At 39.2% G+C, this 72,089-nt stretch overlaps 4 protein-coding genes and 1 long non-coding RNA gene across 8 annotated transcripts in view; all 5 read left to right on the forward strand.

Annotated features, from left to right (window-relative positions):
* Positions 1–3,279: 3,279 nt before the first annotated feature.
* On the forward strand, positions 3,280–5,080 carry SEP2 (stress enhanced protein 2). The gene is made up of 2 exons (XM_082889603.1): positions 3,280–3,798; positions 4,567–5,080. The coding sequence occupies exons 1-2, from the start codon at positions 3,505–3,507 to the stop codon at positions 4,837–4,839; spliced, it is 567 nt and encodes a 188-aa protein (XP_082745729.1). The 5' UTR covers positions 3,280–3,504; the 3' UTR covers positions 4,840–5,080.
* A 19,091-nt stretch (positions 5,081–24,171) lies between these two features.
* On the forward strand, positions 24,172–29,371 carry LOC145799957 (uncharacterized). Its single transcript, XR_014341350.1, has 2 exons — positions 24,172–28,510; positions 28,784–29,371. It is a non-coding gene; the product is annotated as an uncharacterized LOC145799957 (long non-coding RNA).
* Positions 29,372–34,670: 5,299 nt separating this feature from the next.
* On the forward strand, positions 34,671–37,610 carry LOC145821106 (uncharacterized). Its single transcript, XM_082917689.1, has 5 exons — positions 34,671–34,909; positions 35,352–35,607; positions 35,763–36,040; positions 36,356–37,004; positions 37,158–37,610. Exons 1-5 carry the CDS (start codon positions 34,671–34,673, stop codon positions 37,608–37,610), a joined length of 1,875 nt encoding a protein of 624 aa, XP_082773815.1.
* Positions 37,611–57,567: 19,957 nt separating this feature from the next.
* Positions 57,568–58,179, forward strand: LOC145821114 (secreted RxLR effector protein 78-like). The gene has a single exon (XM_082917693.1). It carries the CDS (start codon positions 57,568–57,570, stop codon positions 58,177–58,179), a length of 612 nt encoding a protein of 203 aa, XP_082773819.1.
* A 6,367-nt stretch (positions 58,180–64,546) lies between these two features.
* DPE1 (disproportionating enzyme) overlaps positions 64,547–72,089 on the forward strand; it is an 11,952-nt gene continuing 4,409 nt past the window's right edge. For 3 of the 4 annotated variants that reach the window (XR_014341351.1, XR_014341352.1, XM_082889608.1), the window contains exons 1-7: positions 64,556–65,051; positions 65,934–65,984; positions 66,491–66,579; positions 66,669–66,729; positions 67,618–67,696; positions 71,706–71,842; positions 71,961–72,089. The exon at positions 71,961–72,089 is cut by the window's right edge and continues 30 nt beyond it. Coding sequence is in view for 2 of the 4 variants with exons in the window: in XM_082889608.1 (XP_082745734.1) it covers positions 64,668–65,051; positions 65,934–65,984; positions 66,491–66,579; positions 66,669–66,729; positions 67,618–67,696; positions 71,706–71,842; positions 71,961–72,089 (930 nt within the window). In the remaining 2 variants the exon portion in view is untranslated. Of the gene's footprint in view, positions 65,052–65,933; positions 65,985–66,490; positions 66,580–66,668; positions 66,730–67,617; positions 67,697–71,705; positions 71,843–71,960 lie in introns of all 4 variants that reach the window. The other variant, XM_082889613.1, reaches the window with a different exon arrangement.

Consider the following 72,089-nt stretch of genomic DNA (forward strand, 5'->3'; position numbering starts at 1 on the left):
AATTTGTGTTTGGAATATTTTTGATTTTTTTTTGTAGTTGATTTGATGATTGTGAAATAAAAAATAAAATTATTATAATTTGAATATGATATTTTAACTTATTGACTATTTTACATTTTTGTCTTTATTGATTAAAATAACCAAAATTAGCATATTTGAGCTCATCACAAACAGTAAAGTGTCATAACTTAAAAAAAAATAAATTTGTAACATTTATCACAAAAATACGTAATAAGGGTACATATGATAGATTTCCTAAAATCTCACCAAAATTTTTTTTTGTCTTTTGTTATTATTATTATTTATTTATTACTTTTTAAGTCCTAGAAAGCCCTAAAATGTTTTTAAAAAATGGGTAAACTTTGAAAAAGTTCATTGTATATATATTTGTATTTTATAAACAAATTTTAAATTTGGTTCAGAATTTTTTTAAGAATCATCTAGTTCAATAAGATCTGAATAGTAAAAAAAATTAATAGTTTTTTATTTAAAAATCACTAAATATAATAATAAAAATAATAAAAATACTTAAAACGTCATTTGCCTGGAAGAAGAGCTCAATTGTTGACCCTAGTTGAATTGTGACCTCTCTAAGCTCCACTTATTTGACTTCTCAACAAGTAAAGACAAGAAAGGTTTTCAATTCAACTAGCTAAATTTGAAATAGAGGGTAGGACAAACTCATAACTAAGGGAGGAGTTGGTTTATGAAATATGAAAAATTGGCCTGGGCCAGGTCAGCCAGCCTAGCAAAACCCTATTGGGTGTTGCTAATGTTCCAAAAATAATGTTTTAAGTGCTGTTATTGTGATTTGGAAAAATAAGAAAACTTATTAAAGAAACAGAAACAAAAATTATAAATTTGTAATACAAAGATATAATGACAAAAATGAAAAGCTACAAAACTTGTAGCTTGCTAGTAAACAAAAGGTGGCCGAGATTAGTGTTGGACATTGACTTTTTAAGATAAAATTGGTTCATTATTATAGTATTGCAAGGATAATAGACGTTTATCTCTTAAGACGAAACTATTAAATCACATAAAAATAACACTAATATTGTGTGTTTATTGAACTAATTATGATATCACTTAGATGAAAACTATATGTATGCAAGGAAAAATGAATGAATTGAAATGCAAGAAGAGGGATTATTTGAGAATTTAATTTTTAAAATTTTTATGAAAAATGTGTAATAAAGTAAAAAAAAATTAATTTGACGTTTTATAATAATTTTTTAACTAAAACACTAATTTCCTAAACAGCCAATCAGCTTGCTTGGTTGTGTTTTTTCAAAAACACTTTTCAAAAAATTCTATTTTCCTATTTTTTGTATTTTTTTGTTTTTACTGAATTTTTTAAATATTTTAAGCATTTTTTTTTACTTTTTAAACATACCTAACATAAATATGCCTAAAAAATAAAAAAATTGTGAAAAAACCTTTTAAAAATTCACTAAATACCAAAAATATAAAAAAAAAATACGAGAATTCAGTACATTTTTTATATTTTTATGTATTTATTAAAATTTTAAAATATTTTTTCACAAATTTTTTACTTTTTAGATACATCTAAGTAAGGTGCATCTAAAAAAGTAAAAAAAATGTTTAAAATTTTAAAAATATTCACTAAAAATAAAAAAACATAAAAACTAAAAAATTAAATTTTTAAAAAACTCAAACCAAATATACTGAATAAATTTACGGACTTCATTATGACTGTTAGAAGCAGTCATGGATAGTAGTATATGTTTCAAGGAAATACAATTACACTCATCACTTTTTTAGTAAAATTAAAGAGATCGAAATTAATATAAATAGTAATTAGATATTAAAATAAATAAAGATAAATACAAATTTTAGAATAAAATATGATCATATTATTTAGTATGTTTGGTTTGAATTTTTTGAATTAAGTTTTTTGAAAATTCAGTTTTTTGATTTTCGTGTTTTTTTGTTTTTAGTGAATATTTTTTAAATTTTAAATAATTTTTTTACTTTTTTAGATGCACCTTACTTAGATGTATCTAAAAAGTAAAAAATTGATGAAAAAATATTTTAAAATTTTAATAAATACATAAAAATACACTGAATTCTCATTTTTTTTATATATTTTTGGTATTTTGTGAATTTTTAAAAGGTTGCTTAAAATATTAAAAAAATTCAGTAAAAACAAAAATATACGAAAAATAAGAAAGTAAATTTTTTGAAAAGTGTTTTTAAAAAAACACTACCAAGCAAATTATTTTTATTTATTCGACTAGTGTATTATTGTTAAAAAAATCATTTAATTATTGTGCGAATTATAATTTTATGAAAAATTAATAATTATATTAAAAATATGAGATTAATGTAATTCTTTTAAAAAAAGTCGGTCTAATTTTCTACTATTTATTTTTTAATGTCGTTCTTAAGTAGGACCACTAGTACGCCATATGCAGCACGTGTGCGCGAGGCTACGCTACAATTTCTCAAACTCCAAGTGGGTAGCCAGCCGGAGGAGAATATTCAGCAATCACTTTTAATGGCTTGACTCAGATTCTTTGGAAATAACTAAAATATTATAAAATAAAATAAAAAGTTAAAAAAAATTGATAGTTTTATTAAATTTTTTATGAAAAATCTCATATGAACATGAGACTCGCAGGCGTGGGTTTCTATATTTGATAAAAAAATTAATAAATTTTTATGATCTATAATATTATTTAAAAATTATAATTATTTTATTTTTTTTCTCTTACAATCATTATATTCAAATAAAAATTTTAATTTTTTTTTTTCATACGAAACTAATTTTAGTCAAATTATTAAAAAATTAAAAAGTTAAACTAAGGCATCTTTTGATAAAGGGATTAAAAATAATTTTTTTAAATCACATTTTTTTTTTTTTTGGTTACAGGAAAATCCTTCCTACCCTCCCGCAGGTCCAAGGCAGCACCCCATTATCAGAGTGTCCTGTTAGCCGTTCCGAACGAGGAGACTATAACCTGAAAACTTGTCCCGACCTCCCAAGACAAGTTCTGCTTAAGTGAGGATTCGCACAGCGACGGAACATTGAACTCACACAAAGTGTTGATTGGATAACTTGAGGTCCAACCTCCTAACCAACTATGTTTCGCTCAAGAGATTGGCCCAAGGGAGAGGGGATTTGAACATATGACCTTGGGGCATAAAAAATCACATTTTCTCTTTATATTATTACACATTTTTAAAAAAAAAAAAAAAAAAAAAAAAAAAACAATTTTTAACTTACTATACAAAAACAAGCCTAATTCATTCTTTTGAAACGAAGGAGATTGAAAACCAAGTTAACGAACAATTTGAGTGCCACGTATACACTCCGATCCACCTCAACATCCCACCTAACTAAAAACTTTTCCCATAGACGTGTTCTACTCAGCCACCACGTAACATTCCAAAACTCCCAGATTCCATTCCACTGAATCGTTCGGAACCCCCAATTTCCCATCTCTTCACAATTCCTCTCTCTCTCTCTCTCTCAAGGCGATGGCGGTTAGGCCGGTGTTTTGCGAGCTGAGTTCGACGAAACCGGCGGTTCCGGTGCAGGTGCAGAGAGTGAGGGGAAGTGAGTTGTCGCCGACGACGACTGATAACGTGAAGATCGTGTTGCAGCCTCGTCTCTGCACCCTCAGATCCTACGGCTCGGATCGCCCTGGGGTGATGAGGACGAGGAAGGACGGTCGTGATGAAGTATCGGCGTTCTTCGCGACGTTGTCGGATTATATAGAGAGTTCCAAGAAGAGTCAGGACATCGAGACCATCTCTGGTCGTCTCGCCATGGTATGTATATTCCCAACATCTGTTTTGTTATGGTTGCTCTCTTCACTATTATGTTTCAGACTCTGTTTTCTAGGATTTTAGAGTAACATACGGAGGCTGAATTGTGTTAATCTTACTTTTAAGTATTTTATGGTAATCATAGAAATTTTTTTAAACAAAAATTATATCTAAAAATAAAAATCAATTTCACTTTTAATTTTTAAAGTATGCATTTTTTTATAATTAATTTGTTCTCCAAATTTTAGAATTGTGTCAATTTATGAAAGATTTTTTTTTTTTTAATTATAAATTTTAATCCGACAAATATGATTATGACGATAAATCTTGGCTCTATAAGTTATAGAATTACTTCAACACATATTTAATACTACTGTTTTAGAAAATGAAACTAACACAATTAAAATATTTATATTTGAAACTAAAATCACAGAAAGTGCCTTTTATGAACTTAAAACTGTCATTAGTCAAATATGTTTGCAGAAGAGAATTGGAACTAGTTCCGATTGACTTGTTATGTTGAATTATCAATAATCAAAAAAGAACGATATAAAGAAATAAAGACATGAAGTTTACGTGATTCAGCCGTGATGACACGTTATACACTTAGAAGAGAAGAGAAGATCAATAAAGTTAGTCCGGACACTCAATCATTAAAAAAACAAAAAGAACACAAGATCAATAGCACTGTTTTACCAACTCGCCAAGTGCGTTATTAAACAGGTTATTTCAAAAGAAATGTACTAAAATTACGAAACAATTTGTGTGCAGATTGTGTTTGCAGTGACATTGACAACAGAGGTGGTGACAGGAAACTCCTTGTTTAGGAAAATGGAATTACAAGGGATTGCTGAGGCAGCAGGGGTGTGTTTTGCAGCCGTGACCTGCGCTGCTACTTTTGCATGGTTCTCCAGCGCTCGGAACAGAGTGGGGCGAATATTCACCGTCGGTTGTAACTGTTTTATCGACTCATTGATCGACCAAATTGTTGATGGATTGTTCTACGATGGTGGCGAACCAAGCGATTGGTCTGATGAGATGTGAAGCTTGGTTTGCTTGGCTTGGCTATACCATTTTGTAGAAAATATAATGTGAAAGAAGATACACAAATACTGCTGCAGAGTTGAGAGAAGCAGATAGTGAGGTGTGTATTGTATATATTGTTATAGCATTTGATGATTACATGTGAAATTGATTTGAGAAGGTTGGAAAAGAATATGCAACTTCCTGTTGCTACTTGGATTATATGTCGATCAGGAATGAGATAATCCCTTTGTGAAATCAACTACTATGTCATATATCCGATTCATAATTTGATTTCATTTGCCTTTGGGGGAAAAAAAAAATGAAAATAATAGAAGTTTGTGTTGTTATACAAATGTTTTGACAACCCAGTTGAGAGGGTGATTTATGATCCGGTGTTGGGCCGGGGTATCGACCGGGCAAGCTGAGGGCCCAGCAGTGCATTGGGCCGAGATGATCAACTGTTCACCCGGAGATGGGCTACCAGAACTTGGGCCGGGCAAGGTTTGGACGGTGTGCCGCCCCGGACCGTGCAGAAGTTGCTCGGTCGGGAAGTGACCGGTCAGACCAGGATGCTTGGTCCGAGGATGGTCGAAACCAGACAGACCGAGAGACCGGCGCTCGGAAAGGCGCGGTCAGCCGAGGTAGTTGATTGACCGGCGAGAAGGCCGATCAAAGTAAGCATCCGGGCTAGGCTCGGCCGGGATACCGCTTAGCCCGGTCCACCGTTTGTTTATCCGGTTAGGCGCTTAAGGTATGAAGCATGGTACGACCGAGGTAGGGCAGCTCGGCTGCCGAGCACCAGCTGTGCTGGCAGGCAGTTGAGAGCAGGTGATGAATGGCATGGTTTATGCTGACAGATGGGATAGCAGAGCCACATGTCAGGAGATGACAGGGAGTGGATATGGGGCTCAGAAGGTATATAAGCATGTCTGCGCCCCCCATACGCAACACACGAACATCTCTGTAAGAAAATCCTTACACTCAAACACTCTCTCCCTTCTCTCTATTCCCTCCAAGGTGTGTGCTAATTTGACCGTCGGAGGGCGTTTCCGGCCACACACCGCCGGGTAGCTCACCATTACTTGCTCGCAGGTGATCGGACATCGACGGAGCTCGGAAGAAAGGAGTACGGGCTTGCCGGAATATTTGCTCCCCGTACAATTGGCGCCGTCTGTGGGAATCTTGACAGACAAAACCTTGTCTTCCAGGTTCATCTGATCGCCGTCCATGGCGAACAACGACGAGTTCCCGTTGTCCGCCATCGATGGAGCCACCCCGGAGTATACCCGAAGGAGAGAGGGACCACCTGCCGTCCATCCAATGGCTGACTTGGGGACGCCCACTGGAGGACAGTCAGGAGACGCGCGGGATAAGCGCGGAAGGAGTCATGGGCATTCACGGAGTCCAGACGGTCACCGGCGGAGAGACTCACACGCCAGGCGACTGGAAAGCAAGTTAAGGGACCAAGACGCTGTCATCAGGCGGATGGCGGCGGAGATGGAGGATCTTAAGCGGCATGTCAAAGGGAAAGGTGTAGCTGGAGTGGGAGTCCACAGTGAGCGCACCCCATCCCGCCGGTCAGGCGATCAGAGTCAGCGACGTACTCAGTCCATTTCCATCACCAGGAGTTACCAGGTTGGTGATTCCGACATGCGTGCAGAAAAGTCTAGCGCGCAAGACAGCACTTACAAACCCTCACGTCCGGCGACGACGTCGAGGTACTCTTATTCTGCTCAGTCAGAGGACCTATGGGCAGTGTTAAGGGAGCGGGCTCGCCGTCGCGAAGCTCAGAGAATACCTGCTTTCCAGCGGCTCTCCTACGGGGTTCACGGCAGCGAGGAGGTCGGAATGCCTCCACCCCGCCAAGCAATGCCGATATTCGAAGATACAGACTTGGCAAGGCTGAGTGCCACTCCTTTTTCCCTGGAAATAGAAACAACGCCGCTTCCGGCAGGCTTCCACCAGCCTAAGTTCACACTTTACGACGGAAAAACCGATCCGTACATGCATGTGAGCCACTTCCGACAGGTTATGGCCGGACATCGGCGCAATGACGGACTTATGTGCCTAATCTTCCCGTCAAGTTTAGGCGAGCTGGGCCTAAAGTGGTTCGAGAGGTTGCCGGAAGGGAGCATACAAAGGTGGCATCAGTTGGCCGAGGCGTTTGTTACGCGCTTCAAAACCAACACAAAAACACCAAAGGAAGTCGATCACTTGCTAAGTGTCAAGATGGAACCGTGCGACACATTGAAGGCGTACAATTCAAGGTATTGGGAAACCTTCAACGAGATCTTAGACTGCCCGGTCAACCTTGCTATCACACAATATAAGCGCGGTCTCCCGGTCGGACATAGACTGCGAGACTCGCTTACCATGCACCAACCGACCTCCATGGGCCAGCTCATGCAGCGCATCAATGAGCACATCCGAGTAGAGGATGATGCGTCGGCTTCCACCGTGAAGGCCACTCCGGTCGGAACAGACAAGAAGACAGCAGGCAAGGTGCACGCAGTTGGGCAAGAGTCCGACCGCTCAAATGACCGAGCAGAGGAATCAGACCGAGGTTCAAATCGAAAAAACCGGGGTAGAGGACGTCGGAATGACCGGGATGATTACCCCCGAGATGACATTGAGGACGCAAATAGAAGAATGAAGGCGAGGACTGGCATAACCACGGTCTTCAAGATTCCAATCTATCGCATACTTAGTGAAATCCGAGACGAGGAGTATGTCCGGTTTCCTGCTAAGTTGGGCGATGGACAAAAGGGCTACAATCCGCGGTATCGTTGTACGTTTCACCGAGAGAGGGGCCACCGGACTGAGGATTGTTTGCCTTTGCGACAACACTTGGAAGAACTGGTTGCGGCCGGGCATCTGGACCTTTACATCGATGGCGGCGTGAAACCGAATCAGGCACCGGTCGATCCCAGGGGACAGGATGACCGAGATGCACCACCACAAGGAGTTATTAATGTCATCCACGGCATCGTGGAACCAGAGCGTGTTTGCGAACTCCGGGGCATGATCAAGAAGGCAGAACATATGAGGGAAGTTTTGTCAGTACAGCCTGCCATCAAAAGGGGGAAGACAGAAGAGAAAGACGTGATTAGTTTCACCTCAAGGGATTTAGAGCGTATCCAGACGCCGCACAACGATGCTCTTGTAGTAACACTGCGCGTCAAAGAATTTGATGTTAGACGGATCTTGATCGACCAGGGAAGCTCGGTCGAGATCATGTATTATGATGCGTTCAAACAGCTCAAACTCCGTGAGACAGATTTGGCTCCGGCCACTTCGCCACTGGTTGGATTTAACTCGCAGCCGGAGTGGCCATTGGGAAAGATTATCTTGCCGGTCAAAGCAGGATCCGTGGTCAAGCAAGTGGAGTTTTGGGTGCTACAAGTGCCTTCAACGTACAACCTTATCCTTGGAAGAGGATGGCTTCACGCCATGCAAGCCGTTGCATCGACTTACCACCAGGTGATGAGATTCCCCTCGGCTATGGGGGCAGTCGAGGAAATTTGGGGTGATCAGGTCATGTCCAAGCAATGTTTCGTGGCGGTCAACGGGAGCCGGGCTGCCAAGGGATTCGTTCAAATGATCGAGGGACCAGAGGACCGGAGTGTCTTGGATGATGTTGGCACCAAAGCCGAAGACAAGGCTGTTGAAGAATTGGTTGAGGTGCGGATTGATGCCGAGCAGCCGGACAGATTCTTCTTGCTCGGTTCAAGTCTCTCGGCCATGGAGAGAACCGAGATGATTGAGTTTTTGATGGCGAATATCGAAGTCTTTGCATGGTCGCCCTACGACATGCCTGGCCTTGACCCAAGCTATATCTGCCATCACCTCAATGTCTTCCCTGGAGCAAAGCCAGTCATCCAGCGAACAAGGAGATCGACGCTGCATCACGCCGAGGTAGTAGCAGAGGAGGTAAAGAACTTGCTTGAAGCACGAGCAATACAGGAAGTGCACTACCCTCGGTGGATTTCCAACACGGTAGTGGTGCCTAAGAAGAATGGAAAGTGGCGAGTTTGTGTCGACTACAAGAAAGTCAACCGAGCTTGTCCAAAAGACAGCTTCCCTTTGCCGCGCATTGACCAGCTAGTGGATTTGACGGCTGGACACAATCGGCTCAGTTTCTTGGATGCGTACCGCGGCTACCACCAGATTGCCATGCATGGGCCTGACCAAGAGATCACCTCTTTCACGACTCCAAGGGGACTCTTCTGCTATCGAGTTATGCCCTTTGGTTTGAAAAACGCCGGGGCAACCTTTCAAAGGATGGTGACCAAAATGTTTGCTCCTTTGCTCGGTCGGACAATGGAGGCTTACATCGACGATATGGTGGTAAAGAGCCGACATGAGGCAAACCATTTGTCCGACTTAACCGAGATGTTCACCATTCTGAAGAAGTACAAGCTGCGCTTGAACGCCTCGAAGTGTGCCTTTGGTGTGGGATCCGGGAAATTTCTAGGATTCTTAGTCACGAACCGAGGCATCGAAGCAGACCCTACTCAGATTAGAGTCGTGCAAGAGTTGAAGCCGCCCAGCTCGGCTAAGGACGTGCAGCATCTGGCCGGGATGGCCGCCGCGCTTAATCGATTTATAAGCCGGTCATCAGATCGCTGCCGCCCTTTCTTTCAAGCATTGAAGTCAAAGTTCTCATGGGATGACGAGTGTGACCGAGCTCTGGCCGAGCTCAAAGATTATTTGTCTTCTCCGCCGCTGTTGGTTACGCTAGAGCCCGGTGAGGAACTCTACCTTTACCTTGCCGTCTCCCAACACGCAGTAAGTGCGGTGTTAGTCCGGGCTGAAGGAATCAAGCACCTCCCAATTTTTTACGTAAGTAAGACCTTGCTGCCGGCTGAGACGTGGTACTTGCCGCTGGAAAAACTTGCGTTGGCACTGATGATGGCTTCGAGGAAATTGGCACATTATTTTCACGCCCATACCATCGTCGTACTGACCGAGTTCCCCCTCAAGGCCTTGTTTGAGCGTGCAGACTTTTCAGGCCGAATTTTAAAATGGGCGGTCGAGTTGGGACAGTTCGATGTGAAGTTCCAGCCGCGCACCGCGATCAAAGCCCAAACCTTGGCCGATTTTGTTGCCGAGTTCTCACCTGGCACTCATCCGGTATGCCCGGTCGACATTGCCGAGGCAGATGATGAGACGCACACCATGCCAACCGAGGCACAACCAGTTGCAGAAGGTCACGCCGCGGAGTTAGCGCGCACCATCGAAGTTCCCTCCGTTTGCACGGTAATACCTCCCGGTGCTGCGATGACGGAGTTGTGTATCACCAACCCATCCACTCTGTCCGGTACCGCATCACCACGGGGGGAAGGAATGGTTCCACACAGCTCAGAACTTGGTGATTCGCCTACGGACTTGGGCATTCTAAACCAACTTGCTGAGTCCGGTGCCGAATCATCAAGGGGGGGAGGAATGGTTCCAGACAGCTCAGAACCTGCGGCCGGCTTCACACCGCAACCTGGTGATTCGCCTACGGACTTGGGCATTACGGACCAACTTGCTGAGTCCGGTGTCGAATCACCAAGGGGCACTGACTTTGAACCGGTCAACACCAAACTTGACACCGCACAGCCGAGCAGTTGTGATCCCATTGCCCTTCGCAACTCTCAGGACCCATCTGACTGCTGGAAGCTTTTTGTGGGGGACATGTGGAAGCTTTTTGTTGATGGAGCGTCCAACCGTCATGGTGCCGGCCTAGGTATCGTTCTTATATCCCCGGACGGCCTAACCATTGAGCATTCTATCACACTCGGCTTCCCGGCGTCTAACAACGAGGCTGAGTACGAGGCGCTTCTTGCTGGGCTCAAGAGCGCAATTCAAATGAAGGCTGCCGAGCTTCTGGTATATAGTGATTCCCAGCTTGTGGTTAACCAAGTTTCAGGGATTTATGAAGCGAAGGACGACAGGATGGCGAAGTACCAAGCTCTGGTCAGGGACCATATCAAGCAGTTTGAGGCAATCAGAGTCCAGCGGATTGGCCGGGAAGAAACCAGCCGGGCTGATGAACTCGCCGGCCTCGCTTCCATGGTAGATAGCACGTCTCCAAACCCCCTGTTGATTGACTTTCTTCCGCGGCCAAGCATTGAAAACGCCGGGCAGACGGATGTACTCTGCGCCGAGCTAGGTCCTTCATGGATGGACCCCTTGATCTTGTTCCTCAGAGACCGGACTCTTCCCGCGGACAAGAAAGAAGCACACAAAATCCGGGTAAAGTCAGAGCGGTTTTGGCTCTCTCCATCAGGCGCGTTGTATAAGAAGTCCTTCACCGGTCCGTATCTCAAGTGCGTGCACCCGAACAGTGTGGAGGCCTTCTTGTTTGAAATTCATGAGGGCATTTGTGGCTGCCACATCGGGGGCAGGTCCTTGGCCTACCGAGCTATTTCGTAGGGATACTGGTGGCCGTGCATGCAGGCCGACGCGCAAAAATATGTCCGCAAGTGCGAGAAATGCCAGAAATTCGCCCATCAGATCCACCAGCCTGCCAGGGAACTTCTTCCTCTCACCAGTCCTTGGCCTTTCGCCATGTGGGGGCTAGATATAGTGGGACCATTGCCAACAGCACCGGGCAACCGGAAATTCTTCATCGCGGCCACAGATTACTTCACAAAGTGGGTTGAAGCCGAGCCCTTGGCAACCATCAAAGAGAAAGACGTGAAGCGATTTGTCTGGCAGAACGTTGTCACGCGGTTTGGCGTCCTCAAGATTTTGATCTCTGACAACGGCACCCAGTTTGACGGTCGCCTATTCAGAGGATTTTGTGAAGATCTGAAGATAGAATTCTACAACTCCACCCCGGCCTACCCGCAGTCCAATGGTCAAGCCGAAGCATCGAACAAGACTATACTGGATGGGTTGAAGAAACGGCTGGAAAAGGCCAAGGGAAAGTGGGCTGAGGAATTGCCCAGTGTACTTTGGGCATACCGAACAACCCCGCGACGTTCAACCGGGGAAACTCCATTTGCTTTGGCTTACGGCATGGAGGCGGTCATACCCTTGGAAGTTGAAATGCCCACCCTCAGAACCGAGAGTTTTGAGCCCGAGCTAAATGCCGAGGCTATTGCCTTGGAGCTGGACTTAGCGGAAGAGCGCCGGGAGAAAGCCCTCATCCATGTGGCCGCCTACCAACAAGAGCTCTCCAAGAAGTATAACAAGACAGTGCACCCCAGACCGTTCAAAGTTGGAGATTGGGTTTTGAGGAAGATTATGGGCAACACCCTGGTGCCAGGAGAAGGCAAACTAGGGGCAAATTGGGAAGGACCCTACAAGATCACTGGTCTGGCTGGCAAGAGGGCTTACCACTTGGAGGATCTAGAGGGAAGAGCTATACCCCGGCCATGGAATGCGGCCAACTTGAAATTGTATTATTTTTAAGCTTTACTTTCCTCTTTTTGTAAGGAAATTTTTTGGCTTGCAAAGCAGAATGTAATTCTTTTTGTCAAAATTATAGAAGTAATTTTGCTTTAGCACGTGGATTCTTGTTTTAATGTTTAGAACCGAGATGGTGTACTCCGGTTGGAAGAGTTGGTGTTTTGTCCGACTTAGGATTCCCAACCGAGATGGTGTACTCCGGTTGGAAGAGTTGGTGTTTTGTCCGACTTAGGATTCCCAACCGAGATGGTGTACTCCGGTTGGAAGAGTTGGTGTTTTGTCCGACTTAGGATTCCCAACCGAGATGGTGTACTCCGGTTGGAAGAGTTGGTGTTTTGTCCAACTTAGGATTCCCAACCGAGATGGTGTACTCCGGTTGGAAGAGTTGGTGTTTTGTCCAACTTAGGATTCCCAACCGAGATGGTGTACTCCGGTTGGAAGAGTTGGTGTTTTGTCCAACTTAGGATTCCCAACCGAGATGGTGTACTCCGGTTGGAAGAGTTGGTGTTTTGTCCAACTTAGGATTCCCAACCGAGATGGTGTACTCCGGTTAGAAGAGTTGGTGTTTTGTCCAACTTAGGATTCCCAACCGAGATGTTGTACTCCGGTTGGAAGAGTTGGTGTTTTGTCCAACTTAGGATTCCCAACCGAGATGTTGTACTCCGGTTGGAAGAGTTGGCGTTTTGTCCAACTTTGGATTCCCAACCGAGATGGTGTACTCCGGTTGGAAGAGTTGGTGTTTTGTCCAACTTAGGATTCCCAACCGAGATGTTGTACTCCGGTTGGAAGAGTTGGTGTTTTGTCCAACTTAGGATTCCCAACCGAGATGTTGTACTCCGGTTGGAAGAGTTGGCGTTTTGTCCAACTTTGGATTCCCAACCGAGATGATGTACCCCGGTTGGAAGTGTTGATTTGTTCGACATAGTGGCTACTGCGGTTCATGAATTTGTCTTGTTCTGCTGAAGTGCTTAGACCGTGTTATGTATTCCGGTTCGTTGAGTTATACTGAGATGTTTTGCGGAAGACAGAACTGATTACAACCGTGCATACACTTGCAAAAATTTGAATTTTCATTGATAAGAAATTCATTACAAACGGAGGGGACAGAGCCCGGTTACATCAAGAGAGTTGGAAGCAAAAATACAAAAACAAGGAAAAAGAAACCTAAACTAAGGGGGAAAGATTGGTGAACGCATCCTCGGCAGCATCAGCATCAAGGTCAATAGCTTGGCTTGCTTCTTGGGCGCCGGGCTCATCGTTGCCGGGCTGCTCAGGCACCTCGGCCTCTTCTTCCTCAGAATCTGTCTCCCCGTCCCCATCTTCAAGTCCCTCCTCGGCCTCAGCCTGTAAAGCGCTGAAAACATCGTTTGCATATGGCACAAGGTAGACCGGTAGAGAAGCTGGAGGAGGGTTGGCAAATACGTCGGTGTCAGAACTTTGGCCGAGCTGTTCGCAAGCGGATTTCCAGCCAGCCTTGAAGTATATGTCTTGTGTTGCAAAGACTTGCTTCTGGTAATTCTTCTCGGCCTCGTTGAAACCCGCGTTGTTGGCAGCCCGGCAGGCCTTCCTCTTCTCCTTCTTCAGAGTGTCAACCTCGGCCTGGAGCTCGCTATGTTTTTTCTCGGCTGCATTCAGTTGACCGAGCAGCCGGTTATTATCATTGTTGGCCATCTCGAGAAAAGCTTTAGCCCGGCCGAGCTCGGCTTGAAGGCTTTCAACCTGGCTGGCAGTGTCATTGGCTTTCTGCCTAAGCCGGTGGATGCGCTCCAAGACCAAATGTTGTTTCTGAATGGCCTGCATAAAGAAGCAAAGTACATCAGAAAGGGGACCGAGCAAGAAGGACCGAGCAAACACTTGTGAAATATTAAAAAGAACGCCGACTTACCCTGGCCATGGACTTGACTGAGGATTTCACCAGCCGGGTGTCAGGGACGTGGTCGCTGCCGACCACGTCGCCCGGTAGGAGAAATGCTTTGGAGATATCGAAGGCGAGCAAATGTTCTTTGTCAGCCTTGATTGAAGCCGTCGCCGGGATGTCCTGTCCCCGGTGCTTCAGCTGAGGACGCCAAGCGGGCACGGGAGCAGGAGTTTCAGCTGGATGTTCGGTTGTCAGCTCGGCGACGAGCTCGGCGGAGGGATCTGCCCTTGGTCTCTTTCCAGCCCGGCGCGCTTCTCTGGCAGATTGCCCGGCAGCTGGAGCCGGGGACGCAAGGGCGACCACAGCGCTGCTGGATTGGCCGGCGGCTGGCGACCGGGTTATAACGCTCGGTATCTCGGCTGAGGTCGCGGTTAGAAGGTTTTTGATCCGAGATCTTTTGGCCATCTCTTGCTCGTCGGTTAACCGGATTAATGGGACGTCTGGTAGGGTTGGATCTGGAGGTGGCGAAGGGGCTCTGAGGAAGTCAGTTACTCTACTCCGGCGCGGAGCAGAATATCTGTAAGTCGGTGTGTAGCCGAGCAATTCGTTGCAGTCTCGGTGGCGGTACCTAAGCACGGCCCGAATTGCCTCGACGTTGGGGAATTGGTAGTTGGCTTGCAAGGCTTGGATAGCTGCAAAAGAAACAGGGAAACCGGTTAGTTAAACTAAAGAATAAAGTTCACCGAGCAAGTTTGAGTGGCTTACATGAAGAACCGAAGTCCTTGCTTATGAACCAGCCCGGCACCTCGGCTGTTTCGTAATTGCCAGACACCCAGAAGAAATCATCGTCGTGCATATCTTTATCCGGGGTGCCGGTTACGATTTTTTCCTTGCCCGGTCTTATTTTCAAGTAGTAAGCTAGGCCGTCACCGGTGTGGCCCATTGTGTATTGCCTCAATATCTCGGCTAGGCCTAAGTTGGTGCCTAGCCGTTGGTTCAATTCGTGCACGCCGTTGATTATTCTATAAGTGTTGGTGGACACCTGTGTGGGTGCCAGCCCGGTGTGGCGGAGGAACTCGGTTATAAGAGGGTTGAGCGGGAAACGAAGACCCCCTTCCACGATGGATAGCACGGTGAAGGGGCACTCCTCCCTACCCCAAGGTGTGGTCTTCTCTTCTGCGAGCTGCAGGTGGACATCGGCCGGGATGCCGTAGTCCTCCCTGAACGTAGCCAGCGCAGCCGGAGTATCCACTAGGAAGCGGAACTTCCCCATTTTTGGCCGGCTTAGTCTATCCCGGCTGAGGGGTTTGGCTCTGGGTATTGGATGTTGCCCGGTCCTGAGAGCCTCAGGAATGACAGTGGTCCCCTTGGACTCTGCAGGAAAAGGATGGCAAGTGTTAAGTGTTAGCGCGGTCGCGCGAAAGGTGCTGAATTTTAGCTCGGTCATTAAGGGCGCCAAACCACCTCGGTTGTCTACTCTATCTAAGGAGCCCGGTCGCCCAAGCGGACCAGATGTTAGCCCGGTTGAACGGCCAAGTCCTTTTGTTAACTCGGTTTTCGCTGGGGTTGATACAAACATGTTGTTTGCCCGGTTTGGTTGGTTTTTTGGATCAAAAGAAGGCCCAGAGCCCGGTTCACACCAGTTCATCAGTGTTCTTTAGAAATATGAAGAACACCAAGAACAGAGAAAGGTTTTAATACAGATTCTACGACCTATGCCCTAATATCTATGTTTTTGTACCCTAATGTGTGTAATATGAAGGAACATAACAACAAAATGAGGATGGATTGACTTACCAGTGAAGAGTAGGACCTAATCCTTCGAACACAAAGAATGGCAGAATGGCAGTCGAGCTTGAACTTCAGAACCGTCAGAGATGGAGGCAGCAGTAGGAAAAAATGGAACGATGGGGGGGGAGTTTGTATAGGCGAAAAAGACCGCCCAAATTCAAATTCTGGCAAAAACGGCGGGTTGGCTGCCCGATGACCAATGGCAGACCGCCACGTGTCCCCATTTATGGCTTTGACAGGACTGAAGCGACGGGTTGAAAAGACGAAGAGCCAACCGAGCTACTTTCAACAAGAATAGGTCAGCCGAGGAATATAACCGGTCAAATCTGCGGACAATTACGTCAACTAGCTCGGTCGAGGCTTGGCATCTTGACGACCGGAGAAATGTTATCTCGGTCGAGGTGAGTAATCCCAGTCACGCTTCCGCGGACGGAATTAAGGGGCAATTGAGAGGGTGATTTATGATCCGGTGTTGGGCCGGGGTATCGACCGGGCAAGCTGAGGGCCCAACAGTGCATTGGGCCGAGATGATCAACTGTTCACCCGGAGATGGGCTACCAGAACTTGGGCCGGGCAAGGTTTGGACGGTGTGCCGCCCCGGACCGTGCAGAAGTTGCTCGGTCGGGAAGTGACCGGTCAGACCAGGATGCTTGGTCCGAGGATGGTCGAAACCAGACAGACCGAGAGACCGGCGCTCGGAAAGGCGCGGTCAGCCGAGGTAGTTGATTGACCGGCGAGAAGGCCGATCAAAGTAAGCATCCGGGCTAGGCTCGGCCGGGATACCGCTTAGCCCGGTCCACCGTTTGTTTATCCGGTTAGGCGCTTAAGGTATGAAGCATGGTACGACCGAGGTAGGGCAGCTCGGCTGCCGAGCACCAGCTGTGCTGGCAGGCAGTTGAGAGCAGGTGATGAATGACATGGTTTATGCTGACAGATGGGATAGCAGAGCCACATGTCAGGAGATGACAGGGAGTGGATATGGGGCTCAGAAGGTATATAAGCATGTCTGCGCCCCCCATACGCAACACACGAACATCTCTGTAAGAAAATCCTTACACTCAAACACTCTCTCCCTTCTCTCTATTCCCTCCAAGGTGTGTGCTAATTTGACCGTCGGAGGGCGTTTCCGGCCACACACCGCCGGGTAGCTCACCATTACTTGCTCGCAGGTGATCGGACATCGACGGAGCTCGGAAGAAAGGAGTACGGGCTTGCCGGAATATTTGCTCCCCGTACACCAGTCTATAAGCTAAAATGTTCTTTCAATTGCATTTATTTTTTCAGAAAAAGTATGGATAAGAAATATTTTTGAGCATCAAAAGGATCAGAAGTTGGGGAAATAACAATTTCAGTGGGTATTTTAAAAGTTAATTACAAATCACTGATAAAGTTTATAAATGTTGATATTTAAAATTATAATTTTTTTTTTATAAATTCATACTCCATTTATCTCAAAATATTAGTCCTTTATTTTATTTTTTTATTATTTTAAAATATTAGTCTATTTTTAAAAATTAAGGAATAAAATAATATGAATTTAATATTTTACCTTTCTTTTAAATTAATAACACAAAAAGTATAATTATGACAATTAATATTCCTAAAAAAGTATACTATCAAGGGTAATTTTGAAAATTTAATATTTTTAAAATGTAATGATTGTACTATCAAAAAAGTTAAATTTTTTGAAAAGAACTATTTTTTTGTGATTGAAGGACTAATAATTTTGTAAAACCATCACTGTGTAATAATTTTTGTCAAGAAGTTTTATAAATTTTTGCTGAAGCCAGTGAGAGCAACTTTTAAAAAGTTCCTAATTTCATTGAATTTCTAATTAGGCAAATTATTTTAAACTTGTACCTTAGGAGAAAAGTTGATAGGATTTTTGGTTATGTTTGTTTGGCTCTTTGGAGAGGAGAATCGGATTAATAATCTGTTGGATTCACCTATAAAATGTTTGCTTAAGGATATGAATAGAGATTAACTATCCCCTTGTATTAGCAATCACCTTTCGAGTATGAATTCCATAGTTGAGTTGGGATTGGAAATTGAGCGAGAGGATGAGTAAATTTTTAGGCAAAATTTATATTTTTTAGAACCAAAAATAATAATTACAATATTAAAAAAATACTAAAAATAAAAATATATTAATTTTATATATTAATACTATTTATAGTATTACTCATCTGATGGTGTACAAACAAACACTCAAATCTTATATCTTCAACTAATAAGGATACTTATGTGTAGATCATAATAAGTAGACTTATTGTTTAATAGGTTCTATGAGAAAAATTTGTCATAAAAAAAAGTTACTAATTATAAGTTTTAGCGATAATTTATAAAAATCATAACAAAAAAATGTCACTAATTGTCAATTTTTAATGACATAAAAAATTGTCACAAAAAAAATATTTTTACCTACAATTTTACAAAGATTTATTTTCAATAAAACTTGATAAGAATTAAATCCAACTATTAAAATCTATTGATAATTTACCAATAACCTTCTCATTCAATCACATCGCACTTCTAATTCCTCCCATTTTGTAGTCACTTTTTTTGGTTAGTAGCAAAAGCCAAAAGTTGGCTTTTTTGTCTTTTTTTTTATTTGGAAAGTTGGTTTTTAGCCAACGGTGAAATTACAATTTTACCCTTCATGGGTCAAAATATGTTACATAGGTGAAGTTGTAAATATTTTAAATAAATAGGGGTAGTTTGATCATTTTATTATGATTTGACATCATAAACAAACATTAATCAAAAAAGTCAAAAGTCACTTTTTACCAACTTCTCAAATTATTTGTCTAAAAAAACCAAAAACTTAGTTAAAAATCAAAAAATCACTTTTTACCATATTCCCAAAACAATCCGTAAACCTTTGGGCCTACCTGAAAGAAGTGTAGAACTTACGGTTTTTCTTTTTATCTTATTGAAAAATAAAACTCACCCTCCACGATTCATTTTGTCTTGTCCAGGAAAAATTATTCTATGCCACCAACTATCCGACTATAACGCCGTAAAATTCATCTTAATCATTGATATCTGTGAATCCTATCATTGATTTGTGTGAATCTTAAATAAAATTCACATAGATCAATGATTGAAATAAATTTGTGACATAATTATATCACTATTCTCTTGTTTATTTGTATATGAAAAATATTACTCCCTCCGTCCCAAAATAATGGTCCCTTTTGGGGAATCCAACTTTTTTTGATAGTACAATTATTGTACTTTTAAAAAGTTGGTTTTCCAAAATTACCCTTTGATAGTACACTTTTTTTAGAATATCAATGTCATAATTGTACTTTTTATATTATTTATGAATTTAAAAGAAGGGCAAAATGGGAAATTTATATTATTTTTGTACTTGATTTTTGAAGAGGGACTAATATTTTGGGACAATGAAAAATGGAATAAGGGACTAATATTATGGGACGGAGGGAGTATAAGTATTAAATTTTTTTCAAAATGAATAATTAAATATTTTATATAGACGTGAGATCTATAAAAATATAGAACTCACACTTATGTAAGATATTTGAGCATTTATTTAATTTTATTAATAAAAAAAATCATATCACTGTCATTGCTAATAGTGAATAATTACTACTTGTTGAATAAAAGAGTGGGAGCCCATCATAGCTATAGATGGCAACATACCGAATATTTCTTCGAGTTTTATGTATAAATTCTCAATTTTAAACTCAATTACTTTAACAATATAATTTTATGCTTTATTTTAATTTTGGTAGTTTTAATTCACTGATCGTTGTACTTGACTCTATCCTATTAATATTCTCTCAAACTTTTTCATTAGAATCAAATTAGATTAAATACAATTAAATCGAATAATTTTTTCATTTGAGCTTCCAAGGTTTGTTAAGGGTGTGTTTAGTAACGTTTACGTTTTCAGTTTATATTTACAAAAATTTTATAAACTGATTTTTGTTTATTTTTTGTTTATTTTTAGAAAAACATAAACTACAAACGCGTTTGGTAATTAACAAAATGTTTTAAAAATTTTAAAAATAAAAAAAAGATTGAGAAATGGCAAGTGGCGGCAAGTGGCAGCAGAAGACGGTGGTGGAAAGTGGTGACAGTGGGTGGTGGATAGCTGGTGGTGGCGGGTGAGTGGTGGTGGTGGGTGGGTGGGTGACGGCGGCGGGTGGTGGGTGGTAGCGAGTGGGTGGTGGTGGTGGTGGTGGCGGGTGGTGGTGGTGGTGGCGGGTGGTGGTGGTGGTGGTGGTGGTGGTGGCAGGGGGGTGGCGGATGGCGGGTGGTGGTGGTGGTGGTGGGTGGGTGGTGGTGGCGGGTAGGTGGCGGGTGGTGATGGTTTGTGGGTGGGTGACGGTGGCGGGTGGCGGGTGGTAACGAGTGGGTGGTGGTGGCGGGTGGCGGGTGGGTGCTGGCAAGTGAGTGGTAGATGGTGGCGGGTGGTGGTGGGTGGGTGGGCGGGTGACTGTGCCGGGTGGTAGGTGGTAGCGAGTGGGTGGTGGTGGTGGTGTTGGTGGTGGTGGTGGGTGGCAGGTGGGTGGCAGGTGGCTAGTAGTGGCAGGTGGGTGTTGAGTGGTGGTGGCAAGTAGGTGGCAGGTGGTGGTGGTGGTGGTGGGCGGTGGATGGTAGTGGTGGGTGGTGGGTGGATGGCAGGTAGGTGGTGGGTGGTGGTGGTGGTGGTGGTGGTGGTGGTGGTGGCGAGGGGTGGCCGGTGGGTGGCTGGTGGGTGGTGAGTGGTGGTGGCAGGTGCTGGTGGGAAGTGGGTGGTGGTAGCGAGTGGGTGGCAGGTAAGTGGTGGCCGGTGGGTGGGTGGCGGGTGGTGGTAGCGGGTGGTGGTGGCAGGTGGGGTGGTGAGTGGTGGTGGCAGGTGGTGGTGGGGGGTGGGTGGTAAGTGGGGGTGGCGGAAGACGATGGTGGAAAATGGTGGCGGGTGGTGACTAGTGTTGGGTGGTAAAAAAAAAAAACTGAAAACTCAAAATAGAAACACATTTTTTGGTCAAATTTATAAACTGAGACCACTGATTTATAAATCAAAAATTTTACTAAACAAGTTTTTATTTGAGTTTTTAAAATTTTTGTAAATATAAACAGAAAACTAAAAATGTGGTGTGTTTGGTAACGTTTACGTTTTCAGTTTATATTTACAAAAATTTTATAAACTGGTTTTTGTTTATTTTTTTTTTATTTTTAGAAAAACATAAACTACAAACACGTTTGGTAATTGACAAAATGTTTAAAAAAAATTTAAAATATAAAAAAGAGTGAGATATGGCAAGTGGCGGCGGAAGACGGTGGTGGAAAGTGGTGACGGTAGGTGGTGGGTAGTTGGTGGTGGTGGGTGGTGGTGGTGGTAAGTGGGTGGGTGATGGTGGCCGGTAGTGGGTGGTGGTGATGGTGGTGGTGGGTGGTGGTGGTGGGTGGGTGGGTAACGGTGGCGGGTGGGTGGGTAACGGTGGCGGGTGGTGGGTGGTAGCGAGTGGGTGGTGGTGGCGGGTGGTGGTGGCAGGTGGGTGGCGGATGGTGGTGGGTGGTGGCGGATGGGTGATGAGTGGTGATGGTGGGTGGGTGGGTGACGGTGGCGAGTGGTAGCAAGTGGGTGGTGGTGGTGGCGGCGAGTGGTGGGTAGTGGTGGCAGGTGGCGGGTGGTAGGTGGTAGCGAGTGGGTGTTGGTGGTAGTGGTGATGGCAGGTGGGTGGCGGGTGGGTGCTAGTGGCTGGTGGGTAGCAGGTGGGCGCTGGTGGTAGGTGGCTAGTGGTGGCAGGTGGGTGGTGAGTGGTGGTGGCAAGTAGGTGGCAGGTGGTGGTGGCGGGCGATGGATGGTAGTGGCGGGTGGATGGCAGGTGAGTGGTGGGTGGGTGGTGGTGGTGGTGGTTGCAAGGAGTGGATGGTGCTGGCGAGTGGGTGGCTGGTGGCTGGTGGGTGGTGAGTGGCGGGTGGTGGTGGTGGCAGGTGGTGGGTGGTGGTGGCAGGTGGGTGGTCAGTGGTGGTGGCAGGTGGTAGTGGGGGGTGGGTGGTGGTGGCGGAAGACGGTGGTGGAAAATGGTGGCAAGTGGTGGCTAGTGTTGGGTGGTAAAAAAAAAAAAAACTGAAAACTCAAAATGGAAACACATTTTTTATGTTTTCATTTTTTGGCCAAATTTATAAACTGAGACCACTGATTTATAAATCAAAAATTTTACCAAACAAGTTTTTATTTGAGTTTTTAAAATTTTTGTAAATATAAACAGAAAACATAAAACGTAAGTGTTACCTAAGTATTACCAAACTGCACCTAATATAGTCCAAATTTGAGTAGAACTTTTTTACACGAACATATTTGACCAAAATATTAGAAAAGAATTCAAGTGAAAAATAAAATAAATAAAATTATGGGCATTCCCATGTATTGATAGGAGAATGTGATAAAAATTACCACGCTGAAATGAATAGATGAATGTGAAATGTTGGTAAATTCTAATGACGCTGTGGCCACGTTTGGTAGAACTGTGAGAAAGTGATTATAAATTATAATTTATAATTGTGAACATAAATTGATAACCTGTTTGGTGCAGCTGTGGAATTATGGATTTAAATAGCACGGTAGTACTTGATAAATAAACTATAAAATAGTTTTTTACTGTATAATTGTCATTTTTACCTTTATGGACATAAAAATTATAATTCTTTTTCTTCTTATTTTCTTTTCTCTTCTTTCTTTTTCTTTTTTTCTTCTCTTCTTTATTTTTGTTAATTGTGATTCTGTTTCATTAATTTTTTTTCATTACAATTAATGATATAACAATTGTCATTACAATTAGTATTAAATTAGTATCAATTAATATAAAAATTGATACATTTGATAGAATTATTTCATTATAAATTAATTAGTGTCAATTAATGGCTTATTTTTATTTTTTCATTATAAATCAATTAGTATAAAATTATTTCATTATAAACTAATTAGTGGCAATTAATGACTTTTTGTAATCAATTAATACTAAAATTATTAATTAGTATTAATTAAGATAAAAATACTGAAATTATTACTAGAAATACTAAAATTATTAATTTTTGTAATCAATTTTAATAATTAATACTAAAATTATTAATAATAATGGCTTTATTATTATTATTTTTTATTAAAAAAATACTGAAATTTGATCGGAGATAGTTCTAATCGGCACGAGAGAGAGAGAGATCTGATCGGCGACGTGGCGATCGCAACGTGGGGAACGACGACGAAGGTATAGTGGTGACATGGGGAACGACGACGACGAAGGTAAAGCGGCGATGTGGCGATCGCGATTGCCAAGAGAGAAGAAGAGAGATCTACCGCGATCTGCCACGCGATTTGTTGCGATCTCTGGTTTATGTTCGTCGGAAATCGTAATCTGCCGCGATTTGGCGATCGCAATCCACCATTCGAACCTAACGACGAAAAACCCTAGGTTCGGTGGCATGGATGTAGCAGAGAGAGAGACAGAGAGAGAAGAGAGAGATCTCTGGTTCATGTTTGTCGGAAATCGCTCGAAATGGCAGGAAATCGCTAGACAGCTTTGTCGAAGAGACAAAAATAAGAATTTTTTGATTTATATATATGGTACACTTGTAATTACTTGAAATTGTGAGGGGTCTTTAAGTCATTTTACCTCTCAAATTGTAGCTGCCCCGGTTAAGCTATTCTAAAAACCTTCTCCTCTCCTACTGAAAGAAAAAGTTGAATTTTGATTTTAAAAAAATATAATCCATATTATTAAGTTGAACTAAACATACTAAAATAACTCAAATTAAATTAAAAATTAAAATAAGTTGAAAATAAATTTTATCAAACAGGGCTTATGATGACTTTCAACTACAAATGAATAGATGAATGTGAAATGTGTGAACTCTAATGATACCATGATGACTTTCGACAGCAAACACGTAAGTCTTTGTTGATTGGACGTAAGTTACTATTGCAAATCAAATTCTCAATGTGCACCTATAAGCTGTAGTAAATGTGGATCTTGATTTGAAAGATGATAGATATTTTTAAAGAAATGTTATGTATCATTTGTTTTTTATTACTTTTTGTATCGCCACTTAAATGTGGATATTTATAATTTTTTTTTTAAAGCAATTATTAAGTAAAAAATGTTCATATAAAAGAGTGAAGAAATATAAGTGATATATATAAAAACCCTCATTGTAGGCTAAGAGTTCAGATCATTTGTTATGGTTTCTTGTAGTGGTTTCTGTGGTGTTCTCCAAAACAACGTCGTTTTATTTAGTATTTTTTTTTTAAATTCAAAATTTTCATTTTCCCCTCTTTTCTCTTCTCTATATCATCTTCTTTGCTTTGCATCATCAATCTGTTAAACCCTAGCAAAAAGAGAGGCAGAGACGCGAGAGATGGCTGAAAGTCGGAGTGAGGAATTGAAAGAAACATAGAGAAACGAACGCAAATTAAGAGAGGAACTCAGAGACGAAAGAGATGGCGGAGCAACGCGATGGCAAAGGAACAACGCAAAGGATGGCAGGCGACGGTGAGTCCGGTGGCGATGCGGGAAGGCGAGATTGCAACGGCGACTAGGTCTATTTCATCATCATTGTCATTTCTTGCTGTTATATATATGTGTGTGTGTGTGTGTGTGTGTGTGTGTGTGTGTGTGTGTGTTTGATTCTTGGGTTAGATTTGTTATTGATTTTTGAAATGGGTTTGATGATAGATTTGTTATTGATTTTTTGATGATTAATCTGTTGTAGTTAAATTTGTTGTTCTATATATATATATATATATGATTTAGATTTTTGGAGATTCATATATAAATTAAATAGGGCCTCTTTGATAGTGAATCACATTTATTTGTATAAATTATTTTCTAGGGATTCATATATGATTTTCTTCCATTTTATATATATATATATATATGTATATATGATTCAGATTGGTGCAATTCACCCCCAGTATTTGCAATTCAGTATAAATATGGTTAAACCTTGTTGTTATTTATATGAGAGAGATGCGTAAAAAATAGCAAGAACAGAGAAATTAATTATTAATGACCTTGTTATTTGAAGAAAAAAATAGCAAGAACAGGGATGGGTAAAACTTGTTATTTGTATGATACTGAATTACAGGTAATGGAAGAAAATAATATTGTTGATGAGTTAGCTAATTGTGGTTGGAAGCCGAAAATGGGAATGTCATTTGACTCTAGACAAGGTGCGCATGACTTTTACAATACATATGGGGGAAAGGTGGGCTTCAATATTAGGAAGGCCTATGCAAACAAGAACAAAAATACAAAAGAGATAACTTCATGGACGTTTGTATCTTACAAAGAGGGAAGTCGCGGTATTGACAAACAAGATTCACTTGTCAAAAATCCGAGACAAGAGGTGAGATGTGGTTGTGGTGCTCGATTTAGTATCAAGTTAGATAAAATTTCAAAAAAATATATTGCTTGTGATTTTGTTGAATATCATAATCATGACCTTATGCCTCAAGATTGTATTCATATATTGCCATTCCAAAAAAAATATCTATGACCCAAGCAATTGAAGTAAAATTGGCTTCATAATCTGGATAAGAAATACTTTTGAGAATCAAAAGGATCAAGAAGTTAGGGAAATAACAATTTCAGTGGGTATTTTAAAAGTTAATTATAAATCAATGATAAAGTTTATAAAATATTGATAATTAAAATTATAATTTTTTTTATAAATTTATACTTTCTCAGTTTCAAAATATTAATCCCTTATTTTATTTTTTATTATTTCAAAACATTAGTCACATTTTAAAAATTAACGAATAAAATAATATGAATTTACTATTTTGTCATTTTTTTAAATTCGTTAATAATGACAATTGATATTCCCAAAAAAGTGTACTATCAAAGGATAATTTTGAAAAATTAATATTTTTAAAATGTAATAATTGTATTATCAAAAAAGGTTAAATTTTCAAAAAAGAACTATTATTTTAGAACAGAGAGAATAATAATTTTGTAAAACCACCGCTGTGTAATAATTTTGGTCAAGAAGTTTTATAATTTTTTGCTAAAGTTAGTAAGTTTAACTTTTAAAAAGTTACTAATTTATTGAATTTCTGACTTAATTAGGCAAATAATTTTAAACTTGTACCTTAGGAGAAAAGTTGATAGGATTTTTGGCCATGTTCGTTTGGCTCTTTAGAGAGGGAGATTGGATTAATAATCCATGAGATTTACCTATAAAATGTTTGGTTGAGGGCATGAGTGGAATGATTAACTGTCCCCTTGAACTAGTAATCACTCTTGGACTATGAATTCCATAATTGAATTGGGATTAGAAATTGAGTAAGGAAATTAGTGAATTTTTAAATAATTTTTAAGCAAAATTTATATTTTTTAGAACCAAAAAAAATAATTATAATATTAAAGATATATTAATTTTATATATTAATACTATCTATAATATTATTAATCCACGTAGATCAATGATTGAAATGAATTTGCAGCATAATCACATCACTATCCCCTTGTGTATTTGTATATTTGATTTCATTAATGAAATTTCCCTTTTATCCATAAAAATAAATAAATGAATAAATAAATTCAGATCACTATAATTGGTGATAGTGAAGAATTACTCTTGTTGAATAAAAGAGTGGGAGCCCGTCATAGCTATGGATGGCAACATATCATATTTTTTCGAGTTTTATATATAAATTTTAAACTTAACTATTTTAGTAATATAATTTTATATTTTATATTTTATTTTTATTTTGGTAGTTTTAATCTACTGATCGTTGTACTCTGACTCTATCTTATTAATATTCTTTCAAACTTTTTTATTAGAATTAAATTAGATCAAATACAATCAAACCGAATAATTTTTTCATTTGGGCTTCCAAGGTTGCTAATATAATCCACATTTGAGTATAAAATTTTTGCACGAACATATTTGACCAAAATATTAGAAAAGAATTCAAGTAAAATAAAATAAATAAAATTAGGGCATTCCCATGTATTGATAGGAGAACATGAGAAAAAACGAAAATGTTTTGTAACTCGAAACATTTTCCCCCGAATGGCCCGAATTTCTGAAACGATGTCGTTTTGATTTTGAATTTTTTTTTTTCCTTCTTTCCCTTCCACTTCTCGTTTCTCTCTCAAAGTTTGAACCAAACCCAAAGAGAAACAGAGAAACAGAGAAGAAAGAAGAGAGAAAGAGGAGGAGGAAGAGAAGAAGACGTTGATGGCCCGAAAAAGAAGTAAAGTCTATTCTCTCTCATCAGACTTCAAAACCATCTCTCGTTACTCACTCTCTCCTCAGAGTCGACTCCATTCGAGCCCTAATCTCTTCCAAATCCTCTCATCAGCTATGAGTGTGGACTCGAATAACAGATCTTCAGCTACGGGTGTGGACTCGCATACGGCGGTGTCAACTAGCAGAAAAAAAAGGTACCACAACAAAAGGTAAACCCATAATCGCAAAAAAACTAGGGTTTGTGTTTCTGTGTTTGGATTTTTCTTGCAATTTGTGTTAGGGTTTTGGTTTTGGCTTGAATTTGTAGAACATGTTTTCCGGACTTGTCAATTAATGATTGTTAGGGTTATGCTTGTTTGTCAGGGTTTGGGCATTATGGGTTTTGCCTTCAATTTTTGATTGTTATGTTGATTTTGATTGGCCATTATGTTGATTGTTTGGGCATTATGAGATATGCGTTGATTGAGTCAGACATGAGTTAATAGGATTAATGAGGTTTTGATGTCTCAATTTGAGGTTTGGACATAACAGTTAAGGTGTCATATTAGAGCTTGGAATTTTGGAAATCTAGAAAGTTCATGATTCATTTTGTTTTTGATTTACTCACTTTAGTTTGGAATTTCAGTGTTTTGTATGAAAAGAAAATTTAAGGTATTTTAATCTTCTAAAATTTTTTTGTCATCAGGATTCAGTGTATAGAGTTTAAATTTATATCCTCTTAAATATGCTAGATAAAACTAGATGTTGCAAACTGTTTAAGCAACAAAATTTTATAAGATGTTAATATCTACTACAGAAGATTAATTGTGTAGTTTCTTTTTATTTTTATGCATTTTTTTTATTTATTGACATGTGTTACAATATCTGCATATGTATGTAGAAATGAACATAAGGAAATGGCTAGTGCCAAAGCTAGTTTGGATTTTGAACTCAAATTGTTGGTATACTTCAAGAAATTCATTGAAATCTTTTTATCCATGAATGAAATCTTTTTATCCACGAATGAAAATTTTGTTATTTTTGAGCAGCAAAAAGAAAATTTGTTCATTTTACAATATACTTTGGAAATGATTGGAGTTTTCAAGTGCTTAAAAATGTGGATTCCTTTCTTAAAATTCCTGGCTTTTCTTAATGTGATGGGAGTTTATTGAGCCAAGGGGAATTAAATCAGTTCCCTCAGGTTTCAAATTTTAGTCATAAAAGTGAATGAATAGGCCTGTGAATACATTAAATATGTCTCTGATTTCAAATATCAAATTCTTTTTGTATAAAAGAGCATGGTTTATTCTTTATTGTTGTTTTAAATTTCCATGTTGCTGAAGATGTGCATTTTGATTTAAAAAATCCCCTATTTTTTTTGAAAATTTCAGCTTTGATCATGACTAGAAAAAAATTGAAGCATCTATGGGGTCAAAAACAGTCATACAGGTACTTTTAATTTGTACCTTCTTTGATCATGTATTTACCATAGGAAAACAATGACCTATTAGCAGAAGAATGTATGTGGTTTCATGGAACCTACCTAGGAAAGAACACAAGATTTCTTCTTGTTTACTTTTGCTTATGAAGCTGGCTGCATATTTACCAATTAAAAAAGTACATGGTTTTAATAACATTAATAAAAGAGTAGGTATGTATGTATCAACAGTAGCAATAATAGCTATGTATGTATCATGTATATGTTTTCCATTTTGTATGCAGATTACAAAATGGCTTGTTCCTCTAGTAACAATAGCAACATAAGATTGAAACCAAGATTATGTGATTGTGGGAGAACAGCTGCCATGCATATTGTCCGAACCAATCAAAATGGAAATAAAGGACGTGTGTACTTTTTGTGTCCATCGAAATATATAAGCAGTATGGAAATTTGTTTGGAAATTTATTTGCCTGATTTGATTAACTGATTGTCATGCATTGTAGATTAGTAAGGAACATTGCAATTACTTCAAGTTCGCAGATGACGACGACGACGATGTGATCTCCAATGTTGTACCTCGTAAATCTATAAGAAGTGAAGAATTTAAAGATCTAAGTACAAGGGTTTATGAGATGGATAATGAATTTCAGGAGCATGGTAGAAGGCTTCGAAGAATGGAGAAGAAATTGAATGTGATGCTTTATGTCATTGTATTTTGTATTGTTTTCTATTTTATAATGTAAATTACTGAGTTGATAGCTTTTGGGGAATTTGTTGGATGTACTTATGGATTGAATGGACTTGATGGATTGTGGGTATGTGTTGTGCTTCATTCAATGTGGGTAATGAAAAACCTGTTCTGTTTTCAATTATTGTTGATAGGTTGTGTCATTTGTTTATCTTTAGTGCTGAAAATACTTTTTCAATATAAACCTGTAATGGCCTTTCTGGTCTGATGTTAGGGCTGCATTCTCACATGGGAATTTACAGGAGTTCTACATAAACCATTTAAGTGTCCTCATCTTTAAGGCATTTTGTCCTCAAACTCTTTGAGAGGTAGATTTTCTATAAACTGCTTCATGTGCATGAAAAACTGATCTTCTAATTCTAAATGTAGGCATAATGTTACTAATGTTTTCAGTTCAGTCTCCACTATTAATAATTACAGGTGGACCAAGTTTCTTAGTTGTGAGCAATTGTATTATCTATCCTGTGCCTTATTTTTCTAACTACTGCTTCATGTCCTTGTCAGAATGACATGAAGAAACAGTATGTAAGGCTTATTCACTTACGAACTGAATCAAATGAATAAAGATCCATATATAATCAATGTCCACAATATACATACAGCAATAGCTAACCATGAGGTTCTACATGTGCCCATTATTTCCAAGTCATTTTCAATCAAATATATATTATTGTAACTGTCTAGTTGAGATTGAACTAAAGAAAACAACAGAAAATGAAAGGGTAAAAATGACAATTAATCGGAGTATCAACAAACCAAGCCAATATATCTTATCATATCATCAATGTAATTTGAACAATCAAGCAATGCATCAAAATTCCACCTGACATGGTTCATATCAAAATTAAGCACTTCCTCTGGTTTAGCACATTGCTCTGGTTTAGCAATGCATCAAAATTAAACAATCAAGCACTTCCTCTTTTCCCCAATCCATATCAAAATTAAATATTAAAACTTAAAAAATAAATCTCTAGTGTCAATCATGTGATTACAAACAAAGATTCTGGCCAATAGCTACAACACATTGCAGAGGCAAAACATGAAGCTGCTGCTTAATAGAGCTTTATTCTGGCTTAGCACATTGCAAAGACAAAGATTCTGGCCAATAGCTTCATTCTGCTGCTTAATAAACCTGTTAAAGTCCATGAAGACAGAACCTGAACTGCTGCTTCATAATATACAAAATCTGCTTCATAAAACAGAAACAGAACCTTAATAAACCTGTCATTCTGCTACTTCATTCTGGACTGCTCTGGTCATAATAAGAAGAGGTGCTTTGCTAGAAACAGAACTTGACAGATTCATCATTTACAGAACCTGTTCAAAATATGACCTGTTCAAAATATGCAGAACCTGTTCAAAATATACAGAACTTGACAGAACCTGTTCAAAATCTGTTCAGAATCAAATATAACCTGTTCAGAATCTGTTCAAAACCTGTTCAGAATAAAAAATACCACAGGTTTACAAACGTAAGTTCACAAACCTGTTCAAAACATAAGTTTACAAACCAATGTCATAAATACCGTAGAACGAAACTAAAAAAAATGGGGAGATTGGATCCGCGTCTATATTGAAGTCCACAAAAGTAACTATCCCAAGTTTACAAACGAAAGTGATAAATACCATAGTACGAAACTAAAAAAAAAAATAGATTGTTTGGATCCACATCTATATTCAAGTCCATAAAAGTTGAACCATCTATATTCACCATTCCTGATTCACTCAAAGATGAGCTTCCAATTTTGTCCACCATTTGCAATGCGCTCTCTTGTGTCCCACCTATACAAGGAAAATAGTAGGATTGAGCTTGCGGCACCTTATGATACATAATAACAAAATATCATTAATAAGTTCAAACATTGAAATAAATACCATACAAAAAATAGTAATGGACCATGAAACACATACCCGATCGTACGTATTGTCTTCCATGCCGTTCGTACAATCGAAATTCAACTTACGAGGTTCACATTGACCCATCTTACGACCCTATAGTAACATACATTGGTGAAAAAGTTTGACAAAAATAAATTCTAAAATTTATATACAAGCAGAAAATAAAAAATATACCTGGACTTTTGGTGCCTTTTTATTCTTTCCCTTCAATTGATTCACTATTCCGTCCACCTTGCTTACCTTCCGTTTCATACATGGACGGCCTCTTCGGCGAACAACCAAAGGACTAAGCACCTTGCGAGTAGTACTAGAAGGTGGCACATTACTACTAGAAAGTGGAACAGTACTACTAGAAGGTGGCACATTACTCGCATATCCCCTCGCTTCAACAACTATAGAATGACAATTCCTAGACACCCCTATTCCTACTTCATCGTTTATTTCTAATCTTCTCTTCACAGGAGTACAAATCCTTTTATTCATTAGAAAATGCCGTGAGTCGCTAGGAATTAAATCATGCGTATGCTCAAGCACAACTGTAGTTAACTTATATCTTTCATCCGGTTGTAAAGTCGCTCTTACCTTTGCTTTACAATCAATTTTTGATGACAAAAATGGTTTCAGGGGGCTTACTTCTGATCTTTTTGTCCTTTTCTACGCCCGAGTATATTCAATTCCAAAGTATTTTACCTTTCCATCCGCTCCAACATTCTGTGTTCTGTAAGCTATAGCAAATCCAAGGTTTTTAGCATATTTTGCATAAAACTCGTGCACTTCTTACTTTGAGGTAAAACACATCCCCTTCTTAGGTTCTTCAATTTCACCACTCTCATTTAATGAAGGATTATTCTCTACTTCCTCAACTTCCTCACCCCCACTCAATGTAGGATTGTTTGAATCAATGTCCATTGTGTGAAACACTCTACTGTAATTTGTATAAAATCAACAGAATGAAATGCACAACAAATCATAAATAAGGTTAGAGACATCACAGATTCAGATTCAGTGATGTTAAACACCACTTAGATTCAGATTCAAACATCACAGATTCACAAATTCACATAAATAAGGTTAAAGTGGATGTTAAACACCACTTAGAGACATCACAGATTCAGTGAGTACATCACAAATGAAAAATCTAGAAATTCTCTAGATGTTGATTTGTGATTATGTATCAATTTTAAGCAATATATAACAATCCCAATCAAACAATCAAGACAAATCGACACAACGATTTTACATGGAAAAACTACAATTTGACACCTCCAACTGTGATTAAAAAACCACGGGCAACAGCCACAAAAACAATCCACTAAGAAGATTTAAAGAAATTACACAGGAATACTCTCAATTACCTAGCGAATCCACGCCTAATTGAACCAACCTCTATGTGCCTCTTCCAACCTCTTCTTCACCTCAGAATTGTCTTTACAATGAGCCACTCCAGAATCCACCGAAGCTTCAGGCTCGAATTCTTTAGAATCCACCGAAGAACAACTCTCTCTTTTGTATAACAAACAAAACCTTTGATGTACTCTCTTTTAAACCATGAGTTGAATACTCAATAAAAACATCAAAGAAAACTTAACAAAATATCTCCAGATATAAACCTTAAGATCCAAAAAGAAGTCTGGAGAAGTACCCTTAGCTTTGGAAGAAAACCAAGCATTTATAGAAAACCAAAAGTAATCCTAGATTTGGAAGAAAACCAACTCCTTAAGAAATCTGGATTTTGAAGCTCGCTCGAGCGAAGCTTTTCTCACTCGAGCGAGGAGCTTAACTTTCGTGATTTCTACTAGTGCCTTGGCTCGAGCGACGAATCCTTGGCTCGAGCGAGCAATAAACTCTTTTAGGTTTTTGTGTGGACACAATCTGTTGCTCGAGCGAGAACTCCTTGGCTCGAGCGAGCAAGCCTTAGCTCAAGCGAGCATTCCTTGGATCGAGCGAGCAAGGGCGGACATGCAATTTTGAATGCAATTTTGCATTTTACTTCGGCCGCGAGCTGACCCGGTTAGCTCGACCCCGGTAATAATCAGTGTTGAAAGTATTGACATCACAAACTTCACTGCAAAGCACGATTCGGGTTGGATTCGCCTCTAACAACTCATAGTCTCACTGAAATAAAAATGCGAATAAAATTACAACTCAAAGGAGTTTTGTCAAACGGGATTGCCAAGAATAAAAACCTAACAACAAATATAACCACTACAGATTTAGACACATCACAGATTCAGCTATAGAACAACAAGCCAACTGCAACTTTGTATACATCACACATGCCAAACCAGATTCAATTATAGACAGATTCAAATCACAGTTTGTATACACACAGATTCAGTTATGGACACATCCCAAAACACACATATACATCACACATAGCAGAAGAATTATATAGCTACACATCACACACATAGCAATTTTACTTTGATTATTGCAAAGTGTTGTGCATAGAAATCTAGAAAACATACAACTAACTGACGAAAAAAAATAGAAATTCCATTCAAGATAAGTGAGCCAAGCTATACAACAAATATGGTCTGCATTCCTTAATATAGTCTTCTAATCCTTGTCAAAACATAGAAAATCAACAAGAACAAACATAGACCCCAAACAGATTTTTTAATTGAAATCATCTACCCACATAGATCCAAACATGGATAACCATTCTTCTAATCCCCCACATTCAAGCTTAACAAAAAAATATAAATTTATACGAAGAAAAAAAACAAAAAAACGCACCAGCAGATTCAGGTGATTAAGCGACATTCACAAATTGACGGGCCAGCAGATTCAAGTGAGTACAATGCGTAATCCAGATTGACGTCAAAGTGGTATTTCGCTGGTCGACGAACAACACTGACGGTGGGCAGAGTTTTTCACTGGTCGTCGATGGTCACCTAGGTCGGTAGTGTCAGCACCGGTTGATCTCAGCGGTGGTCACTCTCGCCTATTCTTCTTCGACTGGTTCCTCTCTCTCTCCTCTCTTTTCTTCTATTTCTCGCGCGTGGTGTCAATCGACCAATGTTGCAACTGAGCCAAACATTCAAAAATCACCTTTTTCAAATTCGAGGGATTCGGGGAGCTCATTTTTGAGCTACATAGCAGTTCTGGAGAAAAAAATACCAGGCTAAAATGAACAGATGAATGTGAAATAACTTTTAACTACAAACACATAAGTCTTTGTTGATGGGACGTAAGTTAGTATTGCTAGTCAAACTCTCAATGTGCACATATAAGTTCCAGTAAATGTGGATCTTGATTTGGATGTTGAGTGATCTTTTTAAAAGAAATGTTATCTATCATTTGTTTGTTATTATCTTTTATATTGCTGCTTATATGTGGATATTTATGATTGGTTTTTTTTTTTTTTTAATTGATGTTAACATTTCTTTGTGGGAACTAGAGACTGTATGACAACATTTTTTGTTATAGACAGCGATGCCAAGTATAATTCTTTGCTTGGCAAGGATTGGATCCACATAAAAAAAAAATGTGTATCTTCTTCTTTACATCAAAAGATAATGATAGCACTGTGCAATGGGAAAACAGAAGAGATCAATGCAGATCCACAGCTCTTTATTGCCTTTATAGATTTTGCAGAGGCCAAGCTATACAATAAAGGGGTAGTACCACTTAGTGTGCTAAGGAAATCTGATGTAACAGCAGAAGTGACGGCTAATGAGAAAGTATCACACCTGAAACATCTAGTACATGAAAGTACTAATGAGAAGTTCATCATCAAAGATGCCAATGATGCCTGGTTGTAGGTAAAAGGATCAAGATCAAGAAGCCAGACCATTGGCTTTGATCAAATTTTCAACATTGGACATAGAGTCAATAGTCCAGAAGGTGCAAGAAAAAGAGAAAGAAACCATGATAATTGGCTGTAGTCAGGGGCAACAAAAGGCCAGACCTTTGGCTCTTGATAAATACTGTACATTGGACATTGAAACTAAAGTCCGGGAAATATAGGAAGAAGAGGCCTTATGAATAGATTTTGTCTATGAAGAAGATAATAGGGATGTTTAATCAGAAAGGGTAGGAGCAAAACAAGATGAAAGGGTTGTTTCGAAGGTAGAAAAAGTCAAAGGGGAAACATCAATGAGAACTCAAGTGCAAGATCCCTTAAAAGAAGTCAACCTAGGCGAAGGTTCAGTACAATAACCTACCTACATTAGTGCTTGGTTGGATCCTGTTAACAGGAACCAGTTGTTGGTTGTCTTGAAACAATATAAAGATTGTTTTGCTTGGTCTTATAATGAGTTTCCTGGGTTGGACAAGTCACTAGTAGAACATAAGCTCCAAATGAAGCCTAATTTCAAGCCACACAAGCAAAAACCAAGACAGATGAGCCCTGAAGTGGTTCAAAAGGTGAATGAGGAGATTGTTAGGCTCCTTAAAGCAGACTTCATCAGAACAGCCAAGTATGTTGAATGGTTGTCCAATATTGTGCCTGTGGTAAAAAAGACTAGCAAGATAAGGATATGTATTGATTTTAGAAACTTAAATTTAGCAACTCTAAAAGATGAGTACCCCATGCCTATAGTTGATTTATTGGTGGATAGTTCAGCAGGACATAGGATTTTTTCTATGATGGATCTAGTTATAACCAGATCTACATAGTAAAAGAGGATGTCCACAAGACAACTTTCAAGTGTCTTGGAAACATTGGCACCTTTGAATGGGTTAAGATGCTATTTGGATTGAAGAATGCTAGAGCAACATATCAGAGGACAATAGACACTATCTTCCATGATCTCAATGGAGAATACTTAGAATGTTACATCGATGATATTGTCGTGGAATCTCAGTCTATGGAGGAGCATCTGGTCCATTTGACAGTAACCTTCGAAAGAATGAAGGAGTTCAAACTGAAACTCAATCCTCTCAAGTGTGCTTTTGGTGTATCAGCTGGAAACTTCTTGGGATATGTAGTACACAAGAAGGGAATACAGATTGATCAGAACAAAGCCAAGGTCATCATTGAGGCCAAACCTCCATCAAGTAAGAAAGAATTGCAAAAATTCCTTGGTTAGGTTAATTTCCTTTGAAGGTTTATTTCTAACACTGCTGGAAAACTAAAGTATTTCCTTCTTCGTTAAAGCTAAAAAATGAAGAAGAGTTTGTGTGGATAACTGAGCATCAAGCTGCTTTTAAAGGAATCAAAGCCTACTTGGCTAAGCCTCCAGTGTTGATGTCACTAAAGAGACAAACAGTTGAAACTATACATTGCTGCAGCTGAAAAATTATTGGAAGTTTTTCTAGCTAAGGACAATGAAGAAGGCATAGAGCAAGCAATCTATTATCTTAGTAGGTTTTCAAATTCTTGTAAATGTAAATACTCAACTATAGAAAAGCTATGTTTAGCATTGTACTTTGCAGCAATGAAATCAAGATATTATCTTTTGCCTATTGTTGTCTTGATAATTACAACCACAGATTTGGTTAAGTACATGTTACCTAGACCTATGCTAAGAGGAAGGATTGACAAATGGATTTTAGCCTTATCAGAGTTTCATCTAGAATATGTTCCCCAAAAGGCAGTAAAAGGACAGGTTCTGGCTAATTTTTTGGCAGACCATCCATGTCAAACAAAAAGTCAAGAGATAATGGATCCTGGTATGGTCAATATTGAGCCATGGCAAATATGGTTTGATAGATCAAAAGCCGATGGTTTAGTCAAAATTAGAGTTATGATTAAGTCACCACAGGGGATAGAAACCACACATGGTTTCAAGATTGATGAAGCTACTTGTTCTAACAACCAAACTGAGTATGAAGCCTTGGTAATGGGACTTGAGATACTTATTGGATTACAGGTTCACGCAGTTGACATATTTAGAGATTCCCAATTGGTAATTAACCAAGTAAAACAAATTTTTAAATGTCAAAGTGCAAGCATGTTACCATATTATGTTGCTACATTACATTTGCTTTCTCAGTTTCAAATAGCAAATGTGACTTATATCCCAAGATTTCTGAATCACAAAGCCAATGATGTAGCTCAGATGGCTTCAAATTTCAGAAGAAGAGGTGACACTCAAATAGACATAAGTCAAGCAACATATCAAAAGCTAATACCACCTTTGGCTAAAAAGGTTATTATAGTAGAAGTTAACCAGAATAATTTGAAAGAACATGATTGGAGACATCCAATCATCCAATATTTGACTGGTCCCTCTTTTAAGGCTAGCAAAAGGCTTAAATTGCAATCAATGCAATTCATAGTGTATGGGAATGCTCTTTACAAAAGGGAAGCAGATAGGTTACTATTGGCATGTCTAGGGCCAAAAGAGGCATTGACTGCCATGACTGAGGTGCATGAAGGCATTTATGGTGCCCATCAACCTGGTGTGAAGACGAGATGGTTGTTTCAAAGGCATTTCTATTATTGGCTAACCATCTTTAAAGATTGTATAGAGTATGAAAGAGATGCCAGGCATGCCAGGAGCATGGCATGATAAGACATGTGTCAATAACTGATTTGTATGCAGTTGTGAAACCTTGGCCATTTAGAGAATGGGCAATAGATATGATAGGAAAAATATATCCACCCTCTTCGAAACAACATTGTTTCATTCTAGTGGTCACAGATTACTTTACTAAATGGGTCGAAGCTAAGCCTCATAAGGTTGTGGATCAGACTAAAGTTATTGGGTTTATTAAAGAATTAATCCATAGGTTTGACATCCCATAGACAATAACTGTAGATAATGAGACTATATTTGATGGAAAGATGGTAAGATCTTTCGCAACAAAATTTGGAATTAGTCTTATTAATTTCATCCGTTATTATGCACAAACAAATGGTCAAGCTGAATCATCTAACAAATCCATGGGAAAATGAATACAAAGAATTGTGAAAGACAATCCTAGAGATTGGCATAACTTGTTGTTATATGTGTTATTGGCTTATAGGACTTCTCTAAGGTCAAGTACAAGAATCACTCCTTATGCCTTAGTATATGGACATGATATAGTGTTACCGGTGGAAATTAATATCAAATCCTTGAGGGTAAAATGCCAAACCAGTTAACTATTGAGCAATATCATCAGAACATGTTCTTAGAGTTAGAGAATGTGGATTAAGCTAGAATTTTGGCATTAAACAGCATTCTTTTCCAAAAAAAAAAAAAAGGGCAGTCAAAAGCTATCATAAGAAAGTCAAGCACATTAGCTTTGATGAGGGTGATTTGGTGTGGAAAACAATACTTCCAATAGAAATTAAGAGCTATAAATTTGGCAAATGGTCACTTAATTGTGAGGGACCATACCAAATTCATAGAGTCCTGTCTGGGGGAGCCTATTATCTAAGAAATCTAAATGGTTATGTGCATTCCAAGAAAATCAATGGCAGATATTTGAAACCTTATTATCTAACTGTGTGGGAAGTGAGAATAATGAAAGAGCATAGAACACTTAGATAGATAATAAGGATTTTAATTTCATAAAAATTTTAGTACATCATGCTACAATTTGGCCCAAAAATTTGTACAATACTTCAATTGTTCTGTTACAATCAGTTCTCTACTTTTTAGAGTTGGGAACAATTGAATAGCTGAGGTCATTTCTTGTCTGCGATTGGATAGCCTCTGGTTAGTGGAATGCAGCTTCTCAGCATTTTGCTCTAGTGCTAGATTCACTGTTGTCAATTCCTTCTCCAATTCTGTTTTCATTTGCAGCAATTAAGTTTGAAGACGAGAAGCATAAGAGTGTTGTCCCTTTAAGTCGAATACCTTAGAATGAATCTGTGAGGCAAACTCTTTATCTTTCAATAATACCCCTTCTGCAGCCTTAGCCATCTGGCAGATGTTCATGTAAAAATCAATGATAGCTACTGCCTGAGATAAATTGCTTCTGAAAGCCATATTAGACTGCTCAAACACTTTGCAGCACCTCAAGAAGCCATTCTTGATGGAGGGTTTTTGCAGAGCCTCAAATGGAACCCTTAAGAAGGACTTTAGCAGATCCAAGCAAACGCCCAAATCCACTTGAGGCAAAAGAAGTTCAGCATTAGTGGTAGAGTTCTCAATGTTCTCCAACAAAGAATTAGCTAAGCTCAATGGCTCGGCTTCACTGTTGGTAGATGAAGCTGGTGCAGAGATGTCGAACAGATTGGCCAGCCAAGCTTCGAAGATGTCCATCTCCTCCTTAGAAAATAGAATTGTCGAGGAATCATCAGTTAAAGGAAGAGCTGGAAGCATTGGTATAGCCAGAGGAATGGAAGCTTCTTTAGTTGCATCTATGGTCCTGGCTACCAACAAGTCAAGGGACAAGGGACTGGAGCTGGATGGCAAGAAAGAAGTTGGTGAGCTACCAGTATTATCCTTGGAAAAGCCAATTGCCACTAGATGTGAAGTGACAATTAGAGTGCTTTCAGAAGTTGGAGGGATATCCCAGACTCTAGAAGGAGTAGGCTGGGATAAGGGGATGGACATCAAAGGCAAATAGGAAGATAAGCCAGGGATAAGGAAGATGGAATGCTTTGCCTCAAGGAGAAAAATGAAGAAGGTATGGGGTGTGTAGAAGAGGGGAGTGAAAGTAATCTTTGAAGAGGTGTTACACTCCATGGCAGTTTAGGATTGACCTTCCATTTTCCCTTTAAAGTTGGCCTTAGTTTTGAAAAAGTCAAGAAAGGCCCCTCATCCATAGTCAAGGTAGAAGAAGCCAATGTCGAAGAAGGGGGAACTGGACTGGCTGCTGCTACATTTCAGAAAACAAAGAGAAAATGTTAAATTTATGCTAAGTCTTACCAGCTTCAGTGGTTGTAATGGTAATGGTTGGAGAACTGCGATGGGTATAATGCTCAGTAGTTTTACTCTTCCTCGCAGTCTCCTTTTGTATTTCATCAACAGCACTAGCTTCTTCCCTTAATATTTGTTTATGCCACCTTTTTTCGGACCTCTGAAATACAATAATTTTTTTGGTCTATTCCTTCTCCATTGCTCTGACAGATGCCTCATGAGTGAGGTCCATGACACAAGCTCACTAGGAGAGAATGTCTTCTTTCTCCTCTTTAGTGAAGTTTCTTCTGCTTCCTCCTCAGGTATTGTCTCCACAAGGTTAAGTTGCAGTAAGAGTTTTCTTTTCTTTTGTTACTATCTGCTCTTGAGGATGTTCAAGGCTTGAGTCCTCTGAGGAGATTCCTCTTGTGAAGCTCCTACACCAAATATTGAGGCTATAAGTAAATAGACAAGGCATCATAAAAGAAAAAAAGGTAAAATGAGACAAAATTTGTACCTTTCTTCAAGGTAACCCTGGTGATTCTAGGAGGAAGAGATGAGGCAACAGAAGCAAGAATTGAGGCAGCAGGAGCAGTGAAGGAGGTGATAATGATTCCAGTCTCCTTGGGTTTGACTTGAGAGGGCACATCTAGCCCTTCTAGCAGATCTTTGGGGGAAATGGCCAAGTGCACCTCCATATTGGCTATCCACCAATTTTGATATCTCTTTAGTGCATTGCCTTGTGGAATGAAGTGAGAGAATTCAAATTCATCCAAGTCTATTATTAATTTGAGGGTTGCTTCATCCAATTTGGTTTTGGGAACCTCTAGCTCTCTAGTTGCAAGATCTAAATTAGAGAGGCTGCAGAGAGAGACAGGAATCCCCTGAGTAAGCCCAAATTGCCTAGTAAATTGAGAAGGGCAATAAGCCTCAAAGATGCACTGATAAGCTCGAGCGTTCAAAGCGCCAATAAATAGCTCCATTGGAAGTAGAATGGGGGCCCACATATCTTTGTGTAAAGGCTTGGAGCATTTCTTGTCAGCCAATAAGGTCCTCAGTTAAGCTGGCCCTGTGTTAGCTTCAAAGGGGCAGAAAAATGTAGAAAGAGAATAAATTGGGAGTTGATAGAAGAAAGTGAAGTAATAAGCGAAGCTCAAGGGATAAAGGGAAACCCTGGCATATTTTTCTCCATAGATAGTGGCGTCTTGCACTAAGAATCTCAAACACCTGGAGTGTAAATCAATGAGATATGCAAAAACCCAAAGTTGTAATACCCAAAGTGGGCCTCCTTGATTAACGTCCAAGGTTTCTCACAAAATTGGGAACAGACCCATAAACATAGCCTAAAACATAAGGAGCCAAGGCTATCTTCTTCTTCGAAGCAAGAGCCTTGGCAAGAGGGGCAAACTCAGGCATGATCTGTTGAAATGAGGTACAAAAAAAGGAATTTACATAGCTAATATAGAATAAATGAAAAGAACTCTCGGTCAGTCACAAGACTTTCCTTTTTATTCTCATTCTTTTCAAAATCACTGAAGGAGGAGTTCAAAGATGGAATGGTGAAACTGATCGGGGGGTTTAGGTAATTAGGAGTGAAGGGATCACCAATTGGTGAGAGCCCTAGGAAATGCCAGATATCAAGGACAGTGGAAGCCATCATACCACATTGGAATTAGAAAAAATTAAAAGTTGACTTCCAAAAGCAAAGAGTAGTAGGAATCAAAAAGAGGTCTTCAAGGATAATGAACCTGGAGAGGCGAAGAGCATCGAAAATACAGAGCTTTTACAAGTCTCATTCTCTGGCAGAGACAACTCTGTCGTACCATTCCTCTAATTCTATTCTCAATGTTGGCCAGCACCGATGAGGTTGGTTCATCATCCAACTCCCTTAGTCAAGGCCTTCCTCGTAAAGAAGGCAGTGATCCTCTAAACGAGCATACAGAGCAGGAAGCGGGGCAGGGGCTTCTCTAAAGATAGGTCCAAGGATGTATTCTCCTTGAGCATGGTGACGAGGGACGAAAATGCACCCATCGATGGTGCTTGGTTCACCAGCTTTGTATTTTTCTATCTCGTCCTTGAGGTACCTCCTCAAAGCCACAGACATCATTATGCGCTCAATAACTGGTACTTTCAAGGAAGACGAAGCCATTAGTAAGAGGTTGAAAGGAGGGTGGAGAGAGTGAGTATGAGAAGAGAAGGAAGCTAAAGTTGAGAGCAATAAGAGTGAAAGGGGAATTTTTGGACAAGTGAATAGGTAAAAGCGTAAGAAAATGGGAGTTTTAAACCTTTCTGTCCAAAATTACCCATTTAACATAACGGGTCAAATAGACCCAAGTTTTGACCCATGTGTGATTAAGGTTTTTATTTTAAAACTCCTAAAAACACAAGAAAGAAAGCTACAGTATGTGGATATCTTATGAAGGAGAGAAACATATTTCAAATACTCAGCTTGGCTTAAAAAACATGTAGTTGGTTTCGAAGCCAGTTTTTCAAATACTCAGCTTGGCTTTGAAAGCAGGTCATTGGCTTCAAAGCCAGTTTCTACCTTACACTCAAGTATAGTTGGGATTTGTTTACTTTGAAGGTTTTGAGGGTATTCTCTTAGGCTTTCCATAAAAGGAAATTTCCTTCGAAGGAGTCTTTGTAGTATTCCGTGATTAGAATATAGTTCTTGCCTGATTTTTTGGATTTCAAAATAAGTAAGCACTATGAAGCTAGTACTTGGTCAAGCAATGTGGAAATTTCAAAGGCTATAGGACTTACCCATACATGAAAGTACTTTCTTGAACTTTTTGCTAAAACAAATCCCTTCGAAGACAAATATTGTCATTTTGCAAAAGAAACTCCATGCTTCAAAAACACTTAAACCAGGCTGCGAAACAAAATTGGTTAATTTAAAACTGCTATTTACACAGATTATGTGAACAAAGTAAGGAATAAGGTCATATTAACCATACAATTGGAATATGAAAACTAATTTTATTAATAAAACATTTACATTGGGAGGGCCTATTTGGCTACAAATTCAATTTCATAATAGTAAGGAATAGAAAAAAGCAACAAGTTCATTGAATTTAGCCCAACAATGTTCTATACACTTGTGTTCTTTTTTTTATCCCGTCTTCAGTTCTATCTAGATTGGGTTGTTACAGCTGATGTGCCCTTAGTTAGTGGAAAAGCTACTCAACCTTCACTTCGAACTCAGTTTCCTTCAAACTCTGCTCCATTTTATCCATATCCATATCATCCTGGTACGTTGAGTTCTTGTTCTTGAAGGCATCATATTCTTCAAGAATGTTCTTTACTTCGTACTGAGTATGAATTCGAATGACAGCGATTTCATCCAATGAATTACTATTGGCCAAGGAGTTTTTATGCCAGTTGAGTAGGAGAAAGAGCTGGTCTAAGAAGGTATGTAGCTCTATTTGGGCTATGGAGTTAAGAGCATGCCATCGAGACACAATGTCACAAGCCCATAAAAAGTTCTTGTCGGGAACATCATCTCCAAGTACTTTGAAAGGAAGATGCGAGAAGGTGGCAAGCAGAAGCTGAGCTTTAGACTGCTGAAATGCAATTGGAGGAACTGGAGGTTGCTAGGAAGAAAAATGCTAACCCTCGAAGAGAGTGAGTTTCAATTCCTCTATCTAGTTGGGATTCTGAAGGAGAGATGGTACAGAAGGGTCCATCCCAAAAGAATGAGAAAATTGGTGGTTATTCACGCACTTTAGCCAACCAGAAGAGCAAAATTTTGCCTTCTTAGCCAAGAATGAGGAACTGAATCTCAATGCTTCAATTGGGTTAGGAGTCTTTTGCACTATCCTTGTTAGCAGGGAGGAGGTATACCATGCTAAAAGTAAATTGACCTCTAGACAACGAGGAACTATGAGGAACTAAAAGGGGATCATCAAATTCAACAATTCTCTGATAAATTCGCTCCCTTATTTGAGGTTGAGCTGGTGTTGACCAAGCATTCCAGCCAGTGTTTCCAGAAGAAGAGGAGGCAGCTTCGTCCTATCCAGAACGTTTCGGAGCAGATGACGAGCTTCTTAGATCCATTTTGGCAAATTCTTGGTCCAGAGGTTCGTATTTCGTAAAAGCTTCCATAATTTATATAAATGGAAGCGGATAATTGTGGCCAATAAATGCTTGAAAATTCTTTTGAGGTCGGTCATCATTGTCCAAAACCTCATCGTATGCTCAATCAATGTAAGAGAAGTCTTGATTGGCCATTGGAGATGTATCAGTCCCTTCGTATACACAGATAGCAGAGGAAAAGTTCAAGTGCAAGGGAGAATTTAATAAAGTTCAGTACTTCATTACTCGAAGACGTTACACTTCCAAGATAAACAAAGTCCATGCACGTCTCAGTACGTGGGCAAAGTGCACTGATCTACTAATATCACCAAGTATTGGATATATTAGTGCGGGGGGTAATGTTGGCTATATATTTTGTATAAGCCAATCGCAGCTTAACACGTGGCTCGTAAAGGGCGATTTGAGGAGTTAATACAAGCCTCCAATCAACGACAGGCATGTGGCAGTTCATATTGGTAATAATAAATCTGCATAGCATTGGAATAGTTAGAAGGCGCAAGATGACGTGGCCCAACGGTTACTCACAATTCAAATTCAAATTCAGGAGGGAAGCCTAACTGCAAGAGTGGTGTAGTGGAAGCTAACTGTGGCGTAGTTTGTTGCTATGAACCTCTTCGGGGCTGGGTCATTGTAAGTTCTCATTTACTTAATGAAATTCAGTTTTCTGAATTGTTTTGCACCTATTATTATTTATAAGTTTTTACTAAGCAAAGCCACCAGTAAAAGTTATCTTCATTGAGGCTGAAAGAATTTCAACACAATCATCTGATAATTGGTTGGCAATTAAACTTTCTGTAAGGACTTATTGGTCCTTAAAATTACATATTAACCTTCGAAAGCCAAAAAAGCCAACAAATTTTATGTCAGACAATTTTCAATACCTTCTATTTACAAAATTATAGTTTTATATGATAAAAATAATTTTAAATAAGTTGATTGTTATGAAATTGAGAAAGGGATGGGGTTGGGGTGGCTGCAATGACTTAGGCCTTGTTTGGGATAAATTAAAAAAGTCAAAAAGTTACTAAAAAGGTTAAAAAGTCTATACTATTCAAGGGTAGCTTGTGGGGGAAGCCACTAAGGCAAAATTATTATTTTGCCCTTTCAATTCAACTACACAAAAAGTCAAAAAGTTAAAACTTAAAAAGTCCAAAGGGTAAAATTGTCATTTTGATTTTACTACAATATTTTATTACACATCATTTTGTAAAAAGTCAAAAAGTTATCCTAAGTGCTCGTTTGGCAATGACTTTTTTAGTTGGCTTTTTGACTTTTTTAGCCTGAGACTTTTTAGTCGTTTGGTATTCTTATTTGGTTTTTTGGCTTTGGAATGGCAAAATTTTTTTTTGGTATTCTCTATTTTTTTAATCAAAAAATTAAAAAGTGCACTTCTATAACACATCTTAAATAATTATTATGTTTTTGGTGGAAAAAGGAGTGCAATGAGGGTATGTGGAGGATGGTGCAATAATGGAAAAGATAGAAGTGGTGAAGGAGAAAGGGAAGGGGAAGTGGAAGGGTAGAGATGAAGGATGGTAAGAAAGGTTAAAACGAACAAAAAAAAAAGGTTGCGTTGGTGCTGGATTGGGGGGCGAGGGGTAACAATGGTAAGGAAGGGTCGGAGAGGGGTTGGAGTTGGTAGGGGAGCATTTTGCAGTGACAGTTAACAGTCGTGAAGTTGCAAAGGAAGGGAAAAAAAAGAAAGAACAAAATGACCATTGGAGATGAGACTAGCATCCATGGAACATCAACAGAGGAACAAGATTACCTTGATCGGAGTAAGAAAAAGGTTAAAGCTAATGAAGCTCCTGACGAGGAACTAACGGAAAAGGAAGATGAGTGAATTGTGGAGGTACCTGCAGACCAAAACGGCTCCAAGACCAGAGACGCTATCAAGGATATGAGCACTCATAGGTCTTTCAAACAAGCTCTTCTGAGATCTAGTTTCAATGAAACCGAGACAGAACGCAGCTTTGATTGTGAAGCCGCTGGAAAATGAGAAGGACAAAGAGGAAGCTATGGAGGGGAAAGGGACCACCTCGCATCTGGTTGTTAAGCTTCCGGCCGGGCTCCTCAAGAAAGTAAGAGAACCATGGAAGAAATGTCTCATTGTAAGACTTTTGGGAAGGCATATTGGATACAATTTATTTGTAAACAGAATGAGGAAGCTGTGGAATTTGTAAGCAGATTTTGAAACTTAGGATATTGGTAATGGATTCTTCATCGTGAAATTTGAAATGATGGAGGTCTATTCTAAAGTTTTCACTGGGGGACCATGGGTAGTGTAGATGCAACCTTGGGCTTCATGCTATAGTTCGGACTCAAATGTCACGGTTCTTAATCTGATCTCACAATGTGCGATGTGAGATTGATAAATCACCAAAGAGTCCAAATTCGACAAATCGTTTTGGAAAACTGATTTTTGTAAAGAAGTGCCAAACATTGACTGCTTTTCCAGATACAGAGTCGCCACCTAAATGTTTTATTTTTGGAAAAATTTAGGAAACCTTGACTCGTGCCTAAGGCCACGTGTCCGTCATCACCAAAGTTGCCTCGGCTCAGGAACTTGGGTATGAGAGGGGAAGGTCATCTATGAGCACCCCTGTTCGCCGGATCAAAGATCGGCCTATACTAAGCATGATATCTTGTTTTTGAAAACACATGCGTTCTTATTCCGGTTAATTAGCTAGAATTACTATGTAATGCGCACAACACACAAGTATAGACTAGATCGCCTAATTTGGAACAAAGCATCGCATATCCGTTTGTTTGGAAATGGTTTGAAGTTTGCTACTCGCAAGTAGGTTAAAACACGGATTTCAATGAATCGTTCCAATTCAAGTAATTCAATCTTCACCTACAGGCATTCAGGCAGTTATATCACATAAGCAGTTAGCCTCATAGCAAGCATGCTGTCATGTTAACACTCACACACATGTAAGATACTAAAGCATAAACACTTACAGTGTACTCCGAGGTAAAATAGAGAACTAGTTAGAAATCAATGCATGACCCTAGTTCATGTTAAGATGGCTAATGCAACATATGCAAAATGCAACTAGAAATAGACTCGACTATTCTAAGATGGCATATGAGATGCGACAACTCGATACATGTATTCAAGTAGGAATTAAAATACAATGCAGTTAGTATGATGCGCCGAGCCCGGTGCATGCAATACAGATGAATGATGCAAACAAGCATAGCATAAGGATGCTAAATGGAACGTGCCCTACAACTAACCATCGTAAGCGGTTAAGTAAAAGGGAAAAAGAAGTGGGGGTTAGAAGACATGCATCACACACACGCACGCTTATTACAAAATTGTGCCCTCTCGACGGAGGGACCGAAAGAATAATACAAATCATCTAATTAACTAACTAACAAGCTAATTAATTATTACACAATACTTAACTAATTAAACGAATTAATTAAGCTATGAAAACAGTAAAACAGCCTCGGGAAGAGGGACGAATGCATGCTCGGTCGGCTTCACTCGGAAATCCATTGTCATGCCTCATGTTGCCTCTGTTTGCACTGCTCTGTACCTCTGAAAATTGTGCCAACTTCTGTGACACTCTAGAACCACTTCATGGTCATTCTGAGAGGCCATCGGCCAAAAGATAGGGCTATCGGCCAAGATAGGAAGGTCATCGACCAAATATAAGGCTATCGGCCAAATATTGTCAGCCGACCGGCACTGAAGACAGCCGATTGACCATTCATTCTTGTAAAATGCTCATTTTGCTGCAACAGAGGACAGACAGAGCATGGCAATATATTTGCAAGACAATGTTTGCAACCACACCCCTTATCATGTTTAAGACTCAAAGGAGTGTAGTTCTCGACCCTCGGGCCATCAATCACGTATTTCAATGCATGATGGCCAAAGAAGTCAAATTTACAATTCAATATCAAATGAAATGCACAAAACACATAAGGGGCCCCAACCTCTATCATACTTGATCAAGAGGCAAGAGAATGCACACAAAATGCAATGCAACCTAAGCATGCAAGCAAGTATGCACACAACTCAAGCATGATACAAATCTAATGCAACATGAGCATGCAAGCATACAATATGCAATAGGCATACAACCTAAATATGCAAACATGCATAGCATGCAACAACATGCAAAATGAAACGAGCATGCAACAGCATGGTAAGATGGACTTAAACCAAAATGGGCTACTCTCAAACATGCCCAAATCAGTGGCCAATAGTCATGAATTGGAAGCATGAAAATGCAAAGCAAATATGTACATGTAAATGGTCCAACACCTAAGCATAGGAGGGCAACTTTCAAGAACACTTAAAAGATGACAAACATGGACATGTGGCATACATGGTAAGCTCTAAAATCATGTTAGAAAAGGTGCCAAACCAACCAAACAAAGCAAGCAAGTCATGCAAAAAAGGCTTAAAGCTTGGAACTAGCCAAGGGACTCAAACCATGGCCATGCAAAACATGAAGCAAATGGCAAGTATAATCCAAAACAGTCCTAGATCATGCCAAAATGAGCTTAAAACATGCAAGGATCAAAGCCAAAATAAGCTAGAACAAAGGGCCAAAAGCATGAGGCATGCAAGGCTACAAAAGAGGTGTTACACTACACCTATCAAAACCAAACATGGCACGACTTAAGCAATGAAAAACAGAGTAATGGCATGGTAAAACAAGACCAAAAACCCACTTAGATGGCATCCCAAAGACCTAAACATGATGGCACACACAATAACCTATTCATGAGGCATAAAATATCAACTCTTTAAAGCATTAAAGGAGTGACAAGTGCAAGTGTTTGAGCATGAAACATGGACTGAAATAGTATGACAAATGATGCCAAATCATTGAAATGGTCCAAGTAAAGCATGCTAGTGTAGACACCCCATTTTTGACCGACCTTAAGACTCAGACGTCACCAGTTGAGCGCTCGGTGATATTGCATATTGTGCTCGTTCAGAAGTTTCAGAGTCTCGGCTATGAGCCTTGCCTCCGGACTTCCGGACTCTTTTGTGCCTTGCCTCGGTTTGCGAACCAGGCTCTGTTTTCTCTATTTTCTCTTCCCAAAGGGAGGGAGAGGTCTCAAAGATCATCTCTCAGTGGCCGTAGGCTATGTTTTGTGGTCGTAGGCCATTTTTCTCGTTTGGAGCCCAGTTTCCAATTTTTCGGAGCCGACGGCCGTGTGCCACGGTTCGGGACCGCCTAACCATCTCCGTTTGCTCCGATTTTTGGTACACACCTTATTTCCTCCCTTTTGGGGGACACTGTGGCCCGAGAGACCAACTTCGTGGTCAAACGCCACCTTCGGTGCTTAATAGCCCATTTTCGGGGCCCCAGGCCGCGCGTTTCGGTCCCCGAACCTCCATTTTGCATCCGTTTTGGTTCATTTTTGGTGGAGACCTTATTTTCATAGTTAGGAAGCTAGTGGGAGGGTGGGAGGCCAGCCATTGTTCTGAAAAACCAGTTTTATCTCTTCATCGCTCTCCGACGCCCGTTTTCCTCACTTGAAAGCCAATGTTGACCACCCTAGAGCCACTTTCTTGAACCCTAAACCCCATATTTGTGATGTACACACCTGGGAGGCCACCAATAGTTGGTGGCCGACCAGTAATTGTTCCTGACCTTTTTGACCCCCTCTAAAAAATGGTCTTTTCTCTCTCCTAGTTCACTTTTTTTGGGTTTCAATCACATAGTTGTGTTGTGCACACATGGGAGACCACCAATATGAGGTGGCCGACTAGTAATTTTGCTTGACCCCTTTGACCCTTGGTCGGCCGGCCATGGGAGGTGGTCGGCCGACCACCTGAACCCCCAAAACCTGGCCGGCCATGACCCCCATTCCTTGTTCCTTCCAGCTGTGACCTCTTTTTCCCCCCAGATCCTGTATCCGGGGGGGTGCCCTTTTGGGGGGAAATTTGAATTCATTTCCCCCCCCCCCCTTTTCCTCCCCTCCTTTGCCTATATAACCAGCCCCTCAGCTGCATTTTGAGGGGTTACAAAATTGGTTTAAGGCCATTGCATACAACTCTCCCTCTCCCTCTCTTCCAAGCCTCAAAACACCCTTAGCCCTACACCTCATAGCACAAGGCCTCCGTCCTCCATTCCAGGAACTTGAGGCTGCTTTCCAGGGGTGAAGAACTCCCAAACTTGGCTCAAAAGTTGTTGGAGCATTGGTCTACAAGGGTGAGTCACTTTCTTCCATTTTCTAGTCTTTTTTTGCTTTGTATATAAGCCTTAGTTTCTTGCATTTTTGGGCTCTGACCCTAACTGTAAATAGTCATATTTTGAGCCCCTTTTCATGTTTTATTAAGGGTTTTTCTCTGTTTGAGGCCTCCTGCTATCACTTGCTTCTTTAACTCTCTTTTAGGCCTTATTTTTCATAGTATTTTTGGCCTGTTTGTGAGCTGTTTTGGACTTTTCCATAAACTTTACAATATCTTGTTTTGAGCCCCTCTTCAACATTGTTGAAGGGATCTTCTCTGTTTGAGGCCAGAAGCTATCACTTGCTTCTTTAACTCTCTTTTAGGCCTTATTTTTGCATAGTATTTTTGGCCTGTTTGTGAGTTGTTTCGGACATTTCCATAAACTGTAAAATAGCTTTTTTTGAGCCCCTCTTCAACATTGTTGAAGGGCTCTCCTCTGTTTAAGGCCTCCTACTGTCACTTGCTTCTCTATCTCTCTTTTAGGCCAATTTTTGCATAGTACTTTAGGCCTATTTGTGAGCTGTTTTGAATCTTTCCATAAACTGTAAAACCTCTTGTTTTGAGCCCCTCTTCAACATTGTTGAAAGGCTCTCCTCTTTTTGAGAACAGAAGCTGCCACTTGTCTCTTTATCCCTATTTTAGGCCTTTTCTTGCATGATAGTTTGGCCTTATTTGTGATTATTTTCGTGGATTGATGTAAACTGTAAAGTGCCTTGTTTTGAGCCCCTCTTCAACTTTTTTGAAGGGCTCTTTGCAATTTTGGGCCAGCTGCTGTCCCTTTGTGTCTAATCTCTCTTTTGGGGTCATTTTTGTATGATAGATTAGCCCTATTTGCATTCATTTTTGGGGCTTGTTATAAACTGGAAATATGCATGTTTTGGGACTGTATTGCATCTGTCTTCATGCTTCATGATCAAATAATGCATGTTTTGTATAGCTATAGGCCAATGCGTATGCCTAGTTTTGTGTTTCGGGGCCATTCCATGCATCGGGTGCCATGTTTCCATGTTTTGGGATCATTTTGCATCACATTTCAGTGCTGAAACTTGCATGTCTGTATTCCATACTTCATGCCTTGCCATGCCTTGTTAGAGTAGCATTTGTGCCTTAGGATCGGTCCTCGGTTTGCGTGCATGTGTGCACGCATTTCGAGTGTCTCATTTTCATCTCATGGCTACTGATGCGAGTGTGGCTGAGGTCCACTCATGTTGGTGTAAGTCCATTATGCATTGTATATGCCATTTCATTTCATAGCATTGTGTATGCTAGGTTGTATGTTAGCGCATTGTGTATGCCATATTACCTCGTGCATCGTGTATGCCATTTCATAGCATTGTGCATGCTAGGTTGTATATTAGTTGCATTCATGCATGTCATGCATATTGCATTGTGCCTGAGATAGGAGTTAGCCCAAGCACGGGAAACGAGGGACGTTTCGTACTTCGAGTGACGGAACGTGTCTCAATTCCCTGTCGCCGACACTCCGGATTACCCATGATGGAGTTTAGGCCTTGTTGTGTTTATATGTGCATTCATTTCATATTGAGTCGTGCAATTCGACTCCTCGGCCATCATGCATCGATATGCGTGATTGGTGGCACGAGAATCGAAGACTACACTCCCCGAAGAGTAGTCATGCATACATATGTGAAAATACTTTGTCATGCCCCTTTCTTGCTCTCTGTTACAGCAAATCAAGAGTCAGCAGCCTTTCGGAGCTTGGCACGCATCCCAAGAACAATTGCAAACAGAGGCTGATTGGGGCATCGCAATGGATTTCCGCGCAAGGCAACCCGAACATGCATCATTCATCATCCGGATCAGAGTTGAGGCAGTCCCTGGCTTGAATGCCAATTTATTGCTTTCCTAGTAAATTTGTTAATTAATTAGGGTTTTGTATATATTTGGACTGTAATTATTTGGGACTGTATATTATTTATTCGGACCCTCCGAGCGAGGGCACAACTGTAATAAGTGTGCGTGTGTGTGATGTATGTCTTCCAACCCCACGTCTTTCTCCCTTTTATTTACCCGCTTATGATGGTTAGATTAGGGCATATTTCAATTAGAATACAGTATGATAGCATGTTTGCATTCATCTATCTGTTTTGCATGCACCGGGCTCGGCGCATCATACTAACTGCATTGTATTTTCAATTCCAAGTTGAACACATGTTAGCTGTAGCATCTCATATATCATATTTAGAATAGCCGAGCCTGCTATAGTTACACTTTTGCATGTGTTGCATTAAGCATTTTTGTATAATTAGGATCATGCATGGATTTCTAATTAGCTTCTGTTTGGCTTGGAGTACTCGGTAAGTTTTATACTTTAGCATCCTTGCATGCGTGTGAGTGACTGCCATGATAGCATGCTTACCATGAGGCTAATTGCTTATGTGATATATCTGCCTGAATGCCTGTGGGTGAAGGTTGGGTTATTTGGATTGGAACAATTCGTTGACTGTGAGTTTTTTTTTAAGCCCACTAGATAGTGGCAAAATCATGTTTTTCTAAGCCCACTCGAGGGTGGCAAATCCACATCTTAGCTTACTTGCGAGTAGCAAACCACTTTCAAATAAACAAACACGAGATGTTTTGTTCCAATTCAGACGATCCAGTCTATACTTGTATGCTGTGCACATCACATAGTAAATCTAGGCTAATAACCGGAATAAGAAAGCATAATGTTTTCAAAAATAGATATCATGGTTAGTAGAGGCCGATCTTTGATCGGGCGAGTGGGGGTGCTCACGAAGTGACCTTCCCCAATCGTACCCAAGTTCCCGAGCCGAGGCAAATTTGGTGATGACAGACACGTGGCATTAGGCAAACGAGTCAGGGTTTCCTAAATTTTCCCAAGATAAAACATTTAGGTGGCGACTCTGTATCTGGCAAAGCAGTCCATGTTTGGCACTTCTTTCAAAATCTGTTTTCTCAAAACGATTTGCCGGATTTGGACTCTTTGGTTCAGATTTAGAACCATGACAATTTAAGAGTCCTGAACTGTAGTGAAGCCCAAATGAACAGAATGGGACTCATCCTCCCGGGGCGTTCAGGGACGTCTACAGCTAGTGACTTGGACACTCGAAGTTAACAAGCTAGATTTCATAGTAGCTATACAAAACAATGCAAGAATGACCAAGACAACACAAAGCAGACCTTAAACATGGTAAAACATAAACAAAGTCTTCTCAGAGCTAAGCCAAAAGCATGCTAAAATGATATGTTAAAGCATGAGACACATTAGGCTATTTCATAGAAATGCACTACAAATGCATAGAGCATGCAAGGAGCTATTAAACCAAATCCTAACAAAGGTATGACATGGTAAACAAGCCCAAGAACATGTTGAAATGGACACAACATAGGCTAGAATGACATGCTACTTCATAAAGCATACAAAGCTAGTGTGTGTGATTTACACGACAAATGTATAAACCATGTATGGAATGACCAAGACAAACAAAAATAGTGGTGAGCCTCAGAAAAATAGCCACAAATACATACTAAAATATGGCCAACATGAACTTAACAAACATGCTCACACATGAGGCATATTAAGGCAAATATTGAAAACACAAGGAGAGGGGATGACCCTCTCCTTTTTGGAACGTTAAAACACCATCCCCACTATTGAAATCCCTCTAGATTTTAGTGGTGGGAAGGCCAAAACAAGGTGATCCTAAGACTTAAAAAGAAGGCACAAGAATAAGGCCAAATAAGGCCTAAGAGGGGGGAAACAACCCCAAACCAAAAAGTGATCTTAAACAAAGATCTAAAGAATCAAAAATCAGAACTTATTGTAGTTTAGAGTTAAGCTTAAAACAATAAGCAAGAAGGTCTCAAAGCTTAAGCAAGAAAGGGGTATTAAAAGCAAGAATACTCACCCTTAAAGAACACTTTCAAGAACAAGGCTCCAGCAACTTTTCCAAGCTTAAACCACTCCAAGAACTCTGAAATCAACCTTAAGGGACCTCAGCGCCAAGAGGATGGTGTTCTAGTGTGTGTTTGTGTACAATAGTAAGACAATACTACACTTTAGAGCACAAAACAAGATCAAACAAAGGAATATAGATACAAAAGTATATGTATCACTCAAGACTCAATTTTCTGAACCCTTGAGGAGGGAGGAGATGGTTCTCTCTTATAGAGAACCAAAAGCAAAGCTTTTTGAGGAAGCTAAGCAAAGGGGCAAATCCCTCCATACACGTGTATACACGTGTATGGAGCTGGCATAAAATATCTGCATAAAGCAGATAAACAGGGTTTGGCCAGAAAACATGGCCGATCGACCAACACAAGGGTCGATCGACTAAAAAGAGTGTCGATCGGCCAACACTTTTGACCGATGGAAAGAAAACAAGGCTGATGGCTTCATGCCTTGGCTGATGGGTTGAAGGGATGGCCAACAAGCCACCATCTTCCCTCAGAAGCAAAAACACAAGTCCTTGGTCCACAACCAAGCACAAAACAGACAAGTTGAGAGATCTTGCGGCAAGGCGCGCGACCGAGACCTACGGGAACTCAAAACGAACACAAACATGGATGATCATTGAGTGTTCAAACGATGACGTCCAAGTCTTGAGGATAGTAAAAAATGAGGTGTCTACAGTAGTGTTAGATCGATACATGACAGTGCGCAAATGGCAACCTGATTTTAAATCGGATGAGGCAGAGGAGGACACAACGACAATCTAGGTTAGGTTTCCCAACCTCCCCATCGAATATTATGATGAAAAAGTTCTGTATCATATATTGAAGGTACTCGGTACACCCTTAAAGGTTGATGTCAACACTGCTATGGCAGCACGAGGGACACATGCATGAGTCTGCATTGAAATGGACCTGCATAAACCGTTTATTTCGCATCCAACTATTGGACGATACCACTACATGGTGGAATATGAACATCTACATACGCTGTGTTTTTCTTGTGGTCACGTGGGTTATCGGAAAGATAAGTGCCCTGAATTTCCGGTGATACAGCCAGAGAAGATAACACAAAATGTTACCGTTAGCGCACCGGGTTCAGATATTGGGCCAGGTTCATCAAGAACCAGTGGGAACAAGAATAAGGAAACCTGCACAGAGGAAGAGAAAAATGGGTATGGGCCGTGGACTATTGCACCTAGCAGAAGGAAATCCCAACAAGGGAAACACAAACCTAAGGCCCAATACTATAAGAGCAACTGATTTGAAGTTCTACAATCAGAAAAAGATCATGGTGAGAGCAGTAAAGCCTAGAGAAATTATATGGAGCTAGACATGGGCCACATTATTACTACAGAAGATACATCTTATGCCCAAAATAAGGGACCACTGTTGACCCTAATATAGAAATCCCCTATTATGGATGTGGACCCAGTTCAATCCGTGGAGGATAAGAGGCCAGCTTTAGGGCTGGGTCTTGAATAAGGGACAAGTGTAAATGGGAAGAATCACCAGACTAAACAACCCATTATCCAATTAGAGGGTTCAGCCTTTAGCTCAAATGATTTCATTAGGCAAACAAACCCTAACTCTCTCACTAGCCCCAAGTCATCCCTTACCTTCCATATCCCATCTGGTTCGTCTGCTTCGGTAGGTGGAAAACCTTCAGCAATCCGACCAAAAGCTCAAGGAGGGAAACCACCAGACATACACGAGTCACAAGAGGCCAGGAGTAATGGAAGAAATTTCCGAGAACACTCTGGTGACAGAGCATCAAGTGAACCAGTTCCGAACTTTGCTGTTTTTGGAACGCGGGAAAGAAGTATATCAACACGTTGGAATAGATTGGTGGCTAGAAGAAGTGAAGCTTCTTATTCAACCATGGTGGGAGATAAACTCGCACAATGTGAGACACGTGGTGCTTGTGAAACCAGCGAAAGCAATGGAGGCCAACCAGAAATGTGTGAGAAGCATCCTGGGGCTTTATAAGACGGAGAACTGGCCAACCCTCCAAATGTCATCCATGGATCTACTGCTATGGAACTGTAGGGGTGCGGGTAATGATCGATTCCGAAGGAATCTGCGTGAATTAGTGCAAATGCATAAACCTGACATGCTTATACTCATGGAGACCAAAGTAGAATTGAACACAATGGGTATGTTTTTCAATAACCTCGGGTATACTGCATCAACTCACGTAGATTTGATTGGTAGAAGTAGAGGAATTTGGTTGTTATGGAATCCTAGTCAAGTTAATTTTCGAGTTAATGAAGCAAGCTCCCAGATGATCACTGCTACGATCTCACGATAAGAGTATCCCGACTAGGTACTCTCTACCATTTATGCCAGCCCAAACATCAGAATGAGAGATGAACTCTGGAAGGATTTGGACACAATTGTGCAGAATATTCAAGCTCCGTGGATGGTAGCAGGGGACTTCAATGACTACTATAGCTCAGTTGAAAAAATGAGTCTCTTAAGTCTTCAAAGCCAAACCTCCAGTCAAAGCCAAAGAAGAAGCCAGAAATTCATAGATAGGGTAAATAGCTGCAATCTTATGGATCTAGGATGTGTCGGACCTCGGCTCACTTGGATGAATAATAGAAAAGGGTGGGCTAATACTATGGTGCAATTGGACCGAGCCCTCTATAACACAAAATAGAGAACATTATTTCCAGAAGGCTATGTTCGAAATTTGCCTCGCACATATTCGGATCACTCTCCTCTCATTGTCCACACTCAAGGTATGTCCTCCTCTCACCCTCCCAGTAAGTCTTTTAAATTCCAAGCTGCTTGGATTACCTGTGAGGGATTCCGTGCAGTTGTTGAAAACAGTTGGCCTATCCACAATAATCATAATCTGTTGGGAAATTTGGATTGTATGACAACTGTGGCTAAGGATTGGAACAAAAATGTTTTTGGTAATATCTTTAGACGCATATGTTGGCTACTTGGTAGGATCAATGGAATCCAAATTTCCCAAGCCAAACATTATTCTCATAACTTACATCATCTTGAAAATGAGCTTATAGATGAGTTTAACAAAGTGCTATACCAAGAAGAATTGCTTTGGTTCCAAAAGTCTCGTGTGAATTGGATTACCCAAGGTGAGCGAAATACTAAGTTCTTCCACCTATCCACCATTGTTAAGAGAAGAAAGGTTAAAATAGAAGTTTTGAAAAATAATGAGGGTGATTGGGTGGACAACCCCACTGTTTTAAAAATTTTAGTCAACACTCATTTTCAAAATCTTTTTGCCTTTACACAAACTATTTGTCTTGACCACTGGAATAATTTAACTAAGAACTTAAGCCCTAAGGATGAGGTTGAGATGAATAGGGATGTATCTGAGTCTGAAATTTGGAAGGCTGTTAAAACATCAAAGCATTCAAAGCCCTGGGTCCAGATGGGTACCAAGCCATTTTCTACCATACATTTTGGGATATTGTGGGAAAGTCTATGACTGAATTTGTTCAACATTGTTTTGCCTCTTGCTCTATTCCTTCTATGATAAATAGAACTCTTATAGCACTTATTCCTAAGGTCACTAATCCTGAGAATGTGAAACAATTCCAGCCAATTAGTCTATGCAACGTAACCTATAAAATCATATCCAAAATCCTAGTTAACCACCTCAGGCCACTCCTGGATTACCTCATCTATCCTAATCAAAGTAGCTATATTCTGGGTAGATCCACCCATGATAACATTATCATTACTCAGGAAGCCATACACACCTTGAGAAAGAAAAAAGATAAGGTGGGCTACATGATTTTTAAAGTGGATCTTGAAAAGGCTTATGATAACATTTCTTGGAGCTTCCTTAAACAAACACTGCAAGAGTTTCATTTTGATGAGCGTCTAGTGGACATGATTATGATTTGTGTCACTAGTGTGAGTACTGCTATTTTATGGAATGGTGAACCCCTTGATGAGTTCCAACCATCAAAGGCTTTAAGACAAGGGGATTCTTTATCCCCCTATCTTTTTGTGTTATGCATGGAAAGGCTTTTTGTCAAGATTAGCAAAATGGTGCATGAGAAAGAGTGGACTGATCTTAGATTGTCTTAGAATGGTCCTAATATATCACATTTGTTTTTTGCGGATGACTTGATCTTGTTTGCTAAAGCCAATGAACAAAACTGTAACACCATCTTGAAAGTTTTGGACGAGTTTAGTGCTATTTCTGGTTTGAAGATCAATCTACAAAAATCTCATATGTTTGTGTCTCCTAACATTTCAAGGAGAAGAGCTAAAAATCTGAGTAATATGAGTGGTATTCCCTTAACTCAAAATCTAGGGAAATACCTCGGGGTTCCCATACTTCATACCAGAGTGAGCAAAGATAATTTTAATTATATATTGGAAAAACTTAAGGCAAAACTTGTTCAGTGGAAATCAGGAATGTTGTCTTAGCAGGGAGAGCAATCTTGATTCAATCTGTTACTAGTGCTATGTCTGTCTATGCCATGCAAACCATGGAGATCCCGAGGAAAGTTTGTGATGAGATTGACAAAATAAACCAAAATTTTCTCTGGGGTGATACCCCTAAGAAAAGGAAAGTGCATCTTGTGTGTACGATGAAAAAAGATGGTGGTCTTGGGATTCGGAGGGCCAGAGATCAAAATCTAGCCCTCATATCCAAGTTGGGTTGGAAAATGTTAAAAGGGGAAAATTGTCTATGGGTGGAAGTGCTCAAGAATAAATACTTGGGGCAGCATTCCCTCCTTAACAAGAGGAAAGGAAAGAATATATCTCATACTTGGAAAGGCATTCTTAATACCAGAGAACTCCTTGTGAAAGGAGTGAGATGGAACCTTGGAAATGGATCCAAAGTGCGAGTCTGGAAAGATTGGCGGTGTGGCGAGGGGGTCCTTGATAAGGACTTGAGTTTACCTGATATCCAAAGCCCTAACTCTGAAATTATTACTGTGGATTCCCTTCTTGATGATTATGGTGAATGGGATGTGAGTCTGATGCATACTCTCCTCCCCTTGCCTTTGGTTATGGAAATCCTGAAAATCCAACCACCCCGCACAAGAAATGTAGAGGATAATCCCAGATGGAGAATTCTCTACATCAAGTGCTTATGAATTGATTGTTGATCACCAAAGCCAGGAAGGGGATTGGAGTTGGATATGGAAGCTTAAGGTTCCTCAGAAGCTTAAGAGCTTTGTGTGGCTTATACTTCATGGAAAGATTCTCACTAATCATATGAGAAAATTGAGGGGTCTGACTAATGACCCGAGCTGCCCCTGTTGTGACAGTGTAGAGGACATTGAACATCTATTACGATTCTGTCCTAAAGTTGTGCAGGTTTGGTGTCAAGTTTTTAGCAAAGAATGGTACTCCAATATGCTTAATTTGTCTTGGAAAGATTGGTTCATTCGGAATACGAAAGGGACAAACAAACTCCATTCCTTGTTTCTAGTCACAACCTAGACTATTTGGAAAAATCGGAACAAAAGGGTTTTGAAAATAAAAATACACATATTTTTGAGAGTGTGAACAGTATAACAAATTTTGCTAAGGCAATATTTCAAGCATTCAATTTAGGCATTACAAAACCCCTCAAATTTAAGAGCCTAACTGTGTGGTCTTGTCCAAGTACAGGCAAAATTAAGCTCAATACGGACGGTAGTACTCGCCGAAATGGAGGAGGTGGTGGATTCGGTGGGCTATTCCGGGATGAAAGAGGATCATGGAGTAGCGGTTACTATGGAAGATTAGAGATATGCACCAGTCTTGAAGCGAAACTTTAGGCTGTTTACAAGGGACTCACAATCATTCTTCAACGAGGCTTCAATCAAGTAATCATTCAAACAGATGCAGAGCAAGTGATACATTTGTTGAGTGAAGAACTAGGTGAAAGATGCCCCTTTAGGGGCATTGTGGAAGATGCATGCATTATCTTGAGAGGTTGTGACTGCTTAATTCAACACATCAGGAGGGAAGCCAACATATGTGCTGATACTATGGCGAAATTTGGTGAAAATCAACCAACTGAGCTACTAATTGTTAATGAACCACCACAGGAAATTTGTAGTATGCTAATTGCGGATATTGTTCACCTCTCTGAGCAGGGAGTTAGGATCTAGTCCTTGTTCGTTTGTTTTCTATTTCGATGTAGCTAAAAAAAAAAAAAAAACAGTTGCAAAGGAAAAAAGGAAGAGAGAGAATGGGATACTATTTGGTCAAACTAAAGCTATATTTTGTTCATTTGAAATTATTTATTCTCATTAAAATATACAAAATTCATGATGATTTACCCATGCACTATTGAAAATAAATTATTTATTCTCATTAAAATAGAAAAAATACAAATAAAAAATAAAAAAAAATCTTCAAAATTTTCATATTTATTATAAAAGATATTATTTAAACTTTTAATATTAATTTTATTATAAATATTTTTAATAACATGAAATATTATCGATCTTAATAATAAATTATCTAATTTATATATATTATTGCTTTTAAGGAAAATTATAAAATAATTTCAAAATATTACATATTCATATTTTTTAATTAATTATTATTTATCATTTTTTTCTTATATTTTTTAATCACCTAACATAATAGGTCACTAACCACAATATAGTTACGTCTATTCTCTAAGGGGGTATTTTTTTTAAGATTCCTGATATTATGATTTTATAGTATAAATGATATTAAATATTTTCATGATGTCTAAAGTTCCTCAACACTAACCCAGAGAAAATTTAGTTCAAAAACCAGAGAATTTCTCTGGTTTTAACCCAGATAAAATTTAGTTAAAAAACCAGAGAATTTATCTGGTTTCAACTTCAAATGAAACAAAATACTTAATTGATCCCAATTACTTAACTGAAACAAAATACTCATAACCTACCAGTTTTCAATATACAACAAATGGCATATTCATTCGATATATAAGATCATTCAATGCAATTTACAGGTTAACAAAGAGAAATAATAATAAAAAAGAAATGACTAGCAAATTCATATCAAATCTCCTAATCATTAGTTACCACTTCCATAATTACAAAGTAGCAAGTTTCTTAAAGGCCCATATCAGATATTGTTCCCTAAATTCTGAAGCCACGCTTTTATGTTGACAGCCCCAAGTTTTCACTTTTGCAACAAGCAATGGGCTTCAGGTCCATCCAAAGCTCCATAGAATATTAATCACTGCAAAATTCATTATTAGTAGCACTTTGTCTAATCATATTTGAAAAAACTCCTTGGTTCCTTCCAAAGATAGGACACTTGAGAAAGTTGAAAGTTCAATACACAACTCAGTCAATACTTAAATGATCACTTCCCTTCTTTTTGGGCCAAAAAAATGATTTTTTTTTTTTTGTTGCAAGCATTGATTAACTGCATGGATAAACAGACACATTTGGCTGCTGTACCACCAACAGATCATGCATAAGCCCAAAATAAAAGCACACACAAGAACATTTTTGAAGCGAAGGCCAACTGATGTACTAAGGCAACAAGTACTAAATAGGCACGGTACCGACTTCCCTCTATGTATCATGCACACACGCGCGCGCACAGTTTTGCATAGTTAAGAGATGACGAGAATGTCCGCCAAGTCCCAAGTCAGAGGAACTGCTTTGTCTATTAGGAACTTTATCACCCACATAATCATTGCAAATTTGCAAGGTGAGAAGCTACTAAACAGAGAAATTTGAATTTTCTCTGGGTTGAACTCAGAGAAATTCTGAATTTTCTCTGGAATTATAAAACTCTGATTTGATCAATTTATCTTTGGTTCTACTGCTACTAATTCAATCACAATTTCCTGCACAAACAAATTAATAGTTCTTTAATCACAATTCAATCACAATTTCATGGACTCCAAAGAAATTTCAAATTTCTCTGCTGTGGGTTTGATCCTCCACCATTGTTGCTACTGTTGTAAGTGGCTGTACTGATGTTTCAAATTTCCATTTACTCTTGCCATTTCAAACCAATCAACAGAGAAATTCTGCTATGAATTTATCTCCAGAGAAATTTTGAATTTCTCTGGAACTGATATTGATGAACAAAAGACAAGGAAAAAAAAGCGATGAGAGAGGCTAGCTATGAAAAAGTAATTGTTTTGTTTCAGGTTCTGGTGATGGAGTATAATGACTATGTTGTTGCTTATGTGGTCGTGACAAATCAGCAACCTCACTGCCAGACTCCAATGGTTTGAGATTGGGTTCTAGTGAAGGTGTTTCGAACGAGAACGACCTTGACATTGTCTGCCTTGACATCGGGCCACAGAGGCTGAGGAAGACGACGGAGGACAAGGCGGTCTGTGGCAGAACCAAGCATGGCCGATCCGGTTGTGAGGCCGTAGACACGCCTCGTTCCAAGCCCTAGCCTCCGGTGCCGGACTGTAACAACAGCGACTGTTCCGACGCAATCGATCAACTTCGACTTTCTCTCTACTCAAATCAAGCTTACTCACCGCCTCTGTATGTATGTATGTACATGTCTGTGTGTGTGCGTGAGAGTAGACAAAAGGAAGGGGGCTGAATTTCTCTGTGATAGATGAGAGGGACTTTAGACATCAAAAAATAATTTTGTGAATTTCTTCCATTATGAAAAGTGAGAGAGGGACCCTAGACCAATTTTCCCTTCTCTAAGACTATTTCAATAAATGACCTTGATTTTAATTTAAAATTGAAGGGGAGGGGGAGCCAGATCCAATGCCCGGTTGATGCTCGCTACATCCCTCACAAGTCCCAAATGAAAGCAATAGTGTAATACTTACAAAAATATCAGCTTGCTTGGTTAAGTTATTTAAAAAAAAAAACTTTTTAAAAAAATTTATTTTCTTGTTTTTTATATTTTATATTTTTATTAATTTTTTTTAATATTTTAAGCAATTTTTTTTTTTTACATTTTAGACATAGCTAACATAAATATACCTAAAAAGTAAAAAATTGTGAAAAAATCTTTTAAAAATTTACTAAATACCAAAAATATAAAAAAAATACGAGAATTCAATACATTTTTTTATTGTATTCTTATTTATTTTTTAATTTTTTAAAATATTTTTTTACAAATTTTTTACTTTTTAGATACATTTAAGTAAGGTGCATTTTAAAAAGTAAAAAAATTGTTTAAAATTTTAAAAATATTTACTAAAAATTAAAAAAAAAAACACGAAAACAAAAAAACTCAATTTTCAAAAAATTTAATTTAAAAAATTAAAACCAAACGCACTTATTAAATATTTTATATGAGTGTGAAACTTCCATATAAATCACATATCATATAAAATATTTGATGAAACACCCAGTAAAATATTTGGAGTGTGTTTGGTTTGATTTTAGGAGATAAATTTTCCAAAAAAATTTAATAATATTAGGAATCATGAAACAAAAAATCATGAAATTCTTTATGAAGATTTTTCCTCCTTTGATTAGTGTGTAGTGTTTTCTTGTATGTCTAATCTATCGGTGGAGAATCTTTCATGATTTTTTTTTTCATGATACCTAACATTACTCAAAAAAATTAGAGAGAGTTTTAAATTTTTTTTAGTTTGTTTAGTTGTATATTTTGAAAATAGTTTTGGAGTATGGGAGTTTGAGATAATTTGATATTTTGTTATAATTGACTAGATATATGTGAAAAAAAAAGTGATTAAAAAGAAAATAGGAGAGAGAAAAAATGATTAATTGATATGTAATAAAAAAAAATAATCACCATACTTGGTTGTGTTTTTTCAAAAACACTTTTCAGAAAATTCTACTTTCTTATTTTTCGTATTTTTTTGTTTTTACTGAATTTTTTAAATATTTTAAGCAAATTTTTTTTACTTTTTAGACATACCTAATATAAATATACCTAAAAAGTAAAAAAATTGTGAAAAAAACCTTTTTAAATCAAACAAAATACTTTTGAATAATGTTTGGTAGCTCGAGAGTTTGCCCCCGAATCCCCCTAATGCTCAAAACGACGTCGTTTTGGGCATTAGCCTTTTTTTTTTTTTCCCTTCCATTTTCGAGCCTTCTTCCTTCCATTTTCGAGTCTGCAAAGGGAGAGAAAGAGAAGAGAGAAAGAGAAGAGAAGGGAAGAGGAGAGAGGGAGAAAGCTCGCCGCCGATCGTCGTAGCAGCAGCTTGTCGCCTTCGCCGATCGTCAGCTCGTCGCCTCCGCCCCCACCCCCGCCCCTCGCCTCCGCCTCCTCCTCCCCCGAATATTATGCCCCCTCTAGTCCCTCCTCCTCCTCCTTCTTCTTCTCTGATCTTCCTTCTTCTTCTGTAAAAAAAAAAAAAATACAAAAAAAACAAAAACGGTGTCATTTAGGGTTTAGGGGGATTCGAAGGGTAGCTTTCGAGCTACGTAGCACTGCCGAATACTTTTTAATTTTTTTTTTTTAAATTCACTAAATTAAACAAAATTTTTAATTTTTTTTTTTCTAAAGTTACTCTCAAAAGCCAACCGGCTTGGTGTCTAGCATTACTCTATTAACACTAATTCACGTGCATTCCCATCTCTATGCTCTTTCTACTCTGCATCTCTTGCTCTCTCTCTCTCTCTCTCTCTCTCTCTGTTTCTCCATCCGCGTGGTGATCCATGGCCATTCATGGTCCTCTGTATCTCCTTCCTTCTCTCTCTCCTCCTCCTCCCAAACTCTTCAACTTCTCCCCCACCAACACCACCACTCCCAATACCACTGTTGGCCTCTTCTCGTCCACTCGATTTAGGCCCCAAACGAGGCCAATATCATTCTCTACGCACTTGATGAATTCCAATTTCTCTGCCGCCGTGGTCGTCGGAGAGGACTTCCCGGCTGACTACACGGAATGGCTTCCCAAACGTAACCCCTACGACAGCCGTCGAGCCGGCGTTCTCCTCCATCCGACGTCGTTTCCGGGCCCTTACGGCATTGGTGACCTCGGGGACCAGGCCTTTCGCTTCCTCGATTGGCTTAACCATTCTGGTTGCTCCCTCTGGCAGGTCCAATCGTTCTTCACATCCTCCTCCTCCTCCTCCTCCTCAATCTGCTGATGCCTTAATTTATTACATTGACCTTTTTTATTTTATTTTAAATTCTATTTGTAAATTGTTAATTATGTGTCCAAAATACTTTCTTTTACGTTTTCTTTATTAATTGCTACTCTACTTTGTGGGGCTTATTGCTTTGTAATGAAAAGATGTTCTTTAGCCTTCTTGACTTTCTTTCTAGTTAATTAACTTTAGAATAGTGATATATATAGATTTAGAATTTGTATACAGAATGAGAGCTTCTATTTCCACGCATGTTTCTTCTAAAGATTTGATGAATAGTTTCATCTGATATCACACGTTTCAATGCTAATTTTTCAAGTTTCATCAAACAACCGGCAATAGGCAAGGTTTCAATGCGAATTTTTCAAGTTTCATCAAACAACCGGCAATAGGCAACTTTGGCCGGACAACTGGCTGGTCGTCCGGTGTACGTGTAACGGAAGCCTCCCTCAATTTGATGAAACTTTTAGATCAAATTACCCATTTAAATTACATTTAGTTATAGAAATGCCACGGCCACATCATTGTGATGAAAAATCCTGTATAAATGTTTTGTTTTAATAGTATTTTCTTTAACTATAAAATTTGCCTCCAAACATAGAGTTTAATGGAGAAGTATACAGTGGTTTATAGTTGTTAATATTTTTAGATGTTTTAGGCTCTCTTCTAATTTAATTTGTTTCAAATTGTACTGTTTTAAGGTCCATTTTTGAATTCTTTGTAAATTTCCTTTTGAATTCCTCTTTGATATTATTGTCATATTTTTGTAAGCATGTATATTTTCCAATATCCTATGTTGATTGAAATTTTTTTTTATTTTTTGTTGTGCAGGTTCTTCCTCTGGTTCCTCCTGATGAGGGGGGATCTCCATACTCAGGACAGGTTCCTAATTCACTTAAATGTTTAATTCCTTAAGCATTGTTTTTTCATTTTCTAGAAAATAGTTGAAGAAGTTTCATTACGAAACCGGGAACCGTAAATAAATCTATAAAGGCAGTAGGTTTTTTTAAACACAGTTAGGTTCCATTTATTCATAATTTATGCCGCTATAGCTTGGCAAGTGCACTGATTTAGTTCAACGGACTTAAAAATCACATTACTTGTTAAAATGGACTTCTCAAGCGTCACTGTACGTCTTATCTTTTAACTGTTAGAAAGGAATGCCATAGTTACTCCAGTAGGTGGTTTTAGTCATCAAGTCACACTTATTGTGATTTTCATAATTTCTTATCTACTATCCATTCACTCACTAAATCCTTTTGGACAGAAGTTCATTTATTGCGATGTGAAGTGTATCATGATTTTCCTTAATATTTAGGAGCAATTTTAATTAATATCTTGCATTTGTAATGGAAATGAGGCTGACCATTCTTAATGATTACTTTCAGGATGCAAATTGTGGTAATACCATTTTGATTTCTCTCGAGGAGCTTGTAAAAGATGGTCTGTTGATGAAGGAAGAGCTTCCAGAACCAGTGTGAGTGTCTTGGTTTGTGGATGATCATAATATTTAGCTTATTTCTGCGGTCTTTTATGTGCCTTGCGCTCATCATGACATCCTCACAGAGATGGAGATCGTGTGCAATTCTCAACTATTGCTGACATCAAAGCTCCTTTGATAGCCAAGGTAAAGTACAAGAAATTATTGTTGCGAGTTCTTCTTGTATTTTAGAATGTAGGATGAACTTTAATTTGACAAGAAACTACTTCCCAAATGTGCTTTTTAATGGTGGATGAACAACTAAGTCATTTATGTTATTTGCATTTCCCTACTCTATAATATATTCACCACCATCAACACCATTCCAACTATTACCACTAATGTCGGACAACCCAAACAACTACTTTTACCTCCACCATGCATGTGTCCTATGTTTCTGTCATCGTGATAAGGAAAAAGAGGGAAGATTGAAGAGTATGAGAAAAACCTGCACTGGCAAGTGGAAGAAGAAGAAAAAATGGAGGTTTAGAATTGTTCAATTGCTTTATTTATAGGTTTAGTGATCAAATGTAAGGTAATACGCATTACACACCACAAATGGCATGGAAAAAATGAGTATACAAGTACAAGAAAAATATATCACCCTTCATCAAAATTCTTGCTTGGGGTTGGGGAGTACCAACAATTTGAATAGGAATAGGATTGAAATCCCACATTCCATGTGTGGTAGGATAGGATTGACATTGTTGCTGCATTAGCCCGTTATCAAATTGAGTGGGCATGAAAGATGTAGGGCTTATATTTCTGTTTGTCAATGGATTTTTTTCCACACTGTTTTTAGACCTTGGCTTGTACTTCAAAAAAAAATCTTCATATTTTTTTGTGCTGTGGGTTTGGGGCTGGGAGCTATGTCCTTTATATCTTTTGGAATATTAGGGGCATTAGATTAAATTAATATGTTATGGATGGTGCAAAATTTTATGTTCTTCCTTTTTAAATAGAACTGCCTGTTTTAATTTCAAAACTTGGAGCTTGAACTACTGTTTAACAAAGGCTCCTATATGAATCTCTTAGGCTGCAGAGAGGCTGATTCTGAGTGAAGGGGAACTGAAACGTCAGCTTGAAGATTTCCGTAAAGACCTTGATATTGCAAGTAATCTTCTCTTTATTACAATTAACTTGTGTGAAGTGATTCTTGTTGAAGTTGGGCCTATTTGGATGGATGATGATATTCGTAGAAATGTATAAAGGCTAATTAATGGAAAAATAAATGGAATGTTGACCCCAAGGAGAGTCTTGTCCTTCTGGGGTGGGACTACCCTAGACCTATCAAAAGAGAGGCTTTCATCGTCAGAACAAGTGGTCACATAGCCAGTTTCTGTCATCTCTCTAAAGTCCAGCGTCCTTCCTACCCTTTCACTTCAGTTACTGCACACCTTCTTACCATAGGACCAAGTCCTTCCTTATCATTACTTGTCACTCTGCTATAGGATTCTTAATAAGGTAATAGTGGATGTCATCGAGCCTAATAGTTACACTTCTGATGTTCAGTATGGCTGGTCTGACCTCCTTTATGCTGTAAGAACAAGGCGCCCAATTTTGACCTTCCTCATTTATGTGGCGCATTATGTTCACTGTACAACACTGTGGACTTCCTTGTGGGTCTCTTATAACCCATCTTGATATCATTCATGAGGTCCCTATTGCTTCCTCCGAGGCCTGTATGCATATCCCTGTTTCTTAGAGGACCATCAATCAGAATGTCTCACGCAAGGTTTTAAAAAGCGGCCGCAACCGTTACGTAACGGTTGTGGTGGTTACTGCCACCCGTTACGGCCGCTTTTGTAGTGTGATTGAGATTCACAGATGTGTCGGCCGTAGCGGCTGTCGTAGCGGTTGTAACGGTGTCATAACAGCCGTAACGGCCTGTTACACACCGTTACGTAACGGTTCCGAACTGCTTCTTTTGAAAAAAGACAAAAAAAAAAAAAAAAAGCTGAAAATGGGGGAAGAGGGATAGAGAGAAGAGGGAAGATAAAGAGAGAAGATGGAGGAGCAAGCGATGGAGAGAGAGAAAAGAGAAGAGGGAAGATGAAGAACATGTTAGTGATTTGTTGAAACTGTAAAGCCAATGCTATGCTATTCTATTCAGCTACTATCACACAACCATTTTGTTTGTATGTGTCTATCTATATATTGTTTGATAATAATAATAATAAAAATAATAATTATAATAATAATAAGTGTGGTCATTATCTATTTGGCTTGGTTAAAAAATCTATATATATATATATATTTAGGCTTTTATTTATTCTTTTACTTTTGTCATTGTTTATCTTGTATATAATAATTAGTGATTATTTTTTGTATAATATAAAGTCCATTATTAAAATAAAATTTAAAAAACTCAGTTTATAGTGATTTAAAAATATGAAATATATTGAATCATACTTAAAAATTTACAAAAATTGATCAATATTTATTTTAAACCCAATAAATATGATCATGGAAAAAAAATGTGAGTATCGGTAAGTTTTTTTCAAATTGTGCGAAAAATAAAAAAATTCACGGTTTCGGTTACTGCAACCATTACGCTACGGCTTTTACACCTCGCAACCACAACCGCGCCACTGCCACCGTTACGGTGACCGGTTGGTCTCACGTGTTGCTGGCTGTCCTGCTGTTGGTGCTGCTCAGGTTGATTCTCCAGCTGCAGTCACTCCTGTGGCTGTTCCCCTTCATTGGAGCATAACGAGCTACTAATGATTTGATTCTCTAGAAGATACAATGGCTTGATGCTAGGATGGAGGACTTTGACACTGGGCTTGCTGATCTTTAGACTGATGTGTCTTGTCTGCAGACCAGGTTCAATAAGCAATGGAGCAACAATGTTGATCGTATGTTTCATGGTGAGGAAGATATGGTGTCCGATGAGGATCATGGGGATACATAGCAAGACCTCTCTTTCTTTTTGTAACTCCTTTTAGCATTTTGTGATACAAGGGGCGAGAGAGAGAGTTTATGCTATATATCATGTTCTTTTGTCATTTCTTTTCATTAATTTGATTATATATATATATATATATATAGAGAGAGAGAGAGAGAGAGAGTTTATGCTATATATCATGTTCTTCTGTCATTTCTTTTCATTAATTTGATTATTTAGTATTTGCTGATATGTATCCTCCTTTATTTACATTACTTTGCTTCATATTTCCTGTGAATTTTGTTTTTCTTGCAGTCTTGGTGAGATGATGTTACAAGTTTACACGTTTTTTGAGCAAGTGATGTGTTTTATCAAAGAAATCATCTTAGCTTAAATTTGCAGCTGTCTTGGGCTGGGTTGTAATTTCTTTGTATTTGTTTTGAGGTACATGTATTGTTTTTGGAGTTTCATCATGGAAATGTCAAGGGGGAAGATTGTTATTAGCTAGGTTGGTTATTTCGGATGACCAAAATATCCAGAGTATGTACTGTTGGGGTTTTGAGTTGGTAGGATTTTTAGTTCAGCTAGTGAGCTTGAGTTCACCACTTGAAAAGATCCTTCTTGGCAGTTGATACAAGACTTGGGTTTTTTTACCTGCACGTATAAGACATATTTGAACCCCTTGCACATCTTTGCTTTGGGTCTCACTTGCATTTAGGCACCAATCCTTCTCAGGACTCTGCTTTTTTGAGTTTTAAATTCACTTAAAAATATGTTGCCCCTTCGAGCCCGATCGCTCAACATTCTATAGGCACGTGAGTTCTTTCTTTAATTGGCTGCTAGCTTGGCACCCCACAAGCGCTCGCAGCTAAAAGTCCTAAGCGGTTTGCTTGCTCAAAGCTTTATAGGTGCTTGATTGCTCTACCTGTGAGTAGGTGTGCTCACTCAGCGCCCTAAAACTACTGAAAGGTTTGCTCCCTTAGGCCCCTGTAGTTCCTCCTATTACATAAAACTAAGTGTCCCTTAGGGCCCAAACCCATGTTCAAAGGAGTACATAAACACCACAAAGTTTTCTTATAAAACCAATGTGGGATATACTAGTTTACTGATGTAAACAAGATTTTTTAATTTTTAAAATGTTATTTTATTTATTTTGATATTAGTATTTTGTTAAGAATCTACTCGTTTAGTATAGAATCATAGAATTATTATGTTTCTTAAATTGTGTTGATTTAGCTAGTTTCTTATTTTATTAGTTTCTTATCTTAGAGCATCTCCAATGGTGCATCTTTTTTTTTCCTGCCAAATTTGAGTAAAAGCTCCATTTGATATTAAGTGCTCCAACGAAGAATTTTGAGCTTTTATCAAAAACACCGGTTGACCGGGTGGATGTCTGGCCGGTCGACCGGCCAATGTATTTTTTTCACAAATTTTTGCTAGAGGTGGTCATCCAGGAGGACATCCGGGGGACATCCAGTGGTGAAAATTCAACGATTATGAACAGTGATTTGATGAATGCTCCCAGCGTCCTAAATTTGGTGAAAGATTTTTGATATCCTCGATTTGATTCTTATTTGATGAAACCATTGAAGCAGGAAAAGAGGTATTTTTCATTAAATTTAAATTTGATGACAGAATTGATGAACCATTGGAGATGGTCTTACAAGAATTAGGTTTATTACAAATAATGGTTGTAAGCCTTAGGGCAACATAAGTTTTTTGAAAATTAATATAATTTTGAGTTTTATACTCTCTTTCCAACCTTGGTTATTTTTTTAGAATCAATCATTGTTGAGCCTTTATTCTCGCTATTCCTTGTAAATCAACGAGTCTAAAGAAAGATCATACTTCCAGTATTCATTCTTGAATCAACGGATTCTAAGATCGTCACTGTCTCATGTTTCTCATTGCATCATTTACCATTCTTCAACCAATATCAAGTGGTGATTTTGGGAGTCAATTTCTCATTCACTCCTTAATGGTTGAGAGCAAACAGATGTTTGTTATTCATTTATGCAAAGGTGAATACTTTACAATGTGGACCCGACTAAATGGACGTGTGGTACTCACCTTAAATTTGGCTCAAAGATGACAAAACACCATTTAATCAAAACCATTTTCCCAACAAATGCATACTTAAATATACTCTAGTATGATAACTAAGTTGATCTTTTGGGATTTTCACTTTCAAGAGACTATACTTACCTTTTTGTACATTATTTTCACTATTTTGCAGGTTGGCTTGAAGATGCAGCTTATTTTGCTGCTATTGACAACTCTTTAAATACATTCAGCTGGTATAATTGGCCTGAACCCTTGAAAAATCGCCATCTTGCAGCCTTCGAAGAAATTTATCAAAGCAAAAAGGGTTTCGTAAGTCCTGTCTTATGCTTCGACTATGTCTGTGCTCAAACTTCTGCAGTGCACCTTTGGTTGATTCTGGAGGCCGTTATAATTTGTGACCACCAAATTCATGCTTTCACATGAACAGATAGACATATTCATCGCACAACAGTTTTTGTTTCAAAGGCAATGGCAAAAAGTTCGTGACTATGCACGGATAAAGGGAATAAGCATAATGGGAGACATGCCCATTTATGTTGGCTATCACAGTGCAGAT

Source organism: Camellia sinensis, chromosome 1 (genome assembly GCF_055761805.1).
Source record: "Camellia sinensis isolate YWXY chromosome 1, ASM5576180v1, whole genome shotgun sequence".
Taxonomy (NCBI): domain Eukaryota; kingdom Viridiplantae; phylum Streptophyta; class Magnoliopsida; order Ericales; family Theaceae; genus Camellia; species Camellia sinensis.

Coding starts and splice junctions, on each gene's coding strand:
- LOC145821106 (XM_082917689.1), top strand. CDS start 34,671: ATGATAGCACTGTGCAATGGGAAAACAGAAGAGATCAATGCAGATCCA. Junction 36,041..36,355: donor CTGAAACTCAATCCTCTCAA/GTGTGCTTTTGG, acceptor ATGTCACTAAAG/AGACAAACAGTTGAAACTAT. Junction 37,005..37,157: donor TATTTAGAGATTCCCAATTG/GTAATTAACCAA, acceptor GATGTAGCTCAG/ATGGCTTCAAATTTCAGAAG.
- LOC145821114 (XM_082917693.1), top strand. CDS start 57,568: ATGACTGAATTTGTTCAACATTGTTTTGCCTCTTGCTCTATTCCTTCT.
- SEP2 (XM_082889603.1), top strand. CDS start 3,505: ATGGCGGTTAGGCCGGTGTTTTGCGAGCTGAGTTCGACGAAACCGGCG. Junction 3,799..4,566: donor TCTCTGGTCGTCTCGCCATG/GTATGTATATTC, acceptor ATTTGTGTGCAG/ATTGTGTTTGCAGTGACATT.